The sequence below is a fragment of the Peromyscus maniculatus genome, chromosome 1 (assembly GCF_049852395.1).
Source record: "Peromyscus maniculatus bairdii isolate BWxNUB_F1_BW_parent chromosome 1, HU_Pman_BW_mat_3.1, whole genome shotgun sequence".
Lineage (NCBI taxonomy): Eukaryota > Metazoa > Chordata > Mammalia > Rodentia > Cricetidae > Peromyscus > Peromyscus maniculatus.
This window is the reverse complement of record NC_134852.1, coordinates 22196184-22268272: the sequence shown is the minus strand read 5'-3', so window position 1 is coordinate 22268272 and position 72089 is coordinate 22196184. Positions and strand designations below refer to the sequence as shown.

At 37.9% G+C, this 72089-nt stretch overlaps 1 protein-coding gene and 1 long non-coding RNA gene across 4 annotated transcripts; one reads left to right on the top strand and one right to left on the bottom strand.

Annotated features, from left to right (window-relative positions):
* Nucleotides 1–25851: 25851 nt before the first annotated feature.
* LOC121825748 (uncharacterized) lies at nt 25852–28763 on the bottom strand. Its single transcript, XR_013051135.1, has 3 exons — nt 28563–28763; nt 27893–27987; nt 25852–27016 (listed from the first exon to the last, which is right to left on the bottom strand). It is a non-coding gene; the product is annotated as an uncharacterized LOC121825748 (long non-coding RNA).
* An 892-nt stretch (nt 28764–29655) lies between these two features.
* On the top strand, nt 29656–63357 carry LOC107399882 (sulfotransferase 2A1-like). Of its 3 annotated transcripts, XR_013051198.1 has the most exons (7): nt 29656–29936; nt 31007–31215; nt 32853–32979; nt 46689–46783; nt 56302–56479; nt 61513–61613; nt 63222–63357. XR_013051198.1 is itself a non-coding variant. In XM_042261997.2 (6 exons), exons 1-5 carry the CDS (start codon nt 29804–29806, stop codon nt 56437–56439), a joined length of 702 nt encoding a protein of 233 aa, XP_042117931.2. In that variant the 5' UTR covers nt 29656–29803; the 3' UTR covers nt 56440–56479; nt 59872–61506. The 3 variants fall into 3 exon arrangements, 2 of the variants coding, with proteins under 2 accessions (XP_042117931.2, XP_042117909.2); XM_042261997.2 differs by lacking the exons at nt 61513–61613; nt 63222–63357 and adding an exon at nt 59872–61506; XM_042261975.2 differs by lacking the exon at nt 61513–61613 and having other exon boundaries at nt 29659–29936.
* Nucleotides 63358–72089: the final 8732 nt, after the last annotated feature.

Genomic DNA, 72089 nt, shown 5'->3' with positions numbered 1-72089 from the left:
TCCACTCAGTTAGCTTGTACATGCCCTTGGACAGGTATTTCTATAACGTTACCAGTAAATTAAGCTTATTTGTTTGAAAACAGGCTGTATCTCTGTAACTGTATAATTCAATCCTAAAATAATTTCACCTGTAAATTCTTCTGTCTGGGTCTAAATTTCTCTATAAGTCATTTAAACAGGTTTTTCTTTTCTTTTATTTTTATTTATTAATAAATATCCTACTCATTCCTCATGCTATCCACAGACACCCATCTTCCCTCCTCACATGCCCTAGCCCTCTTTCACAAGCCACCCTGCATCTCCACAACCCCCAAATCGAGGTATCTCATGGGGAGTTAGCAAAGCACATCTCACTGAGCTTAGGCAGGTCCAAGCCCCTTCCCACTGCACCAAGGATTTTCATGGTGTCACACCACAGGCACCAGATTCCCAGAAGCCTGCCCATGCACCAGGTACAGATACCGATCCCCCGGCCTGGGTGCCCCTGCAAACAGTTCAAGCCAAATAACCATCTTCCATATCCAGCAGGCCTAGTCCAGTCCCATGGGGGCTCCACAGCCACCAGTCCACAGTTCATGGGTTTCCACTGGTGTGGTCCATCTTCTATGCACATCCTCCCATCATGATCTCAATGTCCCTTGCCTGCAGTATCTTTCCTCTCTCTCTCATCAATTGGATTTCCGGAACTCAACCTGGTGCCTGGCCATGGATCTCTGTATCTGCCTCCCTCTAAACAGGTTTTTGTAAAGTCAATTGTAGATGAAATTCTAATCAGTCTTTTAAATAAAAACACAGAGCCAAATACAGGAGTGAAAGTTTAAGAGATCAGAGAAATATAAATAGCCACCAGCTAACCTGAGATCACCATGCTGCTGTAGCCTCCAAAGTGAACCAGCTTCTTCCTGTCTAACCTGCACCTTTATTGCCTTGCAGTTCTTCCTTCTCATTGGCTTTTAGCACAGCCACCTCACATCCTTATCACTGCCAGTCTGTACAGATCTCCAAGTCTCTATGGTTGGCACTGGTATTAAAGACATGTGTCACCACTTTTGGCTGTGTCCTTGAACACACAGAGACTCTGCCTAACATGTGATCTGACGAAGGGCATGTGCTATGACTGCCTAACTTTTGTTTATGGCTGGCTATGTCCTCTGATCTCCAGGTAAACTTTATTTATTAATATACAAATAAAATATCACCACAGTCAATCCTGATTTAGGTTCACATTTAAATTCTCCTCTTTGGGTTTGAACTTATATGATTCATTTTAACAAGTTTTTCTAAAACTCATTTATTGGCACCTAAGTTGACCAAACATTTTAATACTATGATAAAGATGATTAAAAAAATAATATTCATAATTGATGTCATGGACATCCCATGAACATTAATTATCCTCTCATTTAATTGTTCCATGTTCAGACTGCCTAATGAGTTATCAAACTGCAACCAAATTCCTTCCCTTGTAAAAATGTTTCCCATTTTTAATGTGGAAAAAAATTTTTAACCAATTTCACCCTTTTAGATATCTTTATTGACTTACCAAATCTGTCTTTTGCAAAGAACAATAGAAGTCTGACAAAATTTCAAAGCAGTTACCAAGTGTTGTGGCAGTACAAGTTGGAAATCTGGTGCCCCTGACTTCCTTTCTGGACCAAAGGTGAGTATCCCGGACCAAAGGTGAGTATCTCGGCCCAAACCGGACCCCATCCCTGGGCACCAGCCACTCCAGGATGACCTGCCCAACATGGCCCCAGGTCCTGGCCACCAGGCCGGTCCCCTTCTAGCCCCACCAGGAGGGATCCCCTTTTCCAAGCCCCCCCAGCCCCTGCAATCTCTGCGCCCTGCCCCCATGCCCATTTGCCCGAGATCCCAGCCACATCCTGAGACTTTGAGACTGGCCCGCAGCTTCCATCCTGTCCCGACTTCCCTTCTGGACCAGAGGTGAGTATCTGGGCCCAACCCAGACCCCATCCCTGGGCACCAGCCACTCTGGGAAGACCTGCCCAACTTGTCCCCAGATTCTGGCAGGTCCCCTTCTAGCCCCAACAGGAGGGATCCCCTTGTCCAAGCCCCCCGGCAGCCCCTGCAATCTCCACGCCCTGCCCCCACGCCCATCTGCCCAAGACCCCAGCCACCTCCTGAGACTTAGAGACCAGCTGCCAGCTCCCATCTTGCTCCCGACTTCCCTTCTGGACCAGAGACTTCCGGTCCAGATAAGAGCTTCCATCCTGCCCCGGAGTTCCCATTTGGACAAGAGAACTCCCATCTGGACAAGAGAGAGAGTCTTCCTGAATCTGTCAGCTATTTCTGAACCAAGTACACAGATAAGACCAAGAAGGAACCACAAGGAGATGGGCAGATGTCAAGGCAGAAGTACATACAACAGTATGAAGAGCAATACAGCATCACCAGAACCTAGCCTGCCTCCAACATATAGACCTGAACATTAAAAATTGGAAGAAGCAGAAGAAAGTAGCCTTATGAGTAACATCATGAAGAAGGTAGAGGCTTGTGTAGAGGAAAAGACAAGAAAATTGGAAGAATGCTGTAAACAACTAGAGGAAAGGGCAAACAAATTAGAAGAAAACAATAAAGTCCTGCAAGAAAACAATAAAATCCTGGAAGAAAACAATAAAGTCCTAGAAGAAAACAATAAAGTACAGAAAGAGAACAATAAAGTCCTGGAAGAAAACAGTAAAGCACTGAAAGAAAATCATGAAAAAGCAATGAAACAAACAAAGGAAACAGTCCAAGAACTGAAAAGGGAAATTGAAAAAATAAAGAAGACACAAACAGAGGGAATGCTGGAAATAGAAAACCTGAGTAAAAGATCAGGAACTTTGGATGCAAGTATAACCAACAGAATGCAAGAGGTGGAAGAGAGGATCTCTGGCATTGAAGATACAGTAGAAGAAATAGTTTCATCAGTCGAAGGAAACACTAAAGCCAACAAGAGCACTTGCTCAGCTATGAAAATTCCTTAATAATAATTCCTTAATAAAGAAACATGAAAAAATATCACTACATGGTCTAACAAAATCAATCTCAAATTTGTATTAATATGCAAAATTTGTATGCAACATACAATAATCCAATCTGATGTAAAATATTTAAAACTACCAGTTGATGATTAAGATTAGATTCAGTAATCTACCCATTTTTTCCTATCATTTCTTTTTTTTTTCCTTTTATTTTATTTTACAATACCATTCAGTTCTTCATATCAGCCACGGAATCCCTTGTTCTCCCCCCTCTTGCCCCCTCTTCTTTCCCCCAGCACACCCTCCTTTACCACCTTCTCCAGGGCAAAGCCTCCCCCAGGACTGAGATCAACCTGGTAGACTCAGTACAGGCAGGTCCAGTCTCCTCCTCCCAGACTGAGCCAAGCTTCCCTGCATAAGCCCCAGGTTTCAAACAGCCAACTCATGCAATGAGCACAGGACCCTGTACCACTGCATAGATGCCTCCCAAACAGATCAAGCCAATCAACTGTCTCACCTATTCAGACCCCATCCCTGGGCACCAGCCACTCTGGGGAAGACTTGCCCAACTTGGCCCCAGGTTCTGGCCACCGGGCAGGTTCCCTTCTCGCCCCACGGGGAAGGATCCCCTTCTCCAAGACCACTGGCAGACCCTGCAATCTCCACGCCCTGCCCCCATGCCCATCTGCCCAAGACGCCAGCCACTTCCTGAGATTTAGAGACTGGCCCTCAGCTCCCATCCTGCCCAGGACTTCCCTTCTATACAAGAGCTCCCATCCTGCCCTGGACTTCCCTTCTGGACAAGATCGCCCATCCTGCCCTGGACTTCCTGTCTGGACAAGAGCTCCCATCCTGCCCCAGAGTTCCCATTTGGACAAGAGAGCTCTCATCTGGACAAGAGAGAGAAACTTCCTGAATCTGTCAGCTCCGTCTGAACCAAGTGTGCTGATAAGACCAAGAACGAACCACAAGGACATGGGCAGATGTCCAGGGAGAAGTATATACAACAGTATGAAGAGCAATACAGCATCACCAGAACCTAGCACGCCTCCAACATTTATACCTGAACATCAAAAAAAAAAATGGAAGAAGCAGAAGAAAACAGCCTATGAGTAACATCATGAAGAAGGTAGAGGCTTGTGTAGAGGAAAAGACAAAAAAATGGGAAGAATGCTATAAACAACTAGAGGAAAGGGCAAACAAACTACAAGAAAACAATAAAGTCCTGGAAGAAAACAATAAAGTACTGAAAGAAAATCATGAAAAAGCAATGAAACAAATGAAGGAAACAGTCCAAGACCTGAAAAAGGAAATAGAAAAAATGAAGAAGACACAAACAGAGAGAATGCTGGAAATAAAAAATCTGAGCAAACGATCGTGAACTTCAAATGCAAGTATTACCAACAGAATGCAAGAGATGGAGGAGAGGATCTCTGGCATTGAAGATACAGTAGAAGAAATAGATTCATCAGTCAAAGAAAACACTAAAGCCAACAAAGTCATTTCCTATCATTTCTATGACATTTTTAGAGAAGATTCAGTATATCCTCCTTTTTCCTTTCATAGTAGATTCAACAATCTACTTTTTTATCTTATCATTTCTATATTTTTATAGTAGATTCAATAATCAAATATTGTAACTCATCATTTCCATATAACACATTTATCTATCATACCCCCTTTCTTCTTTTAGAAAGATATTGACTGTGACCAAAAACAATTTTTAGCCAACACCTAAACATAGACAAACACCCATACTCTATTTTTGAGAATGTCCACACAGTTTTCCAGACTAATTCCTTCTTATTGGAAGTGTTAGTAGTCTTAGGGGGACACAAATAAAATTTAGGTTTATGGTCAAGTCCTGATTAGCATAGTCTGTGAGGCAGTATCATCTCAGCTAACCATCATGATATTGTCCTGAGCAGTTGGTATTCCCAAGCCATCTTTGTGTGGTGTTTTCAGATTAATGGAATTATCATAGTCCAAGTGGAATCACCATTGTAAGGTCCCATCATCTGTTTGAAGACTTCAATTTTGCTGTTATGAGTAGTCATGTGTAACCGCAGAAAACTGATAGAGCCTCAAATGTACAATCATGTACAGGAAGCTTGATGAAGCATTTTTTCTAGAATTGTTAGTACTCTATTTGACCATTTATATGATGCCAAAATTATATATATATATAAATTTTCTTATAAAAGCTATACCTTAAGAAAAGTTTTAAAGAGTCAAAATATAACCAAAGAATCAAGAGATTAATAACAATAGAATACTACCATAATTTTGGTTTTTCTTCTGTCTCATATAAGGTGGATCTTCTGAAATGATACAGCAACTTTTCCTTTCCATCTTAACAAACATGCTTTGGTATAGAGAAGTAGAGAATCATTTTCTAACTCAAAAGTCAGCTTTAATTTTTAATTTATGTAGGAGTACATAAAGACCACTTTTATTAAAGGTCTGTAGAGAATAGCAGAAACAAACATTTAGGAAGAATTATAAAATTTTATCCTGTTAGATATTTGGTATACTAATAGGCCAATTTACTCTTTTTGGAATATTTTCTCTGCATGATTTGTCCTTTTTCTTCAGATGTCTCATTTGTCCAGTGGTCTTCAAATTCTTTAGCATTCCTTCTCCTGAAAGAAAAACACAAACCCATGCCCAATCCTAACTTTGGGGACTTTCCCTTTTCTAATCTTTATCAAATTTGATTTATGGTTTCTCTTTAAATTTTCATTTTGTTTTTGGATCTCTTTTCTATAGCTTTTCTACCTTTAGAGGAGTATGTGGGTTTTTTTTTTTTTTTTTTACAACAGGCATTTCGTTTTTTACTTGCTCTAAAAAGGATTGTACTCCATGATTATAGAAAAGGATTCAACAGAATTTCACATGGGGGCTGTGAAAGGCTCCTCAGGGAGTTTCTCAATGGCAAAGGCAAAGGATTACTTCATGTGTCCATTGTTGATATAATTCCTTATTCTTGTATTTGCCTTTTCCACAACATAATCTGCATAATCCAGCATTTCTGTTAAGATTATTTATCATTGCTCCCAGCCTGCCCCCGACTTCCCTTCTGGACCAGAGGTGAGTACCTGGGTCCAACCCGGACTCCATCCCTGGGCACCAACCACTCCGGGAAGACCTGCCCTACTTGGCACCAGGTTCTGGCCACCGGGCAGCTCCCCTTCTAGCCCCACCGGGAAGGAACCCCCTTTCCAAGCCCCCGGCAGCCCCTGCAATCTCTGCGCCCCGCCCCCACGCCCATCTGCCCGAGACCCCAGCCACATCCTGAGACTTAGAGATCGGCCGCCAGCTCCCAGCCTGTCCCTGACTGCCATTCTGGACCAGAGCCTGCCCACGACTTCCCTTCTGGACCAGAGAGTTGGACAAGAGAACTCCCTTTTGGACAAGAGAGAGAGATTTCCTGAATCTGTCAGCTCTTTCTGAAACAAGTACACTGATAAGACCAAGAAGGAACCACAAAGAGATGGGTAGACGTCAAGGCAGAAGTACATACAACAAAATGAAGAGCAATACAGAATCACCAGAACCTAGCCCACCTCCAACATCTAGACCTGAACACCAAAATTTGGAAGAAGCAGAAGAAAGTACCCTTATGAGTAACTTCATGAAGAAGGTAGAGGCTTGTGTAGAGGAAAAGACAAGAAAATTGGAAGAACGCTGTAAACAACTAGAGGAAAGGGCAAACAAATTAGAAGAAAACAATAAAGTCCTGGAAGAAAACAATAAAGCACTGAAAGAAAATCATGAAAAAGCAATGAAACAAACAAAGGAAACAGTCCAAGAACTGAAAAGGGAAATTGAAAAAATAAAGAAGACACAAACAGAGGGAATGCTGGAGATAGAAAACCTGAGTAAAAGATCAGGAATTTCGGATGCAAGTATAACCAACAGAATGCAAGAGGTGGAAGAGAGGATCTCTGGCATTGAAGATACAGTAGAAGAAATAGTTTCATCAGTCAAAGGAAACACTAAAGCCAACAAAGTCATGAACCAAAATGTCCAAGAAATCTGGGACACCATGAAAAGAACAAACCTATGAATTATAGGGATAGAAGAAGGTGAAGAATACCAACTCAAAGGCACAGAAAATATATTCAACAAAATTATAGAAGAAAACTTTCCCAACTTAAAGAAGGAAATGCCTATGAAGATACAAGAAGCCTATAGAACACCAAACAGACTAGACCCCCAAAAAAGTCCCCTCGATACATAATAATTAAACAACTAAATGTACAGAAAAAAGAAAGAATATTAAGAGCAGCCAAGGAAAAAAGGCCAAGTGACCTATAAAGGTAAGCCCATCAGAATAACACCCGACTGGACTACACATTGTTGATGTATTTATTGCTTGTATGTATTGTATGTAGTTATTGTACTTATAGTATATAGTTTTTTATATTAATTATAAATTTTTAATTTTGAAAATTTTTATTAGACAAAAAAAAGGCAAAGTGTGGGGATATTTTTTCTGCTGAAATGTGGTGATATTTTATTTGTGCTTTTAGAAATGAAGTTTTCCTAGAAATCAGGATGAAAGACCAGAAATTTAAGTAAACAGAGTCAGGCAGCACAATGCCCTTAATCTGATCAATTAGCAGGTAGAGTCTCTGAGTTTCCAAAGACATACTAGGGAACAGAGTCAAGTGAGTTGACACATGCCTTTAATCCCATGACCAACTATGGACATCTGGAGGTATGTACAGACAGACAGTGACAAGGCAGTGAGGTAGTTGGTATAAGAGCCAATAAGAAGGCAGAAAAGTAAGGCGTAAAGAGGCATGGGTAGGCAGGAAGTAGATTGCATTTGGAAACCACAGAGTTGGTGAGGTAAGGTTGGCTGTAGGCTTTTCCTATTTCCCTGATCTCTCTAAGGTTTTACCTTGACATTAGGTTCCTTGTTTTTAATTAATAAGACCCTTTAGAAATTTGTCTACAAGACCATATTGTACAAACTATTCTAATCTTGTTCAAGGCTTTATACCGATGCAAAACCTTTAAAATGTAATGCAAATTGCTACTCCCTGAAATTTATTATTATCATGTAATTAGCATATAAAGAAATGAAAGTTAGTTGTTAGTCACCTGTTACATTTGAACTTGTACTTATATTAGGTACATTTTCAAATTCAAGTTGCAATATATTTTAGATAGGTCATCTCAAACATGTCAGAGATCTGCAGAATATGGTATTTGTGATGTTTTAATAACATATATTCTGTTTCATGTCTGTGAGACATGTGTACTCCTGGCAGCATTAATCTACTTCAGAGAAGATGAGGGGCACTTAATAACTCCTTATGGAGTTTACTTTCTTTGTTGCAAAATGTTAGCCACTTGGTAATAAAGGGCCATTGCCTCAACTGCTGACAGTAGACTGTCTGAAAGGACAAGGAGGACACAAAAGACAGGACTGCTGAACCTTGAATAGACAAGGTAGAAAGCCCTTTAGAACATCCTGCTTCATGGATGACTCTGCCCCAAATACTAGGCCTGTAAGCCAAAGATGGATACCACACCTGAGAAACCTTGGGTGAATGTCCAGGCAGCCATCAGTTTCTGTCATTTCTCACATTTTTTAGAAGTTGCCTGCTTGCACTTATTGCTTACTTAGTGAATATTACTTCCTTCTTGGGTCTCTCAGGGAGTTCAAGACTAGAGAGTTACAGTTTTGCTTGTTAACTAATTGAGAAAATAAACTCACTAAATAATTGTAAAGTGTATATGTTTGAAAGTCATTGAAAGAGAATATTCAGTTGGTAATAAAAGTTAGGAAAGTAAGTGAATTAGGTACAACATTCTGGACTCACAAAAATGGAATAAATAATGGAATAATTTCTCTGAATCTGTCCAATGTTAATGGACTGGACAATGTTAATGTAATTCTTGACTGGATATATTGTATATACTTATTATACTTATTGAATATAGTATTCTTATATTAGTTATAATATTATTTTATTACTTTAGACAAAAATGTGGAAATGTGGTGTTATATTGTATACCCTAATAAAAATTGCCTGAAGATCAGAGGACAGGGCCAGCCATTCGATTAGATATAGAGGTCAGGCAGTAGTGGCACACACCTTTAATGCTAGCACTTGGGAGGCAGAGATGCTGTGAGATGTTCTGTATGTTAAATGTGTGCTCTGATTGGTTAATAAATAAAACACTGATTGGCCAGTAACCAGGCAGGAAGTATAGGTGGGAAAAGGAGGGAGGAGAATTCTAAAACTTAAAATGCTAATGCATAGAGACACTGCCAGCTGCTGCCATGACAAGCAAGATGTAAGGTACCGCTAAGCCACAAGCCACATGGTAACTAATAGACTAATAGATATGGGTTAATTTAAGATATAAGAACTAGATAAGAAAAGGCCTGCTGCAGCCATACTGTTTGTAAACAATATAAGTCTGTGTGTACTTACTCATTTGGTTCTAAGCAGCTGCAGTACTGGCAGGTGAGAGAGATTTGTCCTGACCTTAGGCCAAGTGGGACTGGAGAACTCTCCAGCTACACAGAGATTCATCTGCATCTCTGTGAGCTCAAGGCCACCCTGGACTTACAGGAGATTGACTCAGTCTCAGAGAGGAATCAGAGCCAGATAATGATGGTGCACACCTTTAATCCTAACACTTAAGATCTCATGCCTTTGGTGAGGAAGTACACATGCCTTTAATCCCAGGATGTATTATGTCAAGATGTAGAAAGTTCTATACGTTACAAGGAGACAGAAACTAGAGGCTCTTATTGGCCTATGCCTTTACATTTATGACTCAGAGGCTTTCAGGTCCAGCTGAGGAGTTGGTGAGGTAAGTTGACTGTGGCTTTCTCTGCTTCTTTGATCTTTCAACTTTTACCTCATTATCTGGCTCATGGATTTTTATTAATAAGACTTTTTTTATTTTGTGGCAGGGTTTCTGTGTAGCTTTGCACCCTTCTTGGAATTCACTCAGTAACCCAGTTAGGCCTCAAACTCACAGAGATCAACTTGCCTTTGCCTCCCAAGTGCTGGGCTGAAAGCCATATACCACCACCACCCAGATTTAATAAGATTAATAAGATTTGAATACCTGCTAGGGAAACAGGTAGGCTGACTGAAGATTTTTACCTGTTCCTGTGCTTTTTCAGCTCCAATTCTTCTGTCTCATCCTCATTTATGCCAGAGAATAATCTGTGGTGTCTCCCTCATCTATTTTGAATCCAACAAAATTTCTAAACTCAATAATCAAACTTGGAGTATTGTCTCAACTTTTAACTCCAGAGGAATTTTCTACCAGGCAACACATAGCCAATGGTTCCTCCTTGGGAACCCACCAACCACTGTGCCAAAGAAGAGCTAACCTAAATACAGATCTTCACCCTTTCTTATTCCTTTGTGTCCAATCCCCCAGCCTTACCCCCAGCTCTGCAGCAGAGTACTTGCCTTAGCCACCCCCATATCTAGTGGATGTCTGAGATCCCTGCTTACATCCCTACCACAATGCAAGGAATTGTCCCATACCTCAACTCAATCAAGTATTCCCTAAAAACACCCAAAAAACCTAGGCAAGGAAACAGGTTAAATGCAGATCTTCACCTCTCCATTTGAATCTACACGTACAATTTCCTAGTCTTATCTTTCAAGCTCTATGTGGAACACCTGCTGCAAACTCCCTCCCACATATGTCCCTGTCTCACGTAGATAACACAGAACTTAACAACCAAAGTTCTTCCCCCTACTCATTTTTTTGTCTACAAATGATGAAATCCAGAAGATACTATCTAAGCACTTACTGGCCAGTCTAATCAGGAAGCAAGTAGACTAACTGCAGATCTTGATCTCTCCTTCCATTCTTCCAAGTCCAATCTTCAGTCTCATTCACAGCTTGATTTCAAACCTTCTCTTGTGATCTGACTTCACTCAGTGGTCCCATTCCCAGGTAACTAACTAAGTAGCTCCTGTGGATTAATCTCTTATCTTCCCTTCTGTGGATCTTCTGATGCTTCCTCCTAGATCATTCCCAATCCTAAATGTAAGCATTGTAAAAATGGAGACATTTTACCTGAAACTGCAAGTGGCCATACTTATCAGGATTCCAGAGGAATTTTCTACCAGGCAACACATAGCCAACACAATATCCTAAGTACCAGACAGAGCAACAGAAATTAAGAAAGGAAATACCAACCCAGCAAAGACAGGATCAGATATCAGCATGTAGAATTACAATTTCCCCAATCCCAGATGCCTAGACACCAGCCTAAAAACAAAATCAATAACATCCAGGACAGTATAACTTCACTAGAGCCCACCAAATATACTACAACAGGCTCTGAATATTCCAAAATAATGGGAAAATAAGAAAACAACACTAAAATGTTTGGTTGGAGATGACAGAGGTCATTAAAGAGCAAATAATTAATCACATAAAGTAATCTGTGAACACACAAGCAGTATAAGGAAATGAAAAAAAAACATTCAAGACCTGAAAATGGAAAGAGTATTAGTCACAAAAAAAATTGAAAGAAATGCAAAAGAAAAATTTAGGAACTCAAACAGGAATCTCAGAGATGAACTTCAATAATACAGTCCAAGAAATAGATGAGAGAAACTAGAGCATTGAAGACAATGTAGAAGAAATGTAGACATTTGTCAGAGAAAATGTTAAAACTAAAATATTCCTGGCACAAAACATACAGGATATCTGGGACACCGTGAAAATAATGTTTAATATTAAGAAGAGAAGAAAAAGAAAAACCCCAGGTCAATTATATACAAATATTATAAATTATATAATATATAAATGAATAATAAATATAAATATAGATGTACATACATATGAATACCATCTAAATACTATAAAATAATAATAGTGGAGATGGTTTCCCAAATGTCTATCTCTAGACAAAAAAGGAATTTTCTTTTACTTTGATTGGATGAAATTTAATTTATTTTTTGACAAAGAGACCATATTGAAACCCTAAACAACACAATTTCTAGGTTGCTCTTGACCGCAAGGGCCCAATCTTGAGGACAACACCTTGAGACCTCATTGAACATGGCGATGCTTGACTGGTGACTACCTAGAGCTTTCACCTCTATTTCCTAGATCTTTGATACTGCAATGTGCTTTGCACACTATCAAAAGAGAAATGTAGACATGAAGCCAGCCACAAATCTTTTGATCTACAATGGAGTCTGCTGTTCAACAATCCTTTTCTACACTATGTATATGTTTAGTCTCATTACTTAATAAAAAGTTGATAGAAAAGTAACTTGGAAGGGAGTAATGGAGAAAAGCCTAACTATGAATGATGGGAGGAAGAAGAAAGGTGGAGTTAGAAGATATGTTAGCCACCCATCCAGGAAGCAAGACATAGTAGAGGACAGGTAAAGTCAGAAGCCACATGGCAATATATAGATTAATAGAAATGGGTAAATTTAAAGGTAAGAGTTAGCTAGTAAAATGCCTAAGCTATCAGCCAATTATTCATAATTCACATTCAGACTCTGTGTTGTTTATTTGGGACCACGCATTAGAACAGGAAACATTCATTTACATAGTCAAACTTGCAAGATATGATAGGCCAATGATACCACAAATCTCATGGTAATAAACAACCAGTAACAGATTTTACTTAAGGCCCACTACATGAGATGGGATGCATTCCAGACACTGCTTTGGTGACAAGAGACTGGGGTAAAACCAAATAATACTGGTCTAAAATATTGTGAAAAATGATGACTAATGATGTTCTGCTATGTTCAGATTAGTCACTTGTTCGGTCATCATTTGATAAATTTTCTCCCAAAGCAGTGGGAACAAACAGATAACACAAAGAGTTTGAGCTGCTCTTGGACAATCAGTCCTAAATCATCTGTCTCTACCAAATCTCTCACTTTATATCTCAGAGAACTCTTCAGAAGAAGAAAGAATTTTAGATTCAGAGAAGAGGGAGGACAGCAAACAACAAGGCCTTCCACATCAACACAAGAAAAGCTCATATGACCCACAGACTGGAACAGCATGCATAGTGCCTCTCCACTCTGCACCAGTTTTCTGCTTATAAGTTATGGCTTCCAGTTTAGTGATATTATGGGCTTCCTGAATGTGTGAACATGTTGGTCTCTGCTTGTGCCTTATCTTGTGCTCTTTTCCTTCTGTTGGTTTGTCTTGACCAGCTTTGAGGTAATAATACTATTTCAACATATTTTACTTTGTTTTGCTATGTTTTTTTTTAAATGAATGAATTAATGAGTGAATGAATAAATGAAAATCTATCCACTAAACTAAATGTTAACAACTCAGCTCTCATTTATACCTGCTGGGAGAGGGAAAATCAGTTTTCTTCAATGCAGTGACACTGGATATATCAATCATTCCAATGCAGTCTTCATGTTCAGGAGTAGTTGACGAACATGTAATAGACCTGATGTGGTTGTTTCTCTTCTGCACTCTAAGTTTAGCAGAAGAACAACCATATTCACACATTTGTATCCACACCATCATAAACAAACTTACTTATGCACATCAAAAGAAAAGGTAAAAGCCAAGTCAAATGTGATGGCATCCATTTGTGATACTAAAACTCAGGAGGAAGAGACTTGAGAAGACAAAAGATCCAGTGTCATTTTCCAGTTCACATAGCATTTGTGTCCATCCTAGGATACAACAGATATGGAAAAGAAAAAAAAGCCAAACTCTGTTACTACAAGCACAAAAATAACCAATATCATAAATGTAGCAGATAATTAACAGTGGTTCTGACTTGGAAGTGATATTAAAAATATGTATTTATTTGGAGGCAGGGATTCCAAAGGGTATGTCAATAAGGGTGTTTCAGTCTTGGCATGTAGCAGATGTTTTTGAACTATTGATCCACTTGAATATGTCTCATGAATGTTGTGATTGAAGGCTTGCACCATAATAGTCAGCCTGGATATTTATTATTTTGTTACATTTTCATTGATGTTTATAGGTGATGAGACCTAATGGCTGGATCTAAAAAGAAACAACCACAAAATCTATGTGTTAACAGGGAATAATGTTCAAAAAGCAAACAAGTAAATACCTGCCTCCTGGTGAAGTGTGCTATGAGGACAGAAAGATGACATGACAGAAATGGGAAGAATGATATTTTGTAGGATGTTGGGATGAATGATTCTCATCAATACCAAAACATGTTGAATAAAAAGAATTGATGGTATGAATCAAGGTTATATGACATTGTTAATAATCCCATCAATGAACAGAGTGAGGAGAATAAATCAACTCATAGAGACTGGGGTGGGGAAACAGAGAGGGAGTGAGAAAGATAGAGATGGAGGGGCGAGAGAGAGAATGGTTTACATGGGCATTCAGATAGTATGCGACGCCCTAGAAACTTGTAGTTAATGAAATAATTTTCAAGAGATTTATTTTTATTTTTGTATATGTTTGTTCATAATCAGAGGAGTATGAATCTGTGTGTGTATGTGTGAGTTTGCATGTGTGTGTGCTCACTGATGTTTGCAGAGTGTCAGTTCCCTGAAGCTGAAGTCACGAAACAATTTGAGCTACTTAATGTGAGTGCTAGGAAACACATGACACTCTTCTAAGTACTTTTTTCTAAGTATTTCTAAGTACTTTTGATTACTGAAGTATCTATCCAGCCCTGATGACATAATTCTGAAGAGTAAGTTATAAAAACAACTTTATTCAAGAAGGAAGTGTAGAAATTTTCACAGATGACATACACAACAGATAATTGTAAATAAAGTAAATAAATATACAAAAGGAAATAGTGGCGTTATGAGATAACAATGGGTAAAAATATACATTGTTCATCATATAAACCTGATGATCAAACTGTCTCTGTTACCCACATAAATCAGAAGTAGAAAAGTAATTCTGCAATATTGTTCTCAAGTTCTCTCAAATGTTCTTTGAAATTTGTGTAACCACACAGCCACACATTCACACATACACACTAGATCATAATTAATAAGATATTTTTACAGAATGGTGTGGGAGGAATGAGGAGGGTGCTTCTAAGTGTGGTATGTTGAGTGAGTAGAAAATTTCTTAATAAAGAAAAATGAAAAAAATAAATTAAAAAACTGATTTTAAAAAGGTATATTTAAAAGAAAAAATAATAGTGTGAAGGCAAGATGGCGGACTTGGGACAATCCAATAATAACAAAGGTAATACAATAAGAAGATGAAAGTGGGAATTCCAGGATATCTATCATCCTATATGCAAAGATGAAATGTAAGTTTCATAGGTGTAGTAAACATTTTATGATCATTTCTTGTAGTTAGGAAATCAGATATCATGTTTAGTAGCTTTTATTGTTAATTTAACACATCCTATATACACCTTGGAAGAGATTTGCAATGAGGAATCATCTAGATTACATTGGCCTGTGGGCATGTCTTTGAAGGAGTATCCTGATAGTTCATTTATGATGTAGAATGATGTATCACATTGTGGGCAGCAACATTCCCTACCCATGGTTGTCCACAAAAGCATAAAGGAAGAGAAAGCTAGTTGCAGGTAAGAAAGCAAGAGTAAACACTTTGTCTTTCTGATTTTGACTGTGAATACAGTGTTTTAACTTCCTACCAAGACTTCTTATAAATGATATACTGTACTCTGGAGTTGTAAGTAAAACAAACCCTATTCTCGCTAAGTTGCATTTTGTTAGAATGGATACACATTCAGATACAGGCAGAATTTAGAATCCCACATAGACACCAGAAAAGAACCACCTCTCAAAATATTATATTTAAATAAAAAATATGTATTGACATTGGCAAGAGAGAAACATTAAGACGAAATTAGAGGAAGATCTGTCAGAATAATAGATTTTAGCTGAGATTTTGAAAAGCAGGAGAAACTGGAAAGCTGTATTTCATGTTCTAAAAGACACCTAATGACAATTCAGATTACCCATCAGAGCTGCTTTTCATTACTGAAGGAGATATAAAATTTTATATGCTAAATATATGCAAAATGAAATTATGACCAACAACATAGCTTTACAAAGCATATTTAAAGGAAAGGAGTCTTTTACAATTAAGAGAAATGTAGGTGTATCCTTAAGAGTGCAACAAACAAAATTCATTTCACCAGTCAACTTGACACAACCTAGAATTATCTGAGAAAGCCTCAGTTAAGATATTGTCTTCATCAGGCTGACAAGTTACCAGGTGTTTGAGATGTAGTCTTCATTGATGATCAGTGTGTTTGGGCCCACAGCATAGGTAGCTGATACTGAGTTGTATAAGAAAGAAACTGAGCATGAAATACAGATGAAGTTAACAAGCAGATTAGTAAAATGGTTTCTGCTTCAGTTCCTTTTGGAGATACTGCCCTGACTTCTTCAATAGATTAATTGTGACCAGAAAGTGTAATAATTTCTTCCCCTACATTGATTCTAACAAGAGTGTTTTTTTCACAGAAACCATAAAGCAAAGTAAAGGAACAGCTAAACAAATAATAAACAAAGGAAAACAGCTCGAGCACATTGGCAAAATCATTAAAATTACAATCATGAATAGGCACCTTTCAGTAGTATCTTCATTATAAAGAAGTCAATTCATTATTCAAAAGGCACAGGTTAGGAGATTATAATAATAAAGTATGAAGTATTTTTTGTTGTACTCCATCATAAAAGACATACGTAACATTAAAGTGAAATGATGGAAAAGGATATTTGAGGCAAATGGAGCTTGAAAACAAGCAATTGTTGCTGATGCAATCTGACAAAATAGACTTGAAAACACATCTAATGAGAAATGATAAATATCACTTCCTACTGATTAAGGGAACAATTCATGGAGGAAACTGTACAATTCCAGACACAGGTACACCCAGTACTACACAGAAAATACTACTAGATGTAAAGCCAAAGTCTATCACCAGGTATCATAGTAGTTCATTCTAAGAATTAATCTTTCATCCCAAAAGAAGTAGACAGACTCAAATGAAATCAAAGGTAAAATGGCCTGAAAAGACAACTATAGAATATTGTATCCAAACATTGCAGAATACAAATTGTTCTCAGAAGCCCAAGGAACTTTCTTTAACATAGATCATATATTAAGACACAAAGAACGCTGGAAAAAATATGGGGAAACTGAAATATTTCTGCTTATTCTACATGACAATGAAATAACTTCAATAAACAAAAGAAACACTGGAAGGTAAAGAAACTCATGGCAGTTTAACAACCCACATCATAATCATGAATGATTTCTTAAGAATCCAAGAGTAGAAATACTCCTATAATAACATGAAAGTTAAAACCAATCAATGTACTTTAATCTGTGAGATGCAATGTAAATAGTCCTAAGAGAGATGATTAAAGGTCAACATGCCTACATTAAAAAATTAAGGAGATTTCTAATAATAAAGTTAATGGTTCACCTTAGGGCTCTGGAAAAAGAACAACTTACATATCAAAATCAGGAGCTGGAAAGAAAGCACTGACATTAATGAAATCAGTGAAATGCAAACAGCTGAAAAGGAAACAAACCACAGAGTCAATAAAATTGATTTTAGTCCTTCAAAATATAAAAAAATATTGACAAACTTTAGATAAACTATGCAAAAGGAAGCATGTAAGCCAAAGCTGAATATGTAAGATTCAAAAATGGAGTCATTATGACAAACAACAGTCAAATTCAGAAAATTATTAGAGTTTACCTTAAGAACATTCCACTAAACTGGAAAAATCTAAGACACATGAATGAATTTCGAGATAGATTAAAAACTACCATAATTAAACTAAGATGATGATTTAAACATTTAATCAAGTATGGATGGGGATAAGGCCCAGTAGTTAAAGCATTCACTGTTCTTGTAGAGAACCAGCATTCAATTTCTAGTACCTGTATAACAATTCACAATGCCATTGCCTAGACTCTTGGGGCACCAGACATTTGCAAGAAACACATACATACATGCAAGAAAATTGCTTCTACACATAAAGTAAAAGGAACCTTAAAATAGTCAGGACTGGCTCTGCCCCTTGTCTGTCACCTCTGCAGTGGGAAAAAGCACAGCAAAGACCATCACTGTATAATTCAGCTACCACTGAGGCCCAATCTAGGGCTTTGAGTTGGGTCACCCCAACATTGTCCCTATCTGTGAGCTAGTGGAAAAGGTGAAAAGGGCTGGTCCTTCAGAACCTAGTCACAGGATATCCATGACTGTATGTGATAGTAACATATCCAAAATGTGTCTAGGTGAGGGTCCAGTATTGATGGTGTAACAGAATACAGAGGCCCTGAACCAGACCAACAGCTCATTGCAATGTACATTATCAGTAAGTAAAGCTGTTTGGGCAAAACGATATACTGTATGACACTCCCCAGTTCCCTATCCCATTATGATGAACAAATAATTAATGGAGATGTGGGAAAAATGGAGTAGTAACGTGGGACAAGTAGGTTGGAACTGAAGGCATGACATGTTTGACTGGTATGAGGGAAGGCTGCTATTGATATTGGAGCATATCCATGCCAAGAGTGTTAGACAAGATTTGGTTTTTGGTTTGTTCATTTTTCTTTTCATTTTAAAATGAATTTACTTATGTATATTTTTACATTCAAGCTATAGTTTCCCATCCCTCCTCACCTCCCAGGAACTCCCCCAACCTCCCTCTGTAGCCAACTCTCAAACCATTCCTTCTATGTTTCTGTTTAGGAATGGGCAGGTCTCCCATGAGTATCAACAAATCATGGCCTATGAAGTTGCAGTAAGACTAAGCAATTCCCCATGTATTTTAAATACAGTTGATATGAACACATTTGAACAATATCATTGTTGTATGATTGCGCATCCTTGGGGTATATGCCCAAGTGTGGTATAGCTTGGTCTTTTTGTGGGTTGATTCCCAGTTTTCTGAGAAACCTCCACACTGACTTTCAAAGAGAATGTACTATTTTCCACTCCCACCAGCAATGGAAGAGTGTTCCCCTTACTCTACCTCCTCTCCAGCATGAGCTGTTTGATATAGATATATAAGATAAAAGGATACATTGCTGAACCTACTTTTAATAAGCAGCAACTTGTTTAAAAATGTTTTACATTGCAATGGATTTTAGTTTATTGATACAAATTTAAAGTTAATTTTGTTATACTATATATGTATTTTTACTCTTATTTAAGGAATTATGTTCATCCAACTCATTTAAATTGTCATAAAACAATTAGTCTTCTATAATAGTCATTCTTCAAGGACTTGAAGTTTTGTCATGCCGGTCTTTCAATTGCTTGGTTAGAGTTAAGTCAAGAATACATTACTTCTACTTTAGTAAGTTAGCCTTGAGCAATGGCATACACCATTTTCCAAGTCCAAATTCCTTTTTCCTTTGTATGGTCTAATATGAACTCTCTAGCTATATGTTGTTTGATAGGTTTTTTGATTTATTCCCTTATAGTCTGTTGAGAAACTCCTGCAGAAGTATTGTAATCAATACATTTTACCTTCTCTCTGTTTAGCTACTTCCCTCATCTTGTGGTCCTCATTTCCCAACTTCTTAAAGATTTTTACATATCTTATATATGTACAAATATAATAGATACATTTATGTTATGTATGTATATATGAAAATGTGATGTATTTATATTGGTATACATATATATCACACCTAATGTGTTGGTTTAATTTTGATCATATGCATATGTGTTTTGAAGTGACCAGTTGGTTGTACATAACATAGAAGAGCTGTAGGCAATTGATATATTTTATTTTTTTATTTTTTTTTTTTTTTCTTTTTTTTTTTTTCTTAACTATTTTTTTTTTTGGTTTTTTTATTATTATTATTATTATTATTTTACAACACCATTCAGTTCAACATGATAGCCACAGAATCCCCTGTTCTCCCCCTCTCGCCCACCCCTCCCCCCAGCCCACCCCCCATTCCCACCTCCTCCAGATCAAGGTCTCCCCCGAGGACCGGGGTTGACCTGGTAGACTCAGTCCAGGCAGGTCCATTCCCCCCTCCCAGACCGAGCCAAGTGTCCCTGCATAAGTCCCAGGATTCAAACAGCCAACTCATGCAACGAGCCCAGGACCTGGCACCAATGCACAGCTGCCTCCCAAACAGATCAAGCCAACTGAGAAGGGCGACAGTCGAGGGAAAGAGTGGGAGATCCTAGCTGGATCAAGAAAAGAGAGGGAGAACAAGGAATAGGAGACCATGGTAAATGAAGACCACATGGGAAGGTGAGAAGGGGAGGAAGCAGAGAGCTAGGGAGGCCCACGGAGATCCACAAAGATACCCCCTCAAAAGACTGCTGGCAATGGTCGCGAGACGGCAGGAACTGACCTACTCTGGTGATGGAATGGCCAGACACCCAAATAGTGATGCCATAAACCCCATCCAAGGACTGAGGAATCTGAAGGCAGACATCCACGGCTGGGCCCCTGGTGGAGCACTGGGAGTCTAATTAGTGTGTATGAAGAGGATTTATATGAGCGAGAATTGTTGAAGCCAAGGTTGGATAAAGCACCGGGATAAATAACCAAATGAATGGAAACACAGGATCTATGAACCAAAGGCAATTGATATATTTTAAATAGAAAAGAGTTAATATTTTTCTAGAAGGAACACAGATGTGAAAGACGATAAAGATGATGCCTGATAGAGCTTATAGGAGAGACTTGCTGTTGGTCCAGTGATAGGTAGCTGCACATAAGTCATTGTTTATTCAGTAATAAACTCAAGTCTTCTGGTTAATATTTAGGCAATTTTATATATACTAGGTTCAGCCTGGAAGAAGGAATTGCAATTTTAAAATGCCTCCAACTGACTGGCATGTAGTTATGTCTTGGCCATTTCTTGGTTAATTATTTATGTGGAAGGACCCAATGCAGTGGTTTTGGAGGCACCTGCCCCAGGCAGTTGATCTTGGTTTGTTTGGAAAAGCAGACTAAGGAAAGTATGAGGAATGAGTTAGGGAGGAGTGAACTTCCATGTGACCTCTTCAGTTCTAAGTAGACATCTGCCCTTTTCCTTTTAGAAGTGACCATCACTTCCTTTTAGCTTGGACAGAAAATTCTGTTTGCTATAGGTTAAACAGTTCTCACTAGAAACCTGTAATTTCAGCTTCTGTAAAATTTGGTCAGTTCCAGAAAAAAAATCTTTTATGGAACATGCATGAAAAGTGCTCCCTGGAATAATTGCATAGACAAGATTATGGCAATGCTTCCTGTTCTATATAAGCTATGGAATGTTCATGATCAGGGATAGACATTCTTGAGCTGAAGCTAGAGTTTTTGTGTCCTGGCTGGTTTTATGTCCACTTCACACAGCATCAAGTCATCTAAATGGAGGGAAATTCAACTGAGAAATACCTCCATAAGATTCAACTGCAATGTATTTTTTTAGTTAGTTCTGGGAATGTCCAATCCATGGTGGGTGGTGCTCTCCCTTGGTTGTTGTTACTGGGTTCCATAAGAAAGCAGGTTGAGCAATGTCATGGAAATGAGCCAGTTAGCAGCACCAATCCATGGCTCCAGCGTCAGCCCTGTATTCTCATTTGAGTTTTTGTCCTTACCTTTTTTTAAATAATGAACAGTACTGTGGAAGCATAAGCTAAATAAACAAATTCCTCCCAAAGTTTCTTTGGTCATGATGTTTTATTACAGTAATTGTAACCCTAATTGTGTTGGATTAGAAGAAAATGGCTTCTAAATGAAGTGGTGCTATTAGAAGTTATGGCTTTGTTAGAGAAGGTGTGTTCTTATTAGACGAAGTGTATCACTGTGAGGGCTGGCTTTGACATCTTGTATATGCCCAAGAAAGATTCAGTGTGTCAGTTCACTTCCTCCTGCTTTCTGATCAACATGTAGCCAGCACCATGTCTGTCTGCATGCCACCATATGCTCTGCCTGGATAATAGACTGAACCTCTGAAATGTAAGCCAACCCCTCAATTAAATGCTTTAGTTTATAAGCATTTCCATAATCTCAGCACATCTTCACAGCAATAGAAACCCTAACTAATATAGAAGTTGTTTCCAGGAGTGAGATATTGGATATTGGTGTGATAGACCTGGTATATATATATATAATAATGAGGACACTTCTCCCATTCTTACAACTTCAGGGCTGTCTTCCCCATAACTCTGCTAACAGGGTTGGCTCTATTGTGCTACCCTGATGAGATTCATGGCCTGTTCTCCTGAATGTTATAGTTGGTAGAGATCATGGACAGTTATCCCACTCTAGTGACCTCTTGGCCTGTTACCCCACCCTTTTTGGGCATTGATGAGTGGTAGGGGAAAGGCATCTTTCCCATGTTCATGCTGCCACACCCAGAATAGTGAGAGAATTCCCAGTGAGTACACCTGGTCTAGCTCCAGAGTGCCAGCACCTGGCCATAATCCATCTTTTGTTTCTGTGTGGAGCTCAATGCCAATTTTGTGAGCATACCTCATGTCTTTCATCTTTCCTCATGTTCCACAGAGGATTATATTAAGGCTTATATTAAAACTACTCAGCCATTAGCTCAAGCTTACTACTGACTAGATCTTACACTTAAACTCAGCCCATTTCTGTTAAACTATATGTTGCCACATTTTCTGTGGTTTTTATCTGTGTACCATTACATGCTGCTCACTGGACTGTGGGTTCGCATCTCCTGACTGACCCTTCCTCTTCCCAGATTCTCCTTGTCTGCTTATTTCACCTATACTTCCTGCTGGCTAATGGCCAAAGTTTTATTAATCCAGCATACAAAAGCATTTTTCCATAGCTCACAGGATAACCAAAAAAGGGAAACACACAAGTATAAAAAGAAATATTGAAAGATCAAGGGGAACAATCCCAGCAGATTGAAACATGAGTATCCTCACAGAAGTGATTTATTTATTGTTACACAAAACATACTTTTAGCAAATCAACTCCCACATACCAGATCCTTTGATATGATCTAGGAGTTGTCTGAAGAACACATTTCCCAAACAATTCTCAGCCATCACATGAATTCCTGGTTTGCCAAGGATGTATTGTGGCTGAATTCTTGCAATGTCTCTGAGCACCTACAGGAAAAACTACTCCATAGAACTCAGATAACAAGCACTGCTTATTTGCAATAGATTATTTCAAAGCTTATGTTAATCATGACTCCAGACTTTATGCCAGGTACAATGGCCCTACTAAATTTTTCATACTATCCTATGTGTCTATTGTGAAATGGCTAACTACTTTAAGGTCCTAAGTATTGACTTCCTCACAATGATGGGCTATAGCATGAAAACATGAGCTTAACCCTCCCTCCTTTAGCTCCCCTTTCTCGGGGTATATACTTACAGCACAGGAAATGAAAGTAAGGCAGGTTCTTAGATCTTAGTTAACTCCCACCCTCAGCACACTGAATCCTGGAGGAATATCAGACTGATGTTGCTAGTGGCTGTTGACAGTGGCTAGAATGAGCACTTTAAAAATGCCATCAACTCAGACATCTAGAGAAAGAGAGAATCATCCCTGTAATGATAAAGAGAGATACAGGCATCAGAAATATGCTGACAGACCACTGACAACTTGATCTGTGGAATGGCCATGATCCTCCCCTCATCTGGAAGGTTAGCTGGCTGAAGATAAGATGAACTGCAGGCATTAAGGTGTTAATCTGTTGTCTTTTCAGATTGGTGGCTCCCTCAATTGTGCAAATGGAGAGATTCTGTTTCTATGCCTGCTCATAGCCATCCATGTTCAGAGGCCGCATATGTTACATGTATTATCCACATAGATGGGATGGCTTTAAGGCTCTATCATAGAATATTAACAGAGAACTCTGACTGTCACCAGCTGGTGATTCTTGGATGTTGGATTTGTGCTCTGGAATGGGAAGGTCCTGAAGAGATGCCTAGTGATTTCACTCAAAGACTTTCCTTATACTGGGATATTTCTTTCTTTCTTTTTTTTTTGCAAAAAGAAATGTTTATATGTTTTAAAGTTTGTATCAAAGTATTTCAGCTTTTCAAGATATATGTTTACATAATTATAAATATATACATTTTGTTTTGCTTAAATTAGCATACAAAGTAGAGGGTTTTTTGTGTGTGTTTTAATTTTATAATTAATTTAATTTACATATCAGCCATGGATTACCCTGTCCTCCCTCCTCCCCCCCCCCAGCTCTCCCACCAGCTGGGGATTCAGCTCAGCCTGGTAGATTCCATCATGGCAGGTCCAGTCCCCTCCTCCCTTCACCCAGGCTGAGTAAAGTGTCCCAGCATAGGCCCTAGGCTCCAAAAAGCCAGCTTATACCCTAATGAGAGGTTCCAGTCCCACTGACTGGGGGCCTCCTAAACAGTTCAAGCTAATTGACTATCTCATTTAGCCAGAGGACCTGATCTAGTTCCATGGGGGCTCCTCAGCTATTGGTTCGTAGTTCATGTGTTTCAAATAGTTTGGCTATTTGTCCCTGAGCATTCTCCAATCATGGTCTCAGCATCTCTCACTCATACAATCCCTCCTCTTTCTCTCTCATCGATTGGACTCCTGGAGCTCCAACTGGGGTCTGGCTGTGGATCTCTGTATCTGCTACCACCAGTCATTGGATGAGAGTTCTATCATGACAGGTTGTTGGGCCATCCGATCACCAGAGTAGGTCTTTTTGGGTTTTCTCTCAACCATTGCCAGTGGTCTATTGTGGAGGTATCTTTGTGGATTTCTGGGGACCCCTCTAGCATTTTGCTTCTTCCTATTCCTTTATTTATCATGATATCTCTCTCCTTGTTCTCTTTCACTATTTGCAGATGACATGATAGCATACATAAGTGACCCCAAATATTCTACCAAGTAAATCAAACAGCTTATAACACCTTCAGCAACGTAGCAGGATACAAGATTAACTAAAAAAAAATCAGTATCGCTTCTCGGCCTTTTGGCTAAGATCAAGTGTAAAACATTAGTAGCCCTCCTACATACATTTGACAAACAGTCTGAGAAGGAAATCAGAGATACATTACCATTTACAATAGCCACAAATGATATAAAATACCTTGTGGTAACTCTAAGTAAGCAGGCGAAGGACCTGTATGACAAGAACTTAAAGTCTCTGACAAAAGAAATTGAAGATGTCAGAAAATGGAAAGATCTCCCATGCTAATGGATAAGCAGGATTAACATAGTAAAAATGGCAATCTTACCAAAGCAATCTACAGATTCAATGCAATCCCCATCAAAATACCAACACAATTCTTCACAGACCTGGAAAGAACAATAGTCAACTTCATATAGAAAAACAAAAAAAAACCAGGATAGCCAAAAGAATCCTATTCAATAAAACAACAACTGGAGACATCATGAACCCTGACTTCAAGCTCTACTATAGAGCTTCAGTACTAAATACAGCTTGGTACTGGCAAAAAATAAATAAAAAACAGACAAGTAGACCAATGAAATCGAATTGAAGACCCTGACATTAATCCGCACACCTATAAACATATAATTTTTGATAAAGAAGCCAAAATTGTACAATGGAAAGAAGAAAGCATGTTCAACAAATTGTGCTGGCATAACTGGATGTCAATATGTAGAAGGTTGCAAATAGATCCATATCTCCCACAGTACACAAAACTTAATTCCAAGTGTAACAAAGACCTCAATATAAATCCAGTTACACTGAACATGATAAAAGAGAAAGAAGGAAGTAGTCTTGAATACATTGGCATAGGAGATCACTTCCTAAATATAACAACAGTAGCACAGACACTGTGAGAAACAATCAATGGGACCTCTTGAAACTGAGAAGTTTTTGTAGAGCAAAGGACTCAGTCAACAAGACAAAACGACAGCCTACAGAATGGGAAAAGATCTTCCCAAACCCCACATCTCACAGAGGGATTTCTCATAGATTTTTCATGTAAGGAATTGCTGCATTTTATTGTTTTCTCCATGAATACAGATTGGTTGGCCAATGTTTTAATAATATTTGATTTATGTTTTAATGCATGCATGTATAACAGTACATGTATGAGTGCCTGCTTATTTATGCATATCTGTAAAAGCTCCTGTTTATCATTGATTGTATTTTATACACTACTCAAGATCTTGACAAAAAGAAAAAAGAACAGAAATATATAAAAGAATATGAGTAGAAAAATAATCACATGATTCCCTTTCAAGATTTCAGTTTGAGGAAATAATGGAAAGTAACATTACAGAATATATCTCATAACAAAAGAGTATCATTTTGAATTCCTTTCTAACAAATTGTTATCATCTGAGAACAAGTTGTGGTGGTTTGAAAGAAAATGGTCCCACATATCACAGATTCTAAGGACTCCTCCACAAAACACTTAGACCGTATCACTAATTTCCACAAGAAAGTATAGCACAAGATCCATGACCTTTTAAAATAACAATGAACATGTTGAAAAAAATAACAAAATAATACTCTTAACAATAAATTAAACTATAGGGACCAGTCCTGAACAAAGAAGTGAAATTAATTACAGTAAATATTTAAGACTTAAAGGAAGCACCTAAAATGAACAAAATAAACTGGGATGACACTCTCCAGCAATATACTCTTCACATATAGGCAAATTTAATATTACAAATATTATTAAATTAGCACAGAAAATCCATAGTAAAATTTTGTCAAAATTCTAATTTCGTTTATTTTAAAAGGTGTTTCAATTTTATTTTACTTTTATTTTTTGAGTGTTTTACTTGCATGATTATCTGTGTGCCTCTTGCATTTTGGGTGCCTGTTGAAACCAGGAGAGATTATTGGATTCCCTGGAAATGCAGCTACAGATGGTTGACAGTGACATATGGGTGACAAGAATGGAATCTGTGTTCTTTGGAGAAACAAGAAGTACTCTTAACAACTGATCTACATTGTGCCTCTCCCATTTTATGGTCTTCTTATAAGTGAGAAGATTTTCCACAAAATCAATGGAATATTTACATCTCACAGGCCTAATATCTTGTTTCTTCACCCATCACAATTAAGATTTGTTTGTTAGATAGGGTTTCTATTCCTTTGAAGATGCAAAATGACTTCAGCAACACCTATAAAGAAATATATTTAAAGGGTGGTTAGTTTACACTTCAGAGGGTTATCCCATTATTCTTATGGTGGCATGAATGGTAGCAAGCAGACAGATAAAATACTGAATCTGTGAGTCCTCACATCTTTATGCAATAGCAACAAAATGTGGTCTGAATCTTTGGGTGTAACTTGATCATTTGTGGAATCACAAAGCCCACCCCAACAATGTCACACTTCCTCCAACAAAGCCAGTCCTACTCCATCAAAGTCATACCACTTAACATTACCCCTCCATTTGTTGGTCATTTTGTTTCAAACCACCAAAATTTGGTATCAGATAATAATAATTAGTTAGAAAGCAATTCAAGTACTATGCAAGAGAAACCTCCTTTTAAGTTATTGGTCAGGGTAATCCATGAGATTTCCAAAACCGTATCAGCTAATGTTGCCCTCGATTGTCTCAGAATTTGAAAATTCAACTCTTTTGCTAAAGTCTTGATGTACTTCACACATAGAAATTGGGGAAATTGAACTGAACGTGACCTGGAACCTCTTTCCTGAAAAGTGGTTTCAAAAGTGAAAAGCTTCAAAGGGAAAGGATCAATCACTAGACCTATCCAGATGTATTGTCTGGGAGCCACAACAATAACTGGACTAGCAAGACATTCACAATGGTGAAATAGTGGAACTTTCATCTTGGGGTTTCAAGGGCTGTCTAATTGGACTTAAAGCACATTCACCAAAAGGTAAGCCACGTCTGGTACAGAATATATAGACAAGCAGTTAGGCATAGATCCAAGAGGTGAACCTGCCACTGCCAGTTTAACTAACCAGCATACTTTCTAGCTGTTTTCTAAATACCTATATTTACACACACAGGTAAATATAGTTCTCACCCCTCATCAAAGAAGCTTCTTTTTGCAATATATGGAGACTTTCACAAAGTTCCACAAATAATTCACTGTAAAGTACCCAACTCCAGTTGACACATCTGCAATGAATATAGGGAAAGGGGGCTGGTTAAAGTAACACAACCTGACCCTGGAGCCCAGAATCAGGGAAAGAAGCACAGTCTTGATCTGGGAACTGAGCCAGAGAAAGAAAAATTATCCCCAGACCCAGAACCTAACAAGCAAGCCCTGACTCTGAAACCAATACGAAAGAAACACTCTTGGTCCCTAGAATCAGAGTCAGTCAAAGAAATATGCCCTAGCCTTGCAATTAGTGTCAAAAAGCCAAGAAAGGCCAGTAAAAGAAACACAGTTTGGCTCTGAGATCAAGGCCAACTCTGCCCCTAACCCACAGAACTAACCAATCTATGAGCAGAGGAAAAAACTAACCAATATTTGGTTGACTCCACCCCCAAGATATTCTATATAATGCACCCTGCATGTTCAATTGGGGGCTATTCTCTAAACCTGGTAGAGGCAGCCACTCTCCTGGACTACTCCCTCCCATATAAATTTCTTTCTCAAAAGAGTTTTAGGTGTGGATATCATAATTCACCCTTTCATGCTGAGCTGTCCTAGAAGCTCCAGGCCTGACTCTCCTGAGCAGTCAGAATACCTTCCCTTCCAGGGCTGAGCTGTCTCATTGCAGATCCAGCCATCAGAGCTGTCCTAGCAGCTCAAGATATCTGGGAGACCTTCCCCTCCAGGGATGATCTGTCCTAAGCCAGTCAAGGTATTTGGGATACCTCCAGGGCTGAGCTATCCTGTCAGCTTGAGGTGTCCCAGATACCTCACCCTCTAGAGCTGAGCTTTCACAATGCAGCTCCTGCTGTCAGGGCTGTCCTAGTTGTCACCTGACTCTCCAAATAGTTAAGATACCTTTCACCCAGAGTTGCAAAATTTATAATTTGGTGCCAAAACCTAAGACCAAAACCACAGAGTTGCAAAAGTTACTTCCATTTTGGTGCCCAAAACCAGGACCAAACTCACAGAGTTTCAAAACTTTTATACAATGAATCTGTTCTACCTAAGGTTTGTGAAAAACACAGAGCCTGAGGATATCTGTTGATAGGATATATCCTACAGACATGACAGAGCAAACACCTTTGAACACTCACCAGTATATTTATACAAATGAACCACCATAATGGCACAGTTTTTACCCAAATAATGATAGGGAAAATTTTACATTGTCTTATCCATAGAGGAAAAAACAAACACAACAAAACAGGTCAATGAAGGTATTATCAACTGCCTCAGGAGGGGAAATCCCATATTGGTTATTCAGTTCCTAGTGCTCATCTAAGGATATATTCACATACAAAGAGAATTAAATGGACTCTGTATGGTATGTAAATGTGTGATCATATCAACATAGCAGTGAAAATGAAAGAAGGGATCATGAATATGGGAAAGAGAGGAAGGCAATGGAGGGGAAAATGAGGCTGAGGTGTAGTACATGACAACTTTTTTCAGGGCAACATTTTTTATGCCCTTTGTAAATTTTTTGCACATTTGAAACCATTGGGAATGCTTAATTGTATTAGAAAATATTTTAACTAAGCCTTATTTCAATCTCTAAGTACTTGTTATTGAGTTTCTGGTTTGGGGTCATGACTTCAGGCTCACAATTTTCTAGACCAATCTCTGAATAAGTTCACAGTTGCTTAATACAGCAACCTTTGACTGGTTTCTGCAAATGGTATTTCTTCCTATCAGCAGAACATTTCTGTACAATCTTTGGGATGTTAATGATTTTTTTTCCTGCACTATAAATTTTACCTCTCAGCATTTGCTTTAAGCTGAAAAGGGGATCAATGCCAGAATTCTCATAGCACCAAAGAAAAAGTTTTTGGGATGTCAGCCTACTTTTGGTTTGAGGGAATACCTTTCTCTGATATATTGTATAAAAAAGAAATTATTGAAGAAAGCCTTAATAAGTTTGTGATCAGAGATGAAGACTCAGTCATAGTGAGTTATCCTAAATCAGGTAAGGAACATCATTTAGGATGATCCTGAACTGTCTGTGGAGGTTTTGGGCTTTAATCATCCATCATTTAGGTGGTGAATGGAATGATTTATATATCTCATGTGTTCGATGGTTTGTGGGCTTGGAGAGCTGTATCTGAGAGCATTTTCACTCAGAGGAAGAATTCTAACCTAAGCAATGTAGTCAGTGGAGCAGCTCAGGCACTAGCAGTGCCTGAGCTGATCCTTGGGGCAATGACAGTGTTTCCTAAAGCATATTGTGGTATTTGTTTCTCTCTGGGTGGAAGAGATAATGATGCAAATAAACAGATAAAAGAGCATCAAGGAAAAAGTTATGAATGTAAGAATATGTGGAGGAGAGGACAGTCAGGTAGAAGAATTACCATGGACCTTCTTCAAGTAGAGGAAAGAGTTTCAAAACTCAAGGAAGCAAGAAAGACATCATGTTCATTTGGGGGAGGAGTGTGGTAGGTGGCAGAAGCAGTAAATATTGGTTAAGTATTAGGTTGCTAACATCAAAGGGCAATAACATGGAAAATCTGACAGTGGACTGCATGAAAACGATTCAGATAATAGCTCAGAAGAATAATGCTAGGGAAACACTGACAAATGAGCATATAATCACAAATACATTTGTGTATGGTAAATTGACCATGGAATTTATTTAAGCTAAAGAGAAGCAGTACTAATACATACAGTGCAGGATGGAATGCATCTTAATGACACTGTATTAAATAAAATGTTCCAGTCTCAAGGACAGATACCATGACTGCATCCCTGACAAATATCTGGAATAGTTGAATTCACTGAAACAGAATGGTTCTTGACTGGAGGAAATGTTCAATAGGCAGGTGGGGTTTACTGAATAAAGATTCTCAGATTTGTTAGGTGAAGCATTTTTAATCTTCTGGAAGAATATATTTTGTACTTACACGATGTGGATATTGCAAATACCACATGCTTTTGTGCTTGGAAACAGCTACATTGTAAATTTTATGCTTGTATATTCTATTTAAGGCTTTTCAGAAGTTCTCTTGAAATGAGTGACAATAACTTTTCTTTCTTGTTCAGGAACTAACTGGCTGATTGAGACTATCTGCTTAATTCAGACCAAGGGAAATCCCAAATGGATCCAATCTGTGCCTATCTGGGATCGCTCACCCTGGATAGAGACTAAAAGGGGATTTCCAATATTGATCAATAAGGAAGGACCACGCCTCATGTCCTCCCACCTCCCTTTCCATCTTTTCCCCAAGTCTTTCTTCAGATCCAAGGCCAAGGTCAGTGTCCAGTGGTTGAGAAATCTTTGGTCAAATGCTCATTGAACTTACTCTACTGCATTGGGCCCTGGACCTCTGCCTGAAATGCATTCTGTGTAGATCTGGAGAGGGAAGTTTGGATTCTCATGCACTAGGTGATGCTAATCTGTCCCCTCCTCAGACTGTATCAGAGTACCAGGATATCAACCATCTCTCAGTGATCCTGGGCAGATAAAATGCAAAAAACAAAAAACCTGTGTTATCACAGTAGGGCATTCAAGGACTACACATGCAAGACAAGTAGAGCTCAAACTCTAGTGTACAGTGGATATTACTGTTTTGTTGTCATCAAAGTCATTTAGCTAAAATTGATTCTACATATAGCTGAAACCTAATGGGTGAATCACCCAAGCAGAGTTGCTCATAGGGGAAGCAGCCTATACAGGCACAAATGCTGTAATCTGGGAGATTGTTCAACAACCATGGCTTATCTGTATCCATTGTGTCTTGCTGTCCATTAAGACCAGTAGCCACAAAAATCACCAACATCACTGATAGGGGATCTCCTAAAGGAATCAGAAATAACCAGGTTCTGATACATTGTTGCTTATTGTTAATAAGAAGGTTTTGTAGAAGTACCCATACCCAAGAACCTACAAGTATTTATGCTTAAAATACAAAGACAAATGCAGAAAATAATCTCTCTTGAATCTATCACAATGAAGTTGTGATTATAAAGCTATATTTATGTGTCTTATGTAGATTTAGAAAACTTGTATCTGGAGAAATTAAGGCCTAAAAGATGAATTATATATTGTCACAAATATTGGGACAAAATATTAATTTCATTTCATTAATTTTTTGAAATTATTTCTTCTGTTTTTGAGATTACATTATAATTACATTATTCCCCCTTCCTCTTCCTATCTCCTAGCTTACCATCATACCCCTCTTTTCTGTCTTTCGAATTTGTGTTTTTTCATTATTTGTTGTTACATCTGTATATGTATCTACATAGTCCTAAGTATCTTGGTACAATCTGTTCAATATGTACAATGTTACTTGTATTATGTTTTCAGGCCTAAGAAATTGGTATTGCATAACCAATTGCTATGCTTTTCCCATTTTTTTCCATCTCAGCATTTTTTAGGTGCTCATGGCTCTTTGTGTTCACCATTTTGCAATGAAAATATTAGCATTAAAGTCTGCATAATGATTCTTTGAGAGTTTTCTTTATAGTTACAGTTACAGAAAACAATTAGTTTGTCATTTTTAAGATAAATTTAGCTTAGTATGCATTGTTCTGTATATATAAAATATTCTTTCAGAGTGGATGGATAGGCAGGCTTTCACCCTGTAAAATATTGATCTTTACAAGTATTGAATCAATCTTGTCTTTTTATTGTTGCTGTTGGTTTTATTAAAGTATTACTGAACTCAGCCATTTTGCTGTTACATTTTTGTAAATCAAATAAAATATAAAAGAAGATTTTGATAAATATAGACATTTTGCACTTGTGTTCATATTTTGTTCAAATAAGAATAATAAATACTTTTGGAAACCTCATTGATATTTGATTGACTTTTCATATAAACTAAGCCAGATCAAATTGGTTTATGACTATATTGACCTTCATTTACATGTTTTTTCATTTAAGGTGATCTATGTCATCAGAAATCCCAGATATATTCTTGTGTCTGGATATTTTTTCCTGCGTAACACAAACCTTATTGATAATCCAGAGTCACTAGGAACTTACATTGAATGGTTCCTCAAAGGAAATGGTGAGTGTCCTGTTAAATATAGGGGTTGAGGGAGGCTCAGTTACATTTATAAAGACAAGACGAGATACAGATTAGGCTGGCCATGAATTCTCTATGCAGATAGGGATTACCTGGAAGATCTGCTCCTCCTCGCTGTACTTCATGCGTTCTAAGACTATAAGCACTCACTTCAATATTCTGTTTATTTAATCATAGGATTCAACCCCCAAGTCATTTATGTTATCTAACTTGGTTACAACTCAAGCCTTTAGTATATTCTATAATTTTCTCTTGGCTCCATCTTATTCCTCTACACTCTACCAACCTGTTGACCCAAGGATCATTACTATCACAAACCTAATTGTGAAGTCTTCCTGTTCTCACAAGCCACTGCATAATGGCACAGCTACAGCTTGACCTATGACTAACCATCCTGGCAATATTTGGAGTATCTAGTCTTTCTAGTACTAAGGAAGATGTTATACCTTGTGGTTAACAGAGCAACAGTGATAGCAACAACACTAGGACCTATTTCCTTCTCATCATGAATATTTGAACATGATGACTCTATCAGATGTGAAGTCTTATCAATCAGAAAATGATTGGTTACTCTGATACCACAATTGCAGTTATTGCACCAGTGGGTGTATGTTGTATGGATGGTTGAACTATAAATATCAGTGTCCATAGTTGAATAATATTATTGACAAGAATCTCCCACTAGAATCCTACATAAACCTTTTGTTACAATGAGGGCTATTCAGCAGAAAGGCATATTTCAGCTCATTCCCAGTTTTCTTCCCTTATGTTGTCTGACAAGACTATGAGATTAGCTTTAGGAATAGGATCTTAGCTGGACAGTGGTGGTGCACATCTTTAATCCCAGCACTCATGAGGCAGAGCCAGGTGGGTCTCTGTGAGTTCAAGGCCAGGCTGGTCTATAGAGCAAGATCCAGGACAGGCACCAAAATTACACAGAGAAACCCTGTCTCCAAAGCCAAAAAAGAAAAAAAAAAGAAAGAAATAAGAAATAGGTCTTACCAACCAGTTTTGAGGACAATTGACAATAGTGACAATTGCCTACATTATTTGGATCCCCAAGCCCATTTTAGTCAACAATTCCTAGGGTATCCCAATAATAGCAATACAGCTTTCATTTTATAACCAATAATTTTTGGGAACATAAGTATCTGCTCATAAAAGCTTCCTTGATTTAAACTCTTTAATAAATTTTTAAATGAGCTTACAAACTAATGGCATTTTCCTATATTCTGGGTTTTGGTTAATTCTATCCCCAATTTACCCACCCCATCTTTGCATAAACACAATCAGTCTCTTACTCCCTTCCTTCATATTGATACCATATGTGCCCTGGTGCTTCTCTCTCCTTAAGGTCTCTTTTTTCTTGCTACTCTTCTAATGTTTCTTTTATCCCTTCCTCTCCTTTATATACACATCAAGGTAAACATGCTAAAAATTTGTCTAGAATCCAAATATGAGACAAAAGATGCAGTGCTTGTCTATCTGTGCTTGTGTTAACTCATTAAGTATATTTTCAAGTTCCAACTATTTTACTGTGAATTTTGTAATTTCATCTTTAAAACTGAATGAAATTGTATTGTGTGTACATATCACAATCTCATCTATTTTCAGTTGATGGGCATCTAGGCTAAAACTGTTCTGTAGCTGTTGTGAATAGAGCCGCAATTAGCACAAATGTTCAACTACCTATGTATTTGTATATATATAAGTCTATAGTAGTATATACTGACATAGTTTGAGTATATACCTACGATTTGATAGCTGGGTAATATGGAATGTCTGTTTTCAGCTTTTTTAATGCTTCTCACAGTGATTTAAATAATGACTGTGCAGTTTTCAGTACCAACAGTGTTTTTCTTTCCCCACAATTTTTCTGAAAATTAAAAAAAATTAAAAACTAAATTTTATTATAAAGCAACTTGCACATAAATAAAAACCAGATTCACCAAAATTATTGAGACCCAAAGTCTATACAATTTAATGAATTTATATACAGTTTGAATTGGTATGCAAAAGGGAAGCTGGGAAAATTCATATTAAACATTATACTTTCAATATTGCTTATATTCCACCCAATTTTGGGCCACAAAACCCCCAAATCCATGAGAAATTTAGAAAAAGAAAAACATTACCTATATTCTCATTCAACAGTGTTGTCCATTACTTGCATCTACTCCTTTCACATCCCTTTATATTTAAATTATCTTCTCTTTTCAAACATTTTCAACATGCACTTCCAACATTTATTTGTGTTTTTTTTTCCTTTTTTGTCTTTCTTGTTGTTTCTGAGACACATTTTCTTTATGTTACAACTCTGGCATTTTTTCTTTTAGAAAATAGTGGCCATACTGACATAGATAAGATGGACTCCTGAGTAGTTTTGAGTTTTTATTTGTATTTCTTTGATAGCTAATGTTGATGAACACTTTCAAAATTCATATGAGGCATTCCCTTTCTTTTATGGTATACTTTTTAGTTCCATACCACAGGTTTTCATCCATTTCTTTCTTTATGTTGAATATTTTATTATCTTTAATTCTTGTTAGATACTAGATACACATTGTCTGGAAGCATATAACAGGCAAAGCTTTCTTCCATTTTATTAGCTAAATCTTCACATGATTAATGATTTTCTTTGGTTGATAGAAATCTTTTTTAATTTCAGGGAGTCCCACTTGTTGAGTATTTGCCTTGTTTTCTGAGTGAGATGAGTAGCATTTAGATGTCCTTACCTGTGATTACCTCTCAAAGTGCACTTCCTGTATTTTCCTCAACTGTGTCAGAGTTTTCAGAGTTTTGTGTTGAGGAAACTTCTTTTGAGAGTCTTGATACATTTAGAATTGGTGTGAATGTGTGTTTGCGTGTGTCTTTGTGTGTGTGTGTGTGTGTGTGTATATGTATGTGTGTGTATGTGTGTGTGTGTGTGTGTGTGTGTGTGTGTGTGTGTGTGATGAAGGATTAAGATCGAAATTCATTCTTCCACACATAGCAATATAATGTCCAAAATACCATGTACTGAAGATACCATGTTTTCGATATTTTGTCAAAAATACAGTGCCTGCAGCTGTGGATTCTTATGTCTTGGTTTTCTATTCAATTAATCCACACGTTTCTTTGGTGTCAATGCTTTGCTGTTTTCATTACTCTATCTCTATAGTATAACTGTAAATAAGGAACTATCTTTTTCCAAGGTTGCTTGACTATCTGGAATTGTTTGTGCTTTTGTATGAATTTATTATTGAATTTGTTCTTTAGAAATTACAAAGATATATACATTATATTCTGCTTATTGAAACCCTTTTCCCTATCTTATCTCCCTCTCACCTTTAGTAACCCCCATTCCCTACAGTTCTCTTTTATAACTTTCACATCTCTTTATTGGTGACCCATTCAATTTAACCATGATTTTTATCTTCTGTGGGAATGTGGGGTTTTGACTACCAATGGAAACCTAGTTGGCACCTCACTGGGGACACAACTGAGGACAGTGACTGCCTACCACCCAGAATCATTCAGTATTCATAATTTCATTATGGAGTTGTAGTGTCCAGTTAGTATCTTCATCACAGTATGATACCTCATTTATGAGCAAGTCTTATGCAGAATCTTTGCAGCTGCTTCAATTGCTTTAAGATCATGAGTACACTTGTTCTGTCATGCCCACATGTCAGCATTTTCCATCCCTTCTTTTTCTTTTTTTCAACTTTTACATTATTTACACTGCCTCTTCTGCAATGATCCCTGAGGATTAGAGACAGTTCTGTAATGCTGAATTTAAGAATGAACATCCAACCATTCCATAATAATTTGAAGATTATTAATTTTTATTTCTATGAACAACACTAAAATCTAGATTGGTATTGTACTGAGTCTGTTCATTGTTTTGGTAGGATGGACATTTTTATAACATGAATTTCTCTAGTATGTGACCATGGGAACATTTTTCATCTCCTAATATCTGCATAAGATTCTGTCTTCAATGTGTTGAGGTTTTCAGTAATCAGGGCTTTGCCTCCTGGGTGTATTCATTACTTTTCTATTGCTGTGATAAAACACCATGAACAAGGCAATGTATTGAAGGAATGCTTTGTTTGGAACTTATGCTTGCAGAGTGATAAGAGTCAATCATTACCATTACAGGAAGCATGGCCTCAGGGAGACAGGAGGCATGGCATGGGAGTAACACCTGAGATCTCACACCTCAACCCACAAACAGGAGGCAGAAGGAGAGCAGTTGAAACAGTGCTAGTCCTTGAAACCTTAAATCTCACCCCAATGACATATTTCCTCCAGCAAGTTCATGCTTGCTAATCTTCCCATAAAATGCACCATCTGCAAATCAAGTATTCAAATCTGAACATTATATGGGACATTTTAAGAGGCCAGCACAAATGTTTAGAATTATTCTGAGGTATTTTCTTTAGACATTTGTTAACAGACTGATGTTTCTGAATTGTTTCTCAATTTGTTCATCATTGGTATAGAGAAATCTATTTATGTTTGTTTGATAATTTTGTACCCTGTCACTTTGTTAAAAGTCTTTATCAGATCTAAGTGATCCCTGCTAAACACTTTCAGTCTAGCACTGATAGAGTTGTATCACTCAAGAATAGGTACTTTGACTTGATTTTTTCTTATTTGTACAGCTTTTATTTGTTCATTTATCTTTTTTTCTATCTTAGAATTTGGTACTATATTTAAAAAGAGTTCAGCCATTTTAATATCCTTTGATAAGTTCCTGAATATGTTAACAAAGTAATTATTGAGAAACTTTGCATCTATGTTAATCATAGATCTTGGTAGATAGGATATTTTTGTGTGGTTGAATATTTGTCTGCTCTTTGGATCAAGATGATACTTCAAAAAATACTTTGGTAATAAGCCTTATTTTCCTTCTTTTATGTAACAGTTCAATAATCCTTGTGTTCTCCGAATGTCTGGAAAAATTCATCTGGTCTGAACATTTCTCTTTCTTTAGAGATTTTTCATTACTTTTGCAAACTTGGTGTTCTTATAGGCCTTAGAGTATTTTTATAACAATTTTTATTGATTCCTTTGGGAATTTTTATCACACATATCAGTCCCACTCATTTCCCTTTCCTTTCATATCTACCCTCCACCCTTGTATCCTGTCACATAAAAGATAATAAAAAATGAAAAAACAAAAACAAAAAAACAAATATCTCACTGACCTCTCTGGGGAATGACAAGCTCTGCTGTCAGTCAGCAGTTTTCTCTCATACCAGTCACAACTGTCACATCTCCAATTCTGGCATTCTTGTCACTGTTCACTCCTCTGTATTCCCCATCTGCCCACCTCATATTTGTTTATTATAGTTGCACTGGGTGCTGTTGTGTGTCACACCACATACCCTTTTGTCCAAACAGCTTTAATTTCAAATGTTCATTGCAATAAATGGCTGGTCTGGTTCAGGGCCTCTGGCTTCTGCTACAACATTAATACTGGACCCTCATCCAGACTCCTCTCAGATATCCTACTATATCTCAAAATCAAGGAAATCCTGTGGCCATGGTTCCACAGGACCAGCTCTTTCCATCATCTCCAGCAGCTCATAGACAGGGTAGATGTTGGAGAGAGCCAACTAAAGGCTGAGGATTTGAGTTTCAGTGGTAGCTGAGTTGTTCAGCCTCAGTTTTTGCTGTGCCCTCCCTTGGCTCCTGAGGCAGCAGATGAGAGGCAGGGTTGGGCCTGAGTTTTTTACAGGTTTATTTTATGTTATGTGTAGAAGGGATTTCTTGCATGTATGTGTGTTTTTTGGATATGTGTCTTGTGCTCACAGAGGCAGGAAGATGGCATTGTGAGCTATCATGTAGGTACTGGAAACTGAATCCTGACCCTCTAGAAGAAAAGTAATTATTTTTAACTGCTGAGTCTTGTCCCCACATCTACATATTTAAAATTTTAAAATGTCATCTTAGTTTAATTTAGATAGGTTTTAACCTATGGATAAATTAATCCATATATTTTAGATTTTCTGGTCTAGTGGAATGATTTTAATGTAAACTTTAATAATTCTTTGAATTCACTGGTGTTTCTCATAATGAGTGATTCACTTTTCATGACTTAACTGTATTATCTTTTGCTCTTTCTCTTCCTTTTCTTAGTTTATCCATGGTAATATTTTATTTGTGCTGAAATGTGATGATATTTTACTTTTGTATTAATGAATAAAGTTTATCCTGAGACCAGAGAAAATAGCAAGCCATTTTAAGTAAACAAAGAAGTCTGCCAGTGGTAGAACATGCCCTCAATACTATCACTTAGCAGGCAGGGTCTCTGTGTGCTCAAGGCCACACTAGAGAACAGAGCCAAGCATACTGACACATGCCTTTAATTCCAGTACCAACCATAGAGGCCTGGAGGTCTGTACAGATAGAAAATGACTGTGCTGTGTAGGAAGAGGAAGTGAGGTTCTGGGTCAGAGACCAATCAGATGGCAAACAGCAAGTCATAGAAGACTGGGTAGATAGGAAGTCACTATCTATGGAAGCTGCAGAGTTGGTGAGTTTAGGTTGGCCGGTGGCTTTCCCTAGTTCCCTGATCTCTCTAAGGCTTTTACACCTATATTTGAATTCTTGTTTTTTTCTTTAATAAGACCATTTAGAAATTCGTCTACATTTATCTAAAGTTTTGTCAATATTATTTATATGTTGAAAGAACAAATTATTTTATTGACTCTCTGGATTTGTTCAGTTGCTGCTGCTGTTTTCATTTCACTCTTTTTTTTAATGTCAGTGTTTTCTTTCCAGCTATTAATTTTGATGTTTGATGTATTCCTTTTCCAAAGCCCTAAGGTGGTTCATTAGCTAATTCATTAGAAATCTCTTTGACATTATAATGTAGTTAATTTGAACTTTAAACATCCCTGTTGGGGCATTTTTTGTTGGATCCCATAGGTGAAAGAATATTGTGGTATTTTTATTTCATTTCATTGAAAGAGTCTTTCCATTCTTGATTTCATCAAGGACTCATTCATCATTAAGTTGTGAGTTGTTTACTCTCCATGAGTTTGTTTATGTTTATGTTCTAGAGTTCTTCTTATTTATTTGTAGTCATTTTATAGTTTTGGGGTAGAACATAAGGAATTATTTCATTTCCCCTATGTTTGTTAAGATGTTCTTTGTGACCTTGTATGTGTCTATTTTACAGAAAGTTCCATGCACTTCAGAGAACATGGTGTATTCTTCAGTGTTTGGGTACAATATTCCATAGATGTCTTTTAAGACCATTTTACTGTGATGTCAGTTAATTCCATTTATTTTCTATTGGGATGAAGTGTTAACTATTGGAAATGAAAGTACTGTGATGCTTGCCTATGATTTTACATCTAGTAGTTTTTTCTGTGCATAACTGGGTGAACCAGTGTCTGTAATTGACCAGTTCTCCCCATGAATTGTTCCCGTAAGCAGTAGGAAGTAATGTTTATCATTGCACAATAGATTTCAAGTCTATTATGTCAGATTAGATCAGCAAGATGTCCCTGTTTTCTATCTCCATTTCCACAGAATCTCTTTTTTTCCATTATTTCATTGTAAGGTTATAGCTGTCTTATATGATGATCTACAATAAATATAAACACCCCAGTACTTTAATCCAATGTCCTACACTGTGTCTTTTGATTAAGGATTTGGCACTATTAATATTCAGTTACTAGTGTGTACCTGTTGTTTTCTGTGTCCCTGCCTGCCGGTAGTCAGGGCAAGTCTCTTCCCCCTAGTGTCCCCCAAGTAAACACAAACTGTATCACCTAATGGCTTAGGCTTCTTGATAGCTGTTCTTATATCTTAAATTAACCCATCTCTATAAATCTATACCTTGCCACATGGCTTGTGGCTTACTGGCACTTTACATCCTGCTTCCCATAGCGAGCTGGCAACATCTCTCTGACTCAGTCTTCTCCCACCCAGCATTCTCCTCTCTCCTTGTCTGGCCTACACTATGTTTCCTGCCTGGCTACTGGCCAATCAGTGTTTGTTTTATCAATTAACCTGAACAACATATATTCACAGTATACAGGACATCCCATAGCACTTGAGCTACACTAGTGAAAGATGTGAGTTTATTTCTCTCATTTTGATGATTTTACCAAGGTGATTGAGTTGTTTCCTTTTTTTTTGTTTTGTTTTGTTTTTTGTTTTTCAAGACAGGGTTTCTCTGTGTAGATTTGTGCCTTTCCTGGAACTCACTCTGTAGACCAGGCTGGCCTCAAACTCACAGAGATCTGCCTGGCTCTGTCTCCTGAGTGCTAGGATTAAAGGCGTGTGCCGCCGCTGCCGCCACCACCACCACCACCCGGCAATTTGTATTCTCATTTAACTATTGGTCTAGTTTGCTTTATGGTCTCTGTGATAAAAATACTGTTGCCAGAAGCAATACAGGGGAAGAAATTTTTTATCTGGCTTAAACTTCCAGGTTACAATTATCTATGGGAGAAGTCAGAGCAATTTCTCCAGAAGGAACTGAAGCAGAAAGCATTTTACTAATCTGCATGTTAACTTGTTCATGTCATATGCTGAGCTGTCTTTATCATAAAATCCATTCACAGCAACCTATGCTGTGGGCCCTAACACACTAATCGTCAATCAGGACAACAACTCAAATACTCTGTCACCAGCCAAACTGAAGTATTTTGTTTGTGAAACTCATTTAATATTGTAATGTATCATTAAGAAATACATATTCATAGTTAATCATCGATGATAATCAAACTTGTAGTCATGTTAGTTGTCTAGATATAAATAGATATATTTCAATTATATATGTAATCTTCAAACAGTTCAAAGACCTACAGAATATGGCATTTAAAATGTTTTAAGAAATTTGACTTTCCGGACATTGAGACATGTCTGCTCCTGGCAGCACAAATCTACTTCAGAGAAGATAATGGGCATTGAAAAAATTCATCATGAAGTTTGCTTTCTTTGTTGCAAAAGTTAGCCACTGGACAAAAAGCTGCCTTGACTACTGGATAATATGTTGTATAAAGTGGACATGCAGGACCCATAAAAGGTGAACACTGAACTTTGAAAGATAAGATGGTTTTTCAGGTTCCTACTTAACAGATGAGACTGTCAGACATTCCACAGGACACAGAAAGAAGCAACTGAGAGACACTAGGCCTATGGACTGAATAAGGATGCTCTAGAGTTGCAGGTAACATCCAGGTAGCCAGCTCTCCCTGTCATTCTAATTTTTTTGGAACTTGCATACAATGTATTTCTTGTTTACTTAAGTAATATATCCTTCTGTGGTCTTTGATGTAGTTGAAGACTAGATAGTTCTAATTATAATTTCCCTTGGTTATGATAAAGATAAATTACATATGAAAACTTAGACTCACAAATGTAGGACAGATTGAATATTTTCTTTAATTTTACAAAATACAAATAGACTAGATATTGTAACTGTAATTACTGCTTGATAACTCTTTTGTTATTTGTAATTTTAATAGTTTAAAGTTAAAACCTTTCTTTTCTTTAGACAGAAAAGGGGAAATGGTGAGGAAATATCATTCTGTATGCTGTGAATAGGTGTTGCTTTGATTGGTTGATCAATAAAGCCATTTGCCCTATAACAAGGCAGCTTAGAGGCAGGCTGGAAATTAAAAGAGAGAGACAGGAAGGTAGAAGAGATGCCAGTGAGCCACCCAAGGAGCAACATGTAATGGGATGCAGTTAAAGCCACAGAACCAGTGGAAATACACAAATTAATAGTTATGGGATAATTTAAGATATAAAAAGTAGCTAGCAAAACGTTTAAGCCATGACCATGCAGTTATAATTAATATAAGCTTCTGTGTGTTTACTTGGGAGATATGGGTGAGAGAGATGTGTCCCTACCTCCAGAAGGTCAGGACACAGGAAATCTGCCAACTACAGCCTTGTTGGCATACACTTTGTAATTCATGTCTCCAAACAAATAACTTTTAAAAAAACATCCAAAGCAGAAATGCTATTAATTATTATCAATATTTCACAATGGCTTGTTTTTGGTGCACTCACTAACATGCTTTTGGTTTTTTTGGTTTTGAAACAGGATCTGTTATATCCCAAGTTGACAAGAAATTTGTCATGTAATTGAAAATTACACTGAATCCCTGGTTTTTGGGCTCTCCCTTCTTAATTTTGGCATTACATATGTGTGACATAACATTTCATTTGGTTTCTAGCTTTTCCTTTTATGCATGCATGTATTTGTGTTTATGATGATGTGTATGCAAATGTGAGAATGTATGTGTTCTTATGCTAAAGCCAGATGATATCAGGTGTTGAACCTTGATTTCTACCTTGTTTTAGACAATCTTCTTGTATCCCTGTGTGTGGAAAATTGGCAGGACCTAAGCTTGTAGGCAAATCTCCTTTTGCCACTTCTTATGTCAAAGAAGGGTTACTATGTTTAATAAAATAAACTCAGGTCTTGTGACATACAAGGCAGTTGATTTCCATTGAGTTATCACATGAGCCCAGCTTTCAACCTATTTAAGTGACTTAATTTTCTCATATATTATGCAATTGACTTTATCTCTACACATTCTCTGTAGATCATTTATCACCACCAGGTTTCAAAAATCTTAAATTCATTGAATTCATGTATCCTACTGCTCTGACACTAACTTAAGTCTTACATTCTCTCCTGACTTGATTCAGTTGGTTCTTCAGATAATTGGGAACAACACAAGCCTGCAATGGAGGGTGAGGCAGGAAGAGACAGCACAACTAGACCAGGAACAGTTAAGACACTCTGACTATTGAAAACACATTAAAGTAATACTAGGAATGTAAATGAAGCATTGGGTTGAATGTGGAAGGTTATGCCTTGAGCATCTCTAGCTGTCTATGTTTTGGTGTATTTGGTCTTAAGGAGTCACTATCCACAAGTTGTAGAACCTAAGAGGTGAATTATTGGTGAAATTATTAATGCCACTCCACATAGTTAAAAGGGAGGTTTATCTTGTGGGGTAAATTACAAGTGAAGGGATAGTTTTCAGGGTCTGGAAAAGGTGTGGCACAGTCCGGCAGTGTTCTCTGGAGAACTCTGCTTGGTCTACCTCCAGCGACCATGGTCCAGGAACCAAGAAACCCTATGCATCTGGATCTCAGGTCTTCAGCATCCTCTCTCAGCCCAGACTTGTAGGCATAACCATTACAGATGCCTCAATGGTGGTTGGAACTTGCAGGTCAAAGATGGAATGTATACCCACTACAGTGTATGTTAGTGGGAAGACATCTCCCTCAGAAGGGGTTAATAGGGTTCTCCAGACATGATGGTAATATAAAGTCCCAAGCTGGACATGCTCAGAATGCTCTCGCTGCCTTAATTGTTGTGATCACTTTTTACCAACTCATGCCTTTGTCACTGCTACATGCCAATAGGATGTCTCCTCATGGCATCAGTAGTAAATCTGTGAGGTGATGAGTTTACTAATGAACTGGATTTTATCTGCTTATTAACAGTGTGTGTATGGCAAATGGTATCATTGAAATGATGACTAGCTTTGAGGAGCTCAAGGATTGAAGAGGAAGCCATGGAGTCAGCAAACTAATCACTTAACTTGACTTTTCTATCTGAGGGTATAAAATTTAATTTGCTGGGGCCAACAAAGGAAGAAATGTGCACAAACATCTATATTTCTCCATCATTTTCTCTTTATTCTTCCTCTATGTTTCTCTCACAGCTTATATATCTGAAGAAAATCTCTCAGGCAATATAAAACTACAATGTGGATACATTCTATTTTTCAAGTGCATGATTACCATGAATACAGTTAGAAAACATGATTTCCAATTTCCCTCAAAATGATTAAACATCCTACATATCATGGATGTAAAACAAATTATCCCAAGATCATGCATACATTCATATCCAAGCAACTTTGTATAGATTAACAGAATATAAGCAAGTAAGATATATTTCTCAGCCATTCTTTCACTACCAGGCTGAATTTTGTAGTTACAAAGGAAGGATTTTATTACTTATCTCAAATGATAACTTTGTAAACAATCTTAAAAGAATCACAAACCTAAATTATTATGTATGAAAAACAATCAGTCTTCTGTGTTTTAAATACTCAGATTGTGTATTCCTTCATCAATAGCTTTTTTGTATCAGGAAGCAGAGGGAATAAATGGGCATTAATTAACCATTGTCTTTGAATTAATTATCAGGATTTAAGGAATTAATCATCATCTTGGATTGCCAAACCATCTTAACAAGAAAGATCCATCCGCAAGTAATAACTAGGCTGCTTTGTTCTTGTTTCTTGACCTCAATGAGTCCCTCACTCAACTATGTTCCTTTATAAACTTTAGATGGTTTCCCCAGGTTTTTCATCTCAAAGTTATTAACAAAATATCTTTTCCTATCTGTAAGTCACATTGAAAGCTTTCTTTTCACTATGATGCACACTGAAGCCCATGTCACATCTCCCAACATTAAGATTAGAAGAACTTGAGCTAGCTTAACTTCTGGGACAAAATTGTGTTGTTGTTCATTTTTCCTCTTTTGGGTGGTCTACCACCCAGCTCCCAAGTGTATCATACAAGGAGGCTTATTCTTACTTGTAAATACCTGGGGTTAGTTTGACTTGTTTCTTGCCAGCTTTCTTTAACTTAAACTAGCTCATCTAACTTTTGCATCTGGGATTTTCCCATTCTCTTACATCTGTAAATCTTACTCTTACTCTCACTGGCACTGGCTGTGCATCGGGTTGGCTAAATCTGATGTATTCCTTCTTCTCTCTCATTCATTAATCTTTTTTACTCCCAGAATCCTATATATTCTCTGCCTGACAACCCCTCTGTCCTTTCTCATGCCTCAAAATTGGCTTCAGATCTTTATTAGACCATCAGGTGTTTAGACGCGTACAATAACACAACTTCACAGAGTTAAACAAATGCAACATAAAAAAGTAACATACTTTAAAATAATATTCTACAACACAATTGTATTTCTTAATCATTAACTTAAGCCACATTCTAAATGGATCCTCAAAAAAACTAGGTATGTGAAATTTCCTTGTTCTTATTTTCTTTCCTCTGCAGCCCATGATTTATCATGGGCAGGGGAAACACCATATCTTGCTTTTGACTTTATGAGTTTCCCCACTAAACTAAACTCTATCATAATCAATTACTATATTTATTAAATAACCCAAATCATCAAAATCTCATTTAAACTGACACTATTATATTGTATAAAACCATTGCTCTAAACAGAATAGCTTAGGAGGAAATCATTTTTATAATAATCCACAAATTAAAATGCCCAGTAGAATGGGATATTTCCTGGAGATAGTCATAATAAATTAAGGGAAGTGGGGATCTTCCCACATGCATTCACACCTTGCTAGATACCATAGGAAAATAGCAGTGGCATAAATGTTAAGGTGCAACATTAGCAAAAGTCATTCTAGAGCCAAAGCCTTTGGGGCCTCATCTATCTGAGACTCACCCATTAGAACTTTCCTTTCTGGTGGACCAACCTACTGATATTCAGTTGCCACCTACTGCTCCTCTGACATGGCTACATAAAATATCACATTAAATGCTTTAAATACTGATTCGGTTTTTCTTAGTAAAGTTGTCTGCCATTTACAGAATGTGGTTAATAATAAGCAGACCTTAATTTTATTCTTTGTAATCAATAATTTCCTTCCCCTTTCATACAGTGCCATATGGATCATGGTTTGAGCACACCCGTGACTGGCTGTCTATGAGGAAAAATGACAACTTCCTGTTACTCAGCTATGAAGAAATGAAAAAGGTAACTGTCATTCTTACAGCAATCACAAAATCCTTTAGCAGTTCACCCCATGTAGCACCCCACGTTGTTCAGTATCCCTATTCTACCTACTCTGTCACTGTTAGGCTCATGAAGAGTAAATGTGAGATTACACCCTATTTCCTTTGTTAAGGTGGTCTGTAATTTACTCTCCAGCTTCTTAGTCCACCCTACTTGACCCTGAAGTAGGTTGGGGTAGCTCAAACGTCTTCTAGTGGTTTTTCAATTCTGTCAATTCCTAACATTTGGATCTATACATATAACTATCTACCTATCTATTGGTCCATCTAGCTATCTACCCCTGATACCCTTAGTCTTCAGACTATTTGCACACCCAATTATTTATACATCTGGACGTTTCAAGCATATACCCAAGAAAAAGTTTTTCCACTATCTTCACTAACTTTATCTTTTTTTCTCTCCAGTCTATATCTCTCCCATCAAATTTCTAATTATTTAAAAACTATAAACTGCTCCAAATTAAAATCAACTACCCCTACACTTGCTGTAAACCATATAAACTTGATGTTTCTGATGGAATTCCAAACTGGCCTGAGCCTCTGGCTTTAACCTGTCTAAAGCAGTCTGTACATTGCCTGCCTGAGTTTGTCCCTGTAAACCTGGATAGCAATAAAAACAGATGTCTCCAAGTCTTAACTCAACACCTTCCATCCAGCCTTTGATAAGCACTCCAAACATCCAAGGTCCTGACAACACCATTGTAATTTCAGCTAAGAAGCAGCTACAGAATGTGGCTTCATATGTGTTTTTTCTCATGCTGAGGTGGAGTGCCTTGTTTTCTACATGTCCTCCCTCCTCTTTGGCTCTTACACTTTCTTATTCTGAGGAGGAGTTCTTGGAGCCACAGAGGGAGGGATTTAGTGGAAACATACAGTTAAGAACTGATTTGTTCAAAAGTATCCACTCTGTGTAATGTCTGTCTGAGGGTCTCTTTTCTTGCCAGCTTCAGGAGAAACCTTCTCTGATGATGGCTGAACAAGGCACAAATCTGAGCATAGTAGTATATCGTTATGAGTCATTTTGTCACTAAATTGTTAGATCAGTATTACTTACCTTTACACTAGGTCCCCAGGCTATCTAACCATTGGTCAGCAAAGCTGTGTCAGGTATGGGTTCCATCTCATGAAGTGGGCCTTAAGTAAAATAAATTATTGGTTGTCTCCTCCCACGAGCTTTGTGCCAACATTACTCTAGCATATCTCGCAGGACAAAATTGTAGATCAAAGTATTTGTGACTGGATTAATGTTTACACTTCTCTTTTGATAGTATGCACAGTACCATCCTTTAATAAAGATGATGGAATGCAGAGCTGAAAGCTGTATATAATCACCAGCATCTCCATGTTTGATGAGTGATAAAGTGCTGTCTTCAGCAATGAGTCCTTGATGTCAGTTTGTGGAGAGCAACCTATAGACTTGACAAAGGCTTGTGTTAAGGATCCTGTGGAATCCCTCTCACCAAGAACTCATTAGATATAAACCAATACCAGAACTGGAGGCTTCCTTTGGTGACAAGAGATGGTCATTCGGAATACAATCTCCACCATTATTAGATAATATTTTTTTAGATTGTCATCATATGTGTATGTATTTTAAGAAGTTTTATTGTACTAGATTTCCATACAATCACTGATGTATTCCTTAATTTTAACTGTCACTCCTCATATTCCCTCTCTCCCTCAGTCCCTCTCCTTTTCTCCTCCTCATTTGATTATCCCATTCCAGGACTTGCCTATCCATCCATAACTTGTTCTCCATGTTTAGTTCTTTCATTATGATTATGAGCTGAACAGACTTATTTTCCTGATGTTGTCTGTTGTCTATTTTGAGTTCTACCTATTTTTTTTACTTTGATAGGCATATCCTTCTTTAGGTTAGAGAGTTATATTCATGATTTATTTTTGATTTATTTTTACTTAATTTTGTTTTTCTCATCCAAACCAAAATTCCCCTCACTCTCCTCTTCCTGCTTCCTCCAACACTACCCCCACTCACTCCATTCCCCTCCACTGTTACTCTTCAGATACTGGTGGGCCTCCAAATCATTTCAGGCAGCCATGGTATATCAAATAACAGGGTGACTAGTCTCTTCCTCTTCTATTATGGTTGGATGAGGTAATCTGGTATCAGAAAAGGGTGTTGAAAGTAATCAAGAGTCAGACTTCCCCTGCTCTCATTATTAGTAGTTTCACATGAACACTAGGCTACATAACTATAAAATATATGCTCAGCACCTATATCAGTCTCATGCAGGTCTGTTGTTGTTTGTTCAGTCACTGTGAGCCCCTATGAGCCCAGATTAGTTGATTCTGTGGGGTTTTTTTTTTTGGTGTCTTTGTTATCACTGGGCCCTACACTCCAGTCTTGCCCTGTTCTGAAGTGTATTTGTGAGCTCCACCTAATGTTTGGCTGCAGTCTCTGCATATTTTTCCATCAGTGGCTTTGTGATGAAGCCAATGTGATGACAGTAGTACTAAACATCAATCTATACAAAAAAGCAGTATATCATTTCATTGACTTCCTTTGCCATTCATATTTTGCTATCCTAAATCTCTGGGGTATACTGCCTCTGGGTGCTGGCCCACAAAGGGGAGCCCTTCTCAGGAGATGGGTCTTTGCTTTGCCAGTCATTACTTGTTCATTCCCCCAAATGCTGCCACATCTTTACCCAAGCAAATTTTGTCAGCAGGACAGATTGTAGGTTGAAGGCTTTGTGGCTGGCCTGGTGTCCCAGGCTTCCCACGGGAAATCTTGCCTGGTTAGAGGAGATGGCTAGTTCAGCTGCCATATTCTATGTTACTATGTCACCCTCATCGATTCCTGAGGGTGTTTCCATTGCTCTAGGTTTCCATCTCATCCCAGTGATGCCACCATATTCCATTGTCTCTCCTAATTCTCTCTCAACCCATCCTCCACCCACATGATCCCTCCTGTTCCCACATCCTTTTTCCCTTCAAAGACTCTCCCCCATCCACTAGCAATGTCCATTTTACTTCCTCACAGCGACATTCATGAATACCACCCCCCCACCCCCACCCCAGCATACCTAGTTATTTAGTTTCTCTTGGTCTGTCAGTTGTAGCTTGGTTCTCCTTTACTTCCTATGTATTAGTCATTTATGATTGAGCACATACCATTCTTGTATTTCTGTGTCAGAATTGCCTTAATCATGACTATCTTTTCTACATCCATCAGTTTGCCTTCAAATTTAATGATGTCATTGTTTTTAACAGCTGAGTCTATAATAGATTTTTTGTATCCATTATTCTATTGAGTTTATTTACAGTTTCTGACTATTGCAAATAAAGATTCTATAAACATAGTAGAACAATGGTCCTGTGGTACGGAGTGTTTTTAAGCATATGCCCAGAGTGGTATGGTATAACTGAGTCTTGAGGTAGATCGATTCCCAAATTTCTTAGAAACTGCCATATTTATTTCCAAAGTGGCTGTATAAGTCTGCACTTATCCCACCAGCAGTGGAGGAGTGTTCCTCTTGTTCCCCGTGTTCTTCCTCATAAATCTGTCAATGGTAATTTTGATCTTAGCCATTCTGACAGGGGTAAGATAAAATTTCAGTGTTGTTTTTAATTGCATTTCCCTGATGGCTAAGGATTTGAATATTTCTTTGACTATTTCTCAGCCATTTGATGCACCCCTGTTGAGAATTCTCTATGCAAATCTGTACTTCATTTTTAAATTGGATTGTTTATTTTATTGATATCTAGTTTTTTGTGTTTTTTATATGTTTTAGGTATTGCACCTATGTCCAGTGTGGAAGTGGTTAAAATCTTTTCCCATTCTGTGAATGGCCTTTTGTCCTATTGAGAGTTTCCTTTGCCTTACACAATTGTTTCAGTTTTATAACATCTCATTTATTAATTCTCAGTGTTATTGCCTGCTCAATTAGTATTCTGCTCAGGAAGTTGTCGTTGGTTTCAATGTGTTCAAGGCTATATCCCACTCTCTCTTTTATCAGGTTAAATGTATCTGGATTTATGTTGATGTCTTTGATCTTCTTGGACTTGATTTTTGTTCAATGATAGATACGCATTTATTTGCATTCTTATACATTCAAACATCCAGTTTTACCAGTGACATTTGTTAAAAATGCTGTTTTTTCTATTGTATAATTTTGGCTTCTCTGTCAAAAATCAACTGTCCAGAAGGGAAGTCCAGGGCAGGATGTGAGCTCTTGTCCAGAAGGGAGGTCCAGGTCAGGATGTGAGCTCTTGTCCAGAAGGGAAGTCCAAGGCAGGATGGGAGCACTCTCTGGTCCAGATGGGAAGTTCAGGGCAGGATGGGAGCTGGGAGCCAGTCTGAGGAAGTGGCTGGGGTCTCCAGCAGATGGCCATGGGGGCAGGGCGTCGAGGTTTGGAGAAGGGGATCCTTCCCGGTAGGGCTAGAAGGGGACCTGCCTGGTGGCCAGCACCTGGGGCCAAGTTAGGCAGGTCTTCCCAGGAGTAGCTGGTGCCCAGGGATTGGGTCTGGGTTGTTCCCAGATACTCACCTCTGGTCCAGAAGGGAAGTCGGGGCAGGATGGGAGCTGGGAGCCAGTCTCTAAGTTTCAGGAAGTGGCTGGGGTCTCGGGCAGATGGGCCTGGGGGCAGGGAGTGGAGATTGCAGGGGCTGCCCTGGGGAGGGGTGCTTGGAGAAGGGGATCCTTCCTGGTGGGGCTAGAAGGGGACCTGCCCGGTGGCCAGAACCTGGGGTAAAGTTGGGCAGGTCTTCCCAGGAGTGGCTGGTGCCCAGGGATGTACTCACTCATAGGAGGATATTAGATGTGGAATAAGGATGACTGGACTGCTACTCACATCACCAGGGAGCATACCTGGAAAACATGACCCCAAGAAAGACACAGGGATTGCCCAATGATGGAGAAATGGATGAGATCTACATGAACAACCTGGACATGAGTGGGAGCAATGAAGGGTGAGGGTTGAGGGAAAGAGAGCGGGAGATCCCAGCTGGATCAAGAACAGAGAGGGAGAACAAGGAATAGAAGACCATGGTAAATGAAGACCACATGAGAAAAGGAAGAAACAAAGTGCTAGAGAGGTCCACAGAAATCCACAAAGATACCTCCACAAAAGACTGCTGGCAATGGCCGAGAGACAACCAAGACTGACCTACTCTGGTGATGGGATGGCCAAACACCCTAATAGTTGTGCCAGAAACCCCATCCAAGGACTGAGGAATCTGGATGCAGACATCCACGGCTAGGCCCCAGGTGGAGCTCCGGGAGTCTAATTAGCGAGAAAGAGGAGGGTTTATATGAGCGAGAATTGATGAAACCAAGATTGGATAAAGCACAGGGACAAATAGCCAAACGAATGGAAACACATGAACTATGAACCAAAGGCTGAGGGGCCCCGAAATGGATCAAGCCCTCTGAATAGGTGAGACAGTTGATTGGCTTGATCTGTTTGGGGGGCATCTAGGCAGTGGTACCAGGTCCTGGACTCATTGCATGAGTTAGCTGTTTGAAACCTGGGACTTATGCAGGGACACTTGGCTCAGTCTGGGAGGAGGGGACTGGACCTGCCTGGACTGATTCTATCTTGTCAATCTCAGTCCTTGGGGGAGGCCTTGCTCTGGAGGAGATGGGAATGTGGGGTGGGCTGGGGGGGAAGGGGAGGGGGCAGGAAGAGGAAGAACAAGGGAATCTTTGGCTGTTATGTAGAACTGAAAATATTGTAAAATAATAATAATAATAATAATAATAATAATAATAATAATAATAACAATAATAAAGAAAAAAAGAATGAAAAAAATCAAATGTCCACAGGTGTGTATTTACTTCTGGGTACTGGATCTTATCAAAAGAACAATCTCTCTGTTTTTAATGCCAAAAGCATATGAATTTTATTACTAGTACTTTGTGGTATACCTTTAAATCAGGTATAATGATATTATTTTCTAGTCTAAAATTGCTTTAGCTATCCTTTTTTTATTTTTTCTTTTCTTTTTTTTTTCACTCTAAATCTCCGTGCTTTAATAGTATCCAGAAGTGGCAGAGAGAGATGCTCAGCTTCTTAGGAATGTTGAAGGAAGTGCAGAGTGGACAGCACCTGTCTTAACTGTGATGCCAAGTGCAGCCTCTGTTCTGGACTATGTGCTGCTCCGGGAGTTACTTTTCCCAGGTCTTGCCACTTTGGGCAACCTAGTAGCACTGGGCTGGCGTGGCATCCTCTGGATGGGTCCTGCATGGCTTCCACATTCTGCCACTATGGGCACACTTCCAAGAGTGGGGCCACTTCTGTTTCTTCCTATTCAGAGGGCCTGATACAGTTGGGGGCCCCTCAGCCTTTGGCTCATAGTTTATGTGTTTCCATTTGTTTGGCTATTTGTCCCTGTGCTTTATCCAACCTTGGTTTCAACAATTCTTGCCTATATAAACCCTCCTCTTTCTCACTAATTAGACTCCTGGAGCTCCACCCGGGGCCTAGCTGTGGATGTCTGCATCCAGATCCCTCAGTCATTGGATGGAGTTTCTTGCAAGACTATTAGGGTGTTTAGCCATCCCATCACCAGAGTAGTTCAGTTCCGGCTGTCTCTCAACCATGGCCAGCAGTCTATTGTGGGGGGTATCTTTGTGGATTTCTGTGGGCCTCTCTAGCACTTTGTTTCTTCCTTTTCTCGTGTGGTCTTCATTTACCATGGTCTCCTATTCCTTGTTCTCCCTCTCTGTTCTTGATCCAGCTGGCTCTCTTTCCCTCGACACTCGCCCTTCATTACTCCCACTCATGTCCAGGTTGTTCATGTAGATCTCATCCATTTTTCCATCATTGGGCGATCCTTGTGTCTTTCTTGGGGTCATGTTTTCCAGGTATGCTCCCTGGTGATGTGAGTAGCAGTCCAGTCATCCTTGTTCCACATCTAGTATACTCCTTATTTTCTTGTCCAAGATTGCTTTAGCTATCCTGCTTTATTTTCATACAAAGTTGAGTATTGTTGAGTATTGTTATTTTCTGATCTGTAAGAATTGTGTTAGAATTTTGATGGGGATTGCATTGAATCTGTAGATTGCTTTTGATAAGCTGACAAGTTTTACTATGTTAAACCTGATGATCAATGAATATGGGAGACATTTCCATGTTTTGAAATCTTCTCCAGTTTCTTCCTTCAGAGTCTTTAGGTTCCTGTCATACAGGTTTTTCACTTATTTTCTTACAGTTACACCAAGGTATTTTATCTTACTTGTGGCTATTGTGAAGGGTTTTTTTTTAGTTATTATGAATAATTTGATGATGGCTATTGGTTGCAATATATTGCCTTTAGTATGTATAGGTATGTCTCCATATCCCTGATCTCTCAAAAATATTTATCATGAAGGAGTGCTCCTGTTTGTCAAAGGATTTTTTTTGCATCTAATAGAATGATCCTGTGGCGCTTTTCTTTCAGTTTGTCTATATGATGGATTTAATTAACATATTTTCAAATGTTGAATCATCCTTGCATCTCTGGGATGAAGCCCACCTAACCAGTTTGGATTATCTTTTTGTTTTCTTGCATTCAGTTTGTGAGTCGTTTATTGAGTATTTTACATCTATGTTCACAAGGGAAACTAGTCTGTAATTCTATTTTTGTTTTTTCTTTGTGTGGTTCAGATATCAGGGTAACTGTGGCCTCACAAAATAATCTGGCAATATTCCATCTATTTCTATCATGTAGAATAATTTGAGGGGTATACTTATTAGCACTTCTTTGAGTGTCTGGTAGAATTATGTACTAAAACAATCTAGTCCTGGCTACTATTGTTTGGGAGACTTTTAATGACTGCTTCTATTGCCTTGGGGATTATGCATCTATATAAATTGTTTTGAACTTCATATAACTTCAGTAAGTGATATATAACACAAATGTTGTTCACTTCTTTTAGATTTTCCAAGTTTGCAGTGTACACATTTTTGAAGTATGACCCAATGGTTTTCCTAATATCCTAGGTGTCACTTGTTATGTCTCTCTTTCCATTTCTGATTTTGTTAATTTGGATATTCTCTCCCTGCCTTTTAGTAAATTTTGATAAATGTTTGTCTACCTTGTTGTTTTTCCTCAAAGAACCAACTTGAAGTTTCATTGATTGTTTGCATTGTTCTCTTTGTTTCTATTATATTGATTGTAGTCCTCTATTTGATTATTTCCTGAATTCTTTATAGTATTTGAAATATATTAAGGATAAACAAAAACAGAAACATTGAATCATTCCAGAATAATTTGCTCTCTTGATTTTATCTTCCAGGGGTAGAAATTTTCCATGTAAAAAGCAAAGCCATCCATCACATACTTTATCTTTTGAGAAATATTTAAATATTTATTGTAAAATTCAATTTTTCCTGGAAACTTCATTACCCACCTCTGCTGCATGCTTATTCATTTTCCCATAAGTCTCCTTTCCAACATTCAATGCACTATTTTCTGTTATTGCCATGGTTGTTTACCTTTACATTAAATATTAACAGAATCTGTGATAAAATATGTAATAAAAGTTTAGAGCCAAAAATTCCTTTATGAGCCCATGTGTAGGGCTTGGATTACAAGCAAAGTCTTCCTTATTCCAAAATTTTGCATTCTTATGACCATCTTAGAATTGACCCAGTTGTGGCAGTGCACAGTTATAATGCCAGTCCAGGGGTCTGAGGTAAAAAGAATGTGAATTTGATGCCCATCTAAGTAATAGCATGAAATCACAATTCAAAACAAAATAAAATATTGGCAGTAGTCCCAAGTAAAAATTATTGAGAACATTTTTATGAGTATTTTAAATCTGTGTTATTCTCAGTTACCCATAGGAAAAAGTATCATTTGGCATAAACATGAACCTCCATCAAATTATTTGTGCATATTGTCTTCATTCACCTTGACTGCTTTCTAGAAGTATTTGTATAAGTATCTTTAAACTTCTGAGCACAGGTTGGGTATGGTGGTGCACACCTTTAATGCTTGCACTTAAGGGGAAAAGACTCTTTGTGTTTGAGGTCAGTCTGGTCTCCACAGCAATTTTCATCAGACCCAGATAGGACTCCCTCCATAGGATACTGTCTGAAGACAAACATCCCATTGTATTTAGTCGGTAGGTTGGCATACACCTGTGAATATAGCAATAGACAGTTAAAGACAAGATGATCAGAAGTTGATGGTCTTCATTCAATACAAAGTAAATTTGAGGACATTCTAAGTTATATGAGACTCATCTAATGTCAACTCCCCCATAAAAAAAATCACAGCTTCTGTATTTTAGGGGCCAGAGATCAGTCAAATTGCAAGCGGACTAAATATACAAATGTTGTATGTGACTCTTGCCCTCTTTACAAAGCCTGTTTCTTTCCTAAACCCGATTGAATACTTTCTCATTTCATGGTGCCATTTCATTCTTCATGTTTCTTTTTCCATCTTCCATCTGTAGTCACCTTCTCTGCTTCTGCTCTCTCACAGTTATCTAATTATTACCCTCATTTTTGTTTTCATTCTTCTTCTAGAATACAAGGGGAACCATAGAGAAGATCTGTGACTTCCTAGGAAAGAAACTGGAGCCAGATGAGCTAGATCTGGTACTCAAGTACAGCTCCTTCCAAGCCATGAAAGAAAACAAAATGTCTAATTATAGTCTTGTCTGAGAAGTTGTGATTACTAAAGGTTTGGTCCTCACGAGAAAAGGTGAAGAAACTCTTAGTCCCAAAATATGTCAGAATATGTGGAGGGTTTTTTGTTCCAATGACGCTCTAAGAAATGGGCATGAATGTGTCAACAGTCATTGCTAATCTCTCATAGTTTCTCAGAGACATTCCAGGGGAATCCTTCCATGGTGATGACATGGACTTCAGAAACTGAAAAGATTGATTTTTTTTTAGGGAGATGAACTTAGGATATTAGAGGGTTGTGTCCAATATCATCAATGGAAAATGAGAGACATGTTTTTGTGAGTCTTTGTTAGGTTCTCTGTATCGTATTCCTAAACTCTAAAGAAAATGTTTAATGGAAAGAACCAAAGATATATATTGGATGATAACCACAAAATACACTTCCATTCACTGCTGGAAAAGATGTCCAAGATCAAGATTGCTGATCCACTACAGCCTAAGAGTAGAATTTATATGGACTAAGTGAATTTTCCTCCAGTGTTAAAATATGATAGCACCGTGATTTGTCCCTGGTGTTCCTCTGGTGACACCTGTGTGAGAAACTGCATGCTCCAGAACCAGCTCTCATGTCCTTTGGCTAATGCCGGAGTGTGAAATAGTACAACGTGGGATTTTTCTTACTGGTAGTAAACAAAGGATGATCCCAATCGGGAATTGTGACATTTTTATTTATTTATTTTTTTGATGGTCATGTTCTGTTTTGAAATAACCTCTGTGTATTTCATTTATTTTCTTTTACCTGGCGATCTCTGAGCAGGCTTCAGATTTTGACAGTTGATGAAAGATACGACAAGCATTAATGTGTGGATGAAAAGCTTGGTGAAATTCTGAGTGAAGTTTTAGTTAAAGTTGGTTGAACTTGGGATTGACTGGGAGGCCAAAGATTTAAAAAGCAGAAGATTCTCTCAAGAAACAAGTGAAAATAGTGTGTTGTGTGTATGTGAATGAGAATTTGTAAATGTTGAATTCTAGGCTCCGACAATCATTGTCAGTGCAGATCAAGCTGCAAGTATTTATGTTTTAAAACTTAAATTATAAAGCTAGTTACATTTTTCTAACAACTAGTTTTAATGTTTATGAGCATATTTTACCTACATTACCTTTTCAGGATGTTGAGAAAGATGCATCACAAGCACAGGCTGGAGGCTGGGGGCTAGATGGTTTTGAGGAAGAGGTCTTGGTGGACTCTTTCATAGAGCAAAGGGAAGCAATGCCTTCTGGAAATTGAGCTAAGTTTTAATCTAGTCTTTAAGATTAGAAGTCAAAAACAAAAATATTAAGGAAATGAAAACCTAATTGATCTTTGAAGCATTGTTATGTGGAATTGAGTGGGACTTTTGAGGCCTTTCTTCCAGAAAACAAGGACTTGGTTGTCAGGCCTATATTAGGCCTAAACCTTGGTGCCATGTATTTGTACTTAAATCATTTCAATGGAAATTGTCTTAGTGATTGGAACTTCTAGTGCAGTTTGGATTTCTTCCATTTGAAAAATGTGATATTTGCATGGGATTGCTTGAATCTTGTTTTCTAGTCCCTCCCCATCACCACCCTCATAGCCTCATAGTCTGAAGGTAGATTTTTCTCTTGATAAAGGAACAAAAAAGTGAACATCTTGTTTGTAAATTGGTATCTAGTAACTAGTGGTAAACTTGAAATGGTAGAATTCTTTAAAGCCTAATTCTAGGTAGCCTTAGGAAAATGTATCTTAATTATTTTTGAACCTGTATTTACCTTGTTTTTTTCAAATATCTTAAGTTATATTTTCTTTTTCAGAGCTGCTTCTTATTTGGGGCTACTTTTTTTTTTAAATTGAGGTGTAATTCATAAAAAGGTACATTGTTTTGATGAGACTTTTTACAACTGTGGCTGGATGTCTTTCTTTAGTGTTCCAAGAAGAGCCATTTTACTTTTTTAGAGTTACTTTTTAAAGTCATGAGGTCAACAACTTGGACTACTATGCATGTAAGTGCTAATGCAAATTAAAGCCCAAGTTGACCTCCAGCAGCAGTTCATTCTATGTTGACAGTGAGAGAACACTTTGCCTGTTAGGATACTGTTACTCGTGGACTGAAATGCTGAAGAAACCCCTCCCCCTATTTTGTTTTTTGCAAAAATCAAGGTATATTCTAGAGTTTCCTAGTTGACCTCAACAGATAAACTGAGCTGATAGTTTTAGTTCAGAAATGATCTGAATGTAGATTTACAGTCTACGTGTACAGCTGGCTAAGTGAGATTGCTTTCACAGTTCTGCATGTATCCCATCGGCTCCCCATTAGTTACTGAACTCTTAAAACTGGTATTGTAACATTACCACAATGTTTTGCGCCAATTTTATAAACTTTACAGTGCAAAAAAAAAATTGGATGGAATCAAGCTGGGGTATTAAGTTTATGTGTTGCTGTATAGGCTTTATTGCCACCTGCAATGGAACAGGCCCTTGCAGTGCTATGTTGCTAGAGATGCATGTCAACTTTATTTGATTCCATATCACTCAGATTCCTCATTATTAATCAGCTCATTGTACAGCCCTGGGAAAATAATGCTTTTTGTCAAAACAACTTTAGAACTGTGGTTTTCTCAGTCCATAGACATTCTAGTATACACCAAACTGCTGTCATTTTCAAAAAATTGCTTTCTTGGGAGTACAACAGCTATATACTGGAGTAAAAATTGGTTACCGTTGCAATGCTACATGAGCACAGCTCTATGGTGGCAGACAAAACAGAGCTCTCGTAAGAATTTATAGGAGCTCCTATTTGAGCAGCTTTAAAAGAACAATTTCTGAGAGAGAGAGAGAGAGAGAGAGAGAGAGAGAGAGAGAGAGAGAGAGAGAGAGGATTACCTTGATTTTCTGTTCCCCCTGCCTCCATTTTTTAAGTGTTGAAATTACAGATATGGGCCACTGCAGCTGGCTCCACTTTTTTTGTGCTTTTGGTAATTACGTATTATGTACACTAAGAACGAAGTAAGTACCTAAACATGCTATGTGAAAGTTAACTTTTCAGATATAACCTAGCCAGAGATTAATATTCTATAGAAATAAAAAAATATATATGATGGCATTTGCCAAGCTAAATTTGGATTGATTCATGATCATAGTTACTGTCTTTTTTTCTGAATTGTCTCCCTTGGAATGGGAATACCCATCTTCTCTATGTCTGTGCCGCCTCTCTATGCTATGACCAAATTATGGTTTCATAGCTGTGCAGTTGAAGAGTGACTGGCAAAATACACCACACAAAAATTAGTAAAGAATTGGTGAGGTGGGACTCAGGGTTGAAGAAGGAATGAGTTAGATGGGAGGTATTTGGGGACTACTAAAAACTTGGCTATAAATGCAGGAAGTGGAGAGTTATGCATTTAATTTTCCTCTTCCAATTACTTACATGCTTCATTCTTAATCTTCAGTCAGCCTCCAACCTACATGTGAGGATAAGGTCATAAGACTCTAAGGACATCAGGAATATATAGAGAGATGAGAAAGTTAAAGTCATTAGTGTATTGCATTTAATTTAGTACTCCTAGTATCCTAAGAAGAGGAAATTATACTCAGATTTGGGCACACAAAAATGCCAACTCAAGAAAATGATAATCTATACACTAAGGACTGATGCCTATGGGAGGGTCTACTGCCATTGACCCATAACCTCAGACTCCTGTACTCCAGACTGTATGGAGAGAGTTCTCTGTACAAGAACTGAAGTACTCAAGTAAGAAAAGAAATAGCCCATTATTGGTTTTCCTGTAATGAATAATAATTCTGCAGACATAAAAGGGTATGTGTATAAAAATAGCTTCAATGAAATGCCAAAACAAAAAGGTGGCTTATTTAATAGTGAAAGGCTACTGAAACTAACAAAACCTTTATCTGAGACACACTGGAGCAGATGAAATAGAATTTGAAACAAAATTACATGAGGAAAACTGTAATTTCCTCTTTTCCAGGTATGTTTTTCCAAAATGAGACCACATTGGGATTTTAGTTTAATCTCTTCTAAAACATAGTATTTTCATGTATTATATTTTTAGGAGGAAAATATATATTAGTTATTTCAAAAAAATGAATATGGCTCTAAAATCAGATGTGTTTTAATTATCATAGTGATCATATAAGACACCCATTTCTTTTGCATTTGAAGATAACTTTTATTCTGAGGAATTGTTTTCCTTGTATTAAACTCACTATAAGCCATGAATCCCACAGGAAACCAGGTCAATGAAGGGGGAGACAAACTTCATTACACCCCTCACCCTGATTCATGACTCCAGTATAGAAGTTGCTGAGATGCATATGTTGGGAAACATTTTGGAAAGAATAAGATGAATGAGGAAAATGTTGATCTTCTTAATTCCTGCATTCAATTGATTCCTTTTTAAATATGGAAAGTATGAGCAGATCAAAGGTTAATTCTAAAATTTGTTTCATTACTTACCATTAGATAACTAATCCTTAAACCATAACGCATGAAAAGTTTTGTTAAATGTTATACTAGCTTTGACCAAGATGAATTCTCTCAATTTATTTTTGTTGTCCTTTAGTTGCTTTTCTGAGGATACCAGAGAGATACATTTCCTTGCCTCTAGAGAGATACTCTGAAGAGCTGCTCTTTACATAGGAGATTCACTTACCTGGCTAGATGGGATTAATTTAGTTTAAAGCTCCAATGAAAAAATTTCCACAAATAATTTTGGTCATTATGATTCAATATTTAGATATTTCAGGAAATACAGACCAGAGAGATGTTCTGTTTACTTGACATACATTTTATAAAGACATTGTCACAATCAAGACACATGGGAGGAAATGTCTTCTGACAAACATCTAAGGTTTTAACCCTCATTAGTTCACAGTAGATATTTATTAGACAGAGTAATTGAGCCAGTAATCATTTTCTCTGGTGTAACAAAGAAGGTATTAAGAGAAACAGAGGGAAGAAGACCTATGGAGAAGCCCACTATGTGTAGGCCAAAAAATCCAGGAGGGTATGGACAAAAACATTTTATGAGACCTGTAGCCTCTGAAACTAAGAGGAAGTTCCTTTCCAACAGGAGTTAAGCCACTATGCATTAAGGTTTTACTGACCATGTACACATCGGAGTTTGAGGAGGTTTTTAGAAAGAAGCACTGAAGAAAAATATTTGCATGAAAGGTACACAAGATTTTGAGATGTTTGGACTGAGAACTTCATGTGTACACCTCCACAAACAGTATTCTCTCATCTGGACTGATTCATTCCATTTGGCAGACATATTGAATTTTCTGAGATTCTGGTAGCTCAGCATCCAGTCTGGCTTATGAGGATCAAGATTGCTGTGGGATACAATAACACATCTTGTTCCAATAATGAGTATTATAATGAAGCTGAAAGTAGCAATGGGCATTGATAGATTCCAGTATTAATAGATGACACTCTTATAGATATGGCAAGTAATGGTATATTATTTGACTATTGTGTATCAAAAATTTTATTTCTTTTAATGTGTACCACTGGGCATTTAAAGTTAACTTATGTGATACACAAAGATTGTATTTTAGTAAGGAAATAACATGACTTCTGTTGTCAGTCTTTTTGGCTTCAAATCTACATGCATCACTATACTGCTGGTAAGATCTCCTGGACTAATTTTTCTTCATCAGCAAAATGACAACAAGGCCGTAATCTTCCTTACTCATTCACTAATATTTTCAATAATTCCATATTGAGAATGTTTTTGTATGTCTGATACACTTTGATAAATGAAGCCTTTGATAATTTAAGAAATATTTTACTCTTCAAACATATTAGATGCATATTTCAAGCATGTTTAAAAAGAGAAAATTCATCAAAGTATCACAGCTATGAAATAAAATACAGAAAGGATAGGGCCTGTATAATTCTACATGGAAAGAAGATAGGAAGAGATGTTCACCATCACACAAATAAGGAAACAGACAAACAAGAAGTGACTTGTGGAACACATCAGCACTTCATGGATAAGGAACACATAATACAATGTGAGAATTTGGACTATTAGAGATATCTACGTCCAAGCCTAAAGACCTCCTAGAATGTGGTTATGAGAACCAAGGTATGGTTAAAAAAAATACTGGGAATGAAATCATCTTCATGCATTAGCAAACTCCATACTGACTGAAAACAGATATCCTGGAATGCTCTCAACAGGCAGTATTTTGTGTCTCTTGTATCTGTTGGAAATATCAAGATGACTGATATGGAGCTCACCATTGTGTGTATACCCAGCTCCATGGTATCTGATACCTTCAACCTCTGCAGGCATGGGCATTCATATGCAGCTACAGACACATAATTAGAATTAATTTTAAAGAGTGTTTTAAAAGTTGTGGCATGGTTTTCAGAACAGTTATAAGTAAACCCTAAAAGGAAGAATGAACGATTAAAGTGTGTGTGTTTAATTGAGATATGAAACTCTGTTTGAATTGATAGTATGATTGAAGGATGTCTAGTGAGAAGGAGAAATAATCTGGACATTAAAAATATAGATCCATTGTCCATGCTGTTAGATTGTGCAGTTGATATGTTGGTATAAGACATGGTTGACATTACTTACACAGAGATACAAGTCTGTTTGCATACTTTTCAAAACGTTAAGAATTGTTCTCCATAGAGTAACTGTTTGTTCTACTTTATTGACTGTGTGGTCCTACTTGAGCAGGTGGTAAAATCATGTGAAATAAGGAATGAGACAGATTTACAATCATCATTAACCCATCTGTGTGTCTGCTTCACATTTTCCAGGTGTGGCTGGGGACTGGAAGAATCACTTTACAGTAGCTCAAGCTGAAAACTTTGATAAAGTATTCCAGGAGAAAATGGCTGGTTTTCCTCCAGGACTGTTTCCATGGAAATAAATTCTTAAAACTTTAAAATCTTACATAGACACTGGTGTTTATTTTCCTGTCCTTATACATGTGACAGAGTGGGTATGGTCATAGAATACATCCTATTATTGAATTGTGTAGGTTTTTTTTCTAAAATGTATTAGTAGTAAAAATAGCAGTATTTATAGGGGTAGAAGTAGTAGAATAGTGGTGGTTGTTTTATGTGAATGTATGTGTGTTTGTGTGTGTGTGCATTGTGCATGTGGGTGTGCACATACATTTCTGTACGTAGTACATTTAGGGATGGGAAGAATGCATTGTTTCCCCATAGAATTGCCATTATGTGTGCTGTAAGCTCCTTTCTTTGTGTCCTAGGAACTAAATTCAGGTCTTCTATGAGGTAGTACAGTGCTCTTAAACTATGAATCATCTCTCCAGCCCAGAATCTTGTAGACTTGAGTCATCAAATATGTGTTCCTATTATGACTTGTTTACTATACATTGCCAGTTATGTCCAATTTGCTTCACAGAATTCCAGCTTAAAATAACCCTTGTAATATATGAAATACAAAACACACTACAGAAGTTTGTAGATAATTTTCAGTCTGTGTCATTTGGCCAAAAATTAATAAATTGTATTTATAGAGACATTCAAACCTAATTTAAGTAGTCTATGGTAGATCTTTATAAACTTACATTTCTGCTCACAATTGTATATTTGCATTTCAGTTTTTTCTTCTTTTTGGGTAATTTTTACTGGGTGTATACAATAATGGGTTTCATTAGGAAACTTTGGTTCATACATGCACATCATTGTCATTTTCTCAATATTACTCCACTACTGCCAAGTGCCATATGTTCACTTATGATAGTACTTTCTCCTCCCACACAGGGCCTCTCTGCTTGTGTGTCCTATAGACACACTTATATTTAAATATGGATGTTCAGAAAAACAAGTAATGCAATATTGTCTTTCCTTTTTATGAGTACAGGGAAGGTATTTCTGGTAGATAGGATGGAGAATACAGCCAGAGGCATATAGAAGAGTCCAGAGTAGAGAGAAAAAGTAGTAGACAGAACATGGCCAGCAGAATAGTCCAGGCTACTAAGTGGGGAGCAAGAAATCAGGAATAAAACAGAAGGAGCTGAGAGAAATTGGCCAAGAAGACCAGAAGAGCCAAGGGGGTTGTGGTCAAATTGGCAGGGTTATATACAAATCAGAAACTGGGGAATAAAAGTCTATGATCTGGAAATGTTTAGGATAGGGACTGGGGTGAGATGAGCAGAGAGGAGACAGGATACTGGATACTTGTGTGAACTCTGTAACAGGTATTTGCTGTGAGAAAATGGAGGCAAACATGTACTTTGGTACTCTAATAGGCACCAATTTAGCCATTTATCCTGAGTTTCTTTTTTTGCCCTGTCATACCAGACTTTTTGTTGATGATAAAGAACTATGTAATCTGTTCTGTAATGGTATTTTCATGACCTGGCAAGTTTGAAGTGCTAATCAAAGGTTGGGAGGAAGGAGAGAAGTTAAGACTTGGAGACATATGTTTTGATTGCTTCCTAGGTTCTGAGGGAAAACCTTGGGCAAGCAAAGTGCTGAGAGCTTTAGAGCAGTCTGAAAATTCTGGTTAAAGTCGGAGGCTTAGGCTAGTTTGGAATTCCTTCAGAAACATCAAGTTTACATGGTTTATAGCAAGTTTAGGGGTAGCTTATTTTAATTTGGAGCAGTTTATGTATTTAAAATAATTAGAAAGCTAATGGGATAGATATAGACTAGAGAAAGAAGATAAAGCTAAAGAGCATAGTGGAAAAACTTTTTCTTGTGTTTACAAACTTCCAGATCTATAGGTAGTTGGGGTGTGGAAGTAGTCTGAAGACTAAGGGTAGCAGAGAAAGTTAGCTAGATGGAGAGATAGATAGATAGATAGATAGATAGATAGATAGATAGATAGATAGATGCCAAATTTAGGAATTGACAGTAGGTAAGTAGGGAAGCTTAAGCTGGTGAGATTGACAGGAGTATTTATCTAAAACAGAAGTTATGACAGATGGATCCAAGACATAAATCCTTGAAACTTAATTAATCAATTAAGAAACTTAATATCTTAAGTGTACACAATGAGATGACAATTTTGGATATATTAGCATTGCTACTGCTTATAATCTATACTGAAATTTTCACTGTTGAAAAATCAGTTAACAGGTGTAACACAAATTGCTAAATGGTCTTATTAATAAAAAAAATCCCAGTGCCAAATATTGACATAAAAGTTGAAAGATCAGAGAAACAAAACAAGCCAGATACATTCTTAACTCCACGAAATCCTCAGCCTCAAGACAGACTTCTTGTTTATTCAGGCCTTGTATACCCTTTTCTGCCCTGGAATCTTACTTCCTTGGAATAAAGGCTTGTATGTATGCTTCCCAAGCAAAGACATGAGATCTCAAGAGTTGGGATTAAAGGTGTGTTCCACCACATCTGACTCTGTTCCCAGTGTAGCCTTGAACTCACAGAGACTCAGATAGATCTCTGTCTCCTGAGTGATAGGTTTAAATTAAATAGTACTTCACAGGTGTCTTTAAAACATTTATAGTAGACTCATCCCTTAGAGTCATATCAAAACCCATGGTTATGGGTTAAAACCATGAACATTTTTCCTCTGTCCAGAGGATAGATATATAAAGTTTAGAACAAGTTGTTTTCAGCACAATGTGAAGCATTTTTTAAGTCTATCCCTAGGGGAAAAAAAAACAAAGGAATTTCAAATTTCTGGGCTCGTGATTATGATAATAGTAGTGTTTTAACAAGGCTAGATTAATAGCTTATCAGAACTCCATTGATTAATGTTAAAACTCTGAACCTTCAAATTTTTAGTATAATAATAGCATGGACAAAAGAAAGAAATATGAAACATTTTACATTTTTCCATGCCCTTTGCACTTCTTAAATCATTTCCTTAGACCCTCACAACTTAATCATTCACATCCTCTGACCTTTACAACTTACTTTTTCATACTTGAAATTACTTCCTTAGACCCCACGTCTTAGTTATAGTTTCTATAGCTGTTGAGACAACATGCCCACAGTAACTCTTTTAAAAGAACACATTTTCAGTTTCAGAGGTTTAGTCCATTATCTTCATGGCAGGAAACATGCAAGTGTACAGGCAGAAATGGCACTGAAAAAGGAGATGAGAGTTCTTCTTCTTGATCTGCAGGCAACAGGTAATGAGCATAATCCCACACAGGGCATAGTTTAAGCATATAAGAACTCAAAGCCTACACCCACAATGAAACATCTCATCCTACAAAACTACACCTACTCCAATAAGGCCACAGTTCCTAATAGCTCCACTCTATGTAGGACAGGCATTTGGTCACAAGAGTCTATGGGTGCCATACCTATTCAAACCACCATATGCCACTCCCTTGTACCCATATTCTTGTAGCCATACATAATACAAAATACAGTTAGTCCAATTACAAAAGTTCCCATAGTCTCTGACAGCCTCCACAATGTTTAAAGGTCTAAAGTTCAAAGTCTCTTCGGAGATTCATGCAAACTCCTAGCTGTAATCTCATTCAAATTGTAACCAGAGAAAAGGTTGCAATATCATTAAGCTCATGAAAGATTAAGAAAGAGACAGAGAAGGTAAGTCTGGTGCTGTGGCAAGGAAACTCAAGGAAGGTTTCAAGTAGATGTGAGAATTGAGAAATCAAGGGACAGAGAAAATTAAGTGACCTGGTTACAAGAATTTCAATCTAGGGCATCCTCAATTTGATTGAGAAACTTGTGAGAGACAAATGTCCCATCCCTTTGCATGTGATAGGAACACTGTATAGTGAAACAAACTTTCTGGTACACCGTATGGCTTTTGTAGTAATCCAACAGAGACAATTCAGGCATCTCTAGGCTGACACTGACCAAGTCCATCAAAGATAAGGGATGAAAAAATGAAGAGGAGAAAACATCTACAGAGGTAGATTGGGAGATACTTCTAGGGAAAGGGAAGTTTCAAATAGAGAAAGGGGGCTGTGTCTTAGTAGAGAGATTACCAAATGGTGGGTGACCAGGGAGGTTATCAGGCTTCAGGAGCCAGAAATACCCAGTGATGGTTGATGGGTTCACAGAAAGGCAGAGGAAGCTGCAGGAGTTAGAGAAACAGAGAGGACCCATACTTATTAGGCAAGGAGAGAAAAACATTTACCACAGATAGAAGGAAGAAGCAGCTGAAGAGTCAGACTCTAGGATTTGGAATTGAATATAGTGTGTAGGGAATGCCTTCAGAAACAAATGATCCATACTTGCCTTAAGTGAGTCAAATCAACAGTTTTATTCAGTCATGGAAGAATGAGCCCCTTGTATGTTGCCTCTTAATTGTTTCTACTGGGTTTCAGGCACAAGACACACAAAATGAGAATATGACCTTACTAAGGTATAGTAGAGGGAAGGGTTTTATTTAAGAGATGAGGGAAAACAAAGCCAGGGTCGATCATCTGGAAGAGTCTACAGAACATAGAGAAAATGGTAGAGTGAACTTCACAGATGGAAATATAGGCTGGGTCATGAAAGGAGAGGGAGCAGGGACAAAAGAAAGAGAAAGTCAAGAGAGAGAGGACAAGTGGACCAAAAGAGCCAAAAAAAGTAATATTATCTTCCTATCTCTATTAGCTTCTTTCCTTCTGTTCTACATTTTTCCTTTAAATGTCTCACCCTTACCTTTGTCTCCCTTAAAATTTAATGTTCTTCCTGACTTACTCACCATCAATTTCTCATGTATATATAAATCTGGATTACTGTTTCAGTGTACAACTTCTTGACATTAATGCTTTAGAATTATTAAGCATGTCAATTGAAATAACTTATTTTGAGATACTATCTTTTAGTCATAGTCAAATAACTTAAAGATTAGTAAAATTGTGAATGATCATTTTTTACAATATAATTTCTGCAACATATTTTCAGCCTTTATCTGAACACTTATTTAAGAAATGTCTTTTTTAAAAATAGTATTTGTTAGTAATAGGCTTTTTTGAAATTAATAATAGTTTATGTTGAGGTCATAGGAAAGCACACCAGAGTCTTTTTTTTTACCATATAGGTCTCAGTGATAGAGTGCTCCAATGGTCAGATTTGGTAGTAAGTCCCTTTCTCCACCAAGCCCTATTTCTATTCTCAAGGCATGTCTTTGTAAAAGATGATACAATTTTACAATTATGTCAACACAGTTTTTAACTGAAAGTTTTAGGACAGACATATTTGCTCTTTATTATAAATGATGCAGAGAAATTCATTTATGGTCCCTTATTTTCTGAGTTCTATTTACATCATTTCCCATTTTCAAATTTTTGTTTTGAATGGTTTTGGGGGAGGGCACAGTTCCCTGTAGGTGATACCTCCCAAGGAGATGTTGATCATTTTTTATTAAGAGATTTTCTATTCATTTTACATATCAACCTCATATTCCCCTGTCCTCCCTCCTCCAACTCCCAGCCTTCCCCCACAACCCACCCTCCCATTCTCATCTCCTCCAAGGCAAGGTCTCCCATGGGGAGTCAGCATAGTCTGGTATATTCAGGTGAGACAAATCCAAGCGCCTCCTCCCTGCACCAAGGGTGTACAAAGTATCTCACCATAAGCACTAGGTTCCAAACACCCAGCTTATACACTAGGGACAGGTCCTGGTCCCACTGCCTGGGGATCCCCTAAACAGTTCATGCTAAACAACTGTCTCAGGAATCCACAAAGATGACTGTACCATAGACTACTTGCAATGGTCAAGAGGGTGCCTGAGCTGACCTACTCTGGTGATCAGATGGCTGAATACCCTACCTGTCATGATGGAGCCCTCATCCAGTGACTGCTGGAAGCAGATGCAGAGATCCATGGCCAGGTCCCAGGCAGAGCTCCACAAGTCCAATCCATAAGACAGAAGAGGGATTCTATGAGCAAGAGATATCACGACCATGATTGGAAAAAATACAGAGACAACTAGCCAAACTAGTGGGAATGGTGATCTTGCGTGCTATAAGATAGCAGATTTAGACTCCACCAGAGGAAGAAAGGAAGATACTTGTTGAGGAGGACCCCAAATCCTGGTAATAGAAGACAAAGGTGTCACAAGAAGGGAAGTCCATACTTCTAACAGATGGTAAGTACCAAATTGGTGTATTGTGAATGCAATTTATATGGTCTATAATATTGTCAATTTATCTGATAATTAAATACTAAGATGCACCTACCTTGTCAGGCATGGTACTTGATTACAAATAGCCATAATAAATCTCTCAGAGAAATGGAAATACCTAAAAGTTACCTTTCATTTTTATGTACATTCACTTAGTGACATTCAAACTACAATCTCCTCATCCATCCATAAACCAAACATTTACAAGCTTTGTTGTTTTTAAAATTTATTTTTCAACTTAAATTATGTTTTTGAAATTGAAAACAAACACATAATAAAAATGAAAAATATTAAATCCAGAAACATGAAAGGATCATCTACAAAAATACTCTCTACCTCCCTTCTCTGCAGTTAAGATATTTGTTAGAAATAAATGAAACACAACTTTTTTTTGTATCAAGGTCTCATTTATTGCAAGGGAAGGCAGGCTTATATATACTGGGGGATAGGAGAAATGAATAGGGAAAGGGGGGTGATGGAAAATTCCTGAAGAATAGGATCAGGGTGAGGTCTCTTTTGATCCAAAGCTTGTGCAACCAACATGTTTCAGGAAGTTATTCTAAAAGAACATTTTGTGGTTTTTTGGGAACAAGTGTATTGTAAGTTAGTGACGTTTATCAAGGGTGTAGTCATGCCAGATCATCCAAGCAAGAAAGATCAAGGCACAGTCATCCATATTTTGGTTCCCAACAATTCCCCCTTCTTTCTTTAAAATGGCCACATCGAGAGGGCCCCTGTCTTAGGATATAGGGGTGCGTCTCATGTCTGGCAATGTGCCATGTTGAGCCGGTCTCTCACAACCTCTGTACATTGTGCCCACAGCACAGGCCCCATACTAATCCCGTCAATGAGTACCCTCCAGACTTTAGATGTAAGGGGTTTTTAGGTTCGTAGGACACTGAACTTGAGCCTCTCAATTGTTTCGGTACTTTGGTCTCAGGATTCCTTTTTTTTAATATTTTTTTATTTATTTTACAATACTATTCAGTTCTACATAATAGCCACAGATTCCCTTGTTCTCTCCCTTCCTGCTCCCCTCCCCTTCCCCCAAGCCCACCCTCCATTCCCACCTCCTCCAGATCAAGGTCTCTCCTGAGGACTGGGATCAACCTGATAGACTCAATCCAGGCAGGTCCAGTCCCCTCCTCCCAGATTGAGCCAAGCGACCCTGCATAAGTCCCAGGTTTCAAACAGCTAACTCATGCAACGAGCCCAGGACGTGGTACCACGGCCTAGATGCCTCCAAAACAGATCAAGCCAATCAACTGTCTCAACTATTCAGAGGGCCTGATCCAGTTGGGGGGCCCTCAGCCTTTGATTCATAGTTCATGTGTTTCCATTCAATTGGTTATTTGATCCTGTGCTTTATCCAACCTTGGTTTCAACAATTCTCATTCATATAAACCCACGTCTTTTTCACTAATTAGACTCCCAGCGCTCCACAAGGGGCCTAGCCGTGGATGTCTACATCCAGATTCCTCAGCCCTTGGATGGGGTTTATGGCACAACTATTAGGGTGTTTTGCAATCCCATCACCAGAGTAGGTCAGTCCCGGCTGTCTCTCAACCATTACCAGCAGTCTTTTGTGTGGGTATCTTTGTGGATTTCTGTGGGCCACTTTAGCTCTTTGTTTCTTCCTTTTCTCATGTGGTCTTCATTTACCATGGTCTCCAATTCCTTGTTCTTCTCTGTTCTTCATCCAGGTGGGATCTCCTGCTCTCTTTCCCATAATGCTCAACCTTCATTGCTCCCACTCATGTCAAGGCTGTTAATGTAGATCTCATCCATTTCTCCGTGTCTTTCTTGGGGTCCCATTTTCCAGGTAGCCTCACTGGTGATGTGAGTAGTAGTCCAGTCATTCTTGTTCCACATCTAGCATCTTCCTATGAGTGAGTGCATACCATATTTGTCTTTCTGAGTCTGGGTCACCTCACTCAGGATGATTTTTTTTCTAGATCCATCCATTTGTCTATAAACCTCATGATGTTATTGTTTTTCTCTGCTGAGTAGTATTACATTGTGTATATGTGCCACAATTTATTTATTCATTCTTCAGTTGAAGGGCATCTAGGTTGTTTCCAGGTTTTGGCTATTACAAACAATGTTGATATGAACATAGCAGAGCAAGTGCTCTTGTGGTATGATTGAGCATTTCTTGGTTATATGCCCAGGAGTGGTAAGTGGGGGAGATTAATTCCCAATTTTCTAAGAAAGCGCCATATTGATTTCCAAAGTGGTTGTACAAGCTTGCATTCCCACCAGCAGTGGAGGAGAGGTCCCCTAGTTCCACATCCTCTCCAACATAAATTGTCTTCAGTGTTTTTGATCTTAGCCACTCTGACAGGCGTAAGGTGGTATCTCAGAGTTGTTTTGATTTGCATTTCCCTGATGATTAGGGATGTTGAGCAATTCCTTAAATGTCTTTCAGCCATTTGAGTTTCCTCTGTTGAGAATTCTCTGTTTAGTTCTAAGGCCCATTTCTCTATTGGACTGTTAGTCGTCTTGATGGCTAATTTCTTGAGTTCCTTATATATTCTGGATATCAGTCCTCTGTCACATGTGGGGTTGGTGAAGATGTTTTCCCATTC

What these genes read in the sequence shown, in the direction of transcription:
- LOC107399882 (XM_042261975.2), top strand. Translation starts at nt 29,804, where the DNA reads ATGTCAGCCTACTTTTGGTTTGAGGGAATACCTTTCTCTGATATATTG. An exon ending in TCTTCAGATCCAAGGCCAAG is followed by an intron (nt 31,216 to 32,852) that starts GTCAGTGTCCAG and finishes TTTTCATTTAAG; the next exon opens with GTGATCTATGTCATCAGAAA. An exon ending in ATGGTTCCTCAAAGGAAATG is followed by an intron (nt 32,980 to 46,688) that starts GTGAGTGTCCTG and finishes CCTTTCATACAG; the next exon opens with TGCCATATGGATCATGGTTT.